Here is a 72,089-nt window from a genome sequence, read left to right on the forward strand (position 1 = left end):
ATGAGAAATATGCGAAAGTGAGAGCCTGATGAGGGCAAATCCTAGACCTATCCCAGACCTAACTTGCGTTATCCTCTAAAATATTGATCGAAACCAGGTTTAATTGACTGTTTCAGCGTGGTACCACATTACTACGTGATACAATCCAGAAACAGCCCAGGATCTGTTCAACATGTATGAGAAATATGCGAAAGAAAGAGCCTGATGAGAGCAAATCCCAGACCTAACCTACACCTAACATGAATTATTCTCTAAAATATTGATCGAAACCAGGTTTAATTGACTGTTTCAGTGTGGTCCCACATTACTACGTGATCCAAACCAGAAAAAACCCAGGATCCGTTCAACAAGTATGTGAAGAATGCTAAAGTATGAGTCTGATGAGTGAAAATCCCAGGCCTAACCTAGCCAAACATGCGTTATCCGCTAAAATATTGATCGAAACCTGGCTTAATCGACTGTTTCAGTGTGGTACCACATTAATATGTGATCCAAACCAGAAAATAACCCAGGATCTGTTCAAGGAGTATGTGAAGTGTGCGAAAGTATGAGTCTGATGAGGTCAAATCCCAGACCTATCCCAGACCTAACTTGCGTTATCCTCTAAAATTTTGATCGAAACCAGGTTTAATCGACTGTTTCAGTGTGGTACCACATTACTACGTGATCCAAACCAGAAAAAACCCAGGATCCGTTCAACAAGTATGTGAAGAATGCGAAAGTATGAGTCTGATGACTGAAAGTCCCAGACCTAACCTAGACCTAACATGCGTTATCCTCTAAAATATTGATCCAACCCAGGTTTAATGGACTGTTTCAGTGTGGCACCACACTACTACGTGTTCCAAACCAGAAGAAACCCAGGATCTGTTCAACAAGTATGTGAAAAACGCGAAAGTATGAGCCTGATGAGGGCAAATCCCAGACATATCCCAGACCTAACTTGCGTTGTCCTCTAAGATATTGATGGAAACCAGATTTAATTGACTGTTTCAGTGTTGTACTTCATTACTACGTGATGCAATCCAGAAAAAGCCCAGGATCTAGCCATCAAGTATGAGAAATATGCGAAAGAATGAGCCTGATGAGAGCAAATCCCAGACCTAACCTAGACCTAACATGAATTATTCTCTAAAATATTGATCGAAACCAGGTTTAATTGACTGTTTCAGTGTGGTCCCACATTACTACGTGATCCAAACCAGAAAATAACACAGGATCTGTTCAAGGAGTATGTGAAGTGTGCGAAAGTATGAGCCTGATGAGGTCAAATCCCAGACCTATGCCAGACCTAACTTGCGTTATCCTCCAAAATATTGATCGAAACCAGGTTTAAACGACTGTTTCAGTGTGGTACCACATTACTACGTGACCCAAACCAGAAAAAACCCACGATCTGTTCAACATATATGTGAAAGACGCGAAAGTATGAGCCTGATGAGGGCAAATCCCAGACCTATCCCAGACCAGACTTGCGTTATCCTCTAAAATATTGATCGAAACCAGGTTTAATTGACCGTTTCAGTGTGGTACCTCATTACTACGTGATCCAAACCAGAAAAAACCCAGGATCCGTTCAACAAGTATGTGAAGAATGCGAAAGTATGAGTATGATCAGTGAAAATCTCAGGCCTTACCTAGACCTAACTCGCGGTGTCCTCTAAAATAGTGATGGAAACCAGGTTTCATTGACTGTTTCAGTGTGGTACTACATTACTACGTGATGCAATCCAGAAAAAGCCCAGGATCTAGCCATCAAGTATGAGAAATATGCGAAAGTATGAGCCTGATGAGTGAAAATCCCCGGCCAAACCTAGACCTAACATGCGTTGTCCTCTAAAATATTGATGGAAACCAGGTTTAATTGACTGTTTCAGTGTTGTACTTCATTACTACGTGATGCAATCCAGAGAAAGCCCAGGATCTATCCATCAAGTATGAGAAATATGCGAATGAATGAGCCTGATGAGAGCAAATCCCAGACCTAACCTAGACCTAACATGAATTATTCTCTAAAATAATGATCGAAACCAGGTATAATTGACTGTTTCAGTGTTGTACTTCATTGCTACGTGATGCAATCCAGAAAAAGCCCAGGATCTAGCCGACAAGTATGAGAAATATGCGAAAGAATGAGCCTGATGTGAGCAAATCCCAGACCTAACCTAGACTTAACATGAATTATTCTCTAAAATATTGATCAAAACCAGGTTTAATCGACTGTTTCAGTGTGGTACCACATTACTACGTGACCCAATCCAGAAATAGCCCAGGATCCGTTCAACAAGTATGTGAAGAATGCGAAAGTATGAGTCTGATGAGTGAAAATCCCAGACCTAACCTAGACCTAACATGCGTTATCCTCTAAAATATTGATCCAAACCAGGTTTAATGGACTGTTTCAGTGTGGTACCACACTACTCCGTGATCCAAACCAGAAAAAACCCAGGATCTGTTCAACAAGTATGTGAAAAACGCGAAAGTATTAGCCTGATGAGGGCAAATCCCAGACATATCCCAGACCTAACTTGAGTTGTCCTCTAAGATATTGATGGAAACCAGGTTTAATTGACTGTTTCAGTGCTGTACTTCATTACTACGTGATGTAATCCAGAAAAAGCCCAGGATCTGTTCAACAAGTATGTGGAGAATGCGAAAGTATGAGTCTGATGAGTGAAAATCCCTGGGCTAACCTAGACCTAACATGCGTTATCCTCAAAAATATTGATCGAAACCTGGTTTAATCGACTGTTTCACTGTGGTACCACATTACTATGTGATCCAAACCAGAAAATAACCCAGGATCTGTTCAAGGAGTATGTGAAGTGTGCGAAAGTATTAGTCTGATGAGGTCAAATCCCAGACCAATCCCAGACCTAACTTGCGTTATCCTCTAAAATATTGATCGAAACTAGGTTTAATCGACTGTTTCAGTGTGGTACCACATTACTACGTGATCCAAACCAGAAAAAACCCAGGATCAGTTCAACAAGTATGAGAAGAATGCGAAAGTATGAGTCTGATGAGTGAAAATCCCAGGGCTAACCTAGACCTAACATGCGTTATCCACTAAAATATTGATCGAAACCAGGTTTAATCGACTGTTTCAGTGTGGTATCACATTACTACGTGATCCAAACCAGACAAAACCCAGGATCTGTTCAACAAGAATGTGAAAAACGCGAAACTGTGAGCCTGATGAGGGCAAATCTTAGACCTAACCCAGACCTAAGATGCGTTATCCTCTAAACTATTTATCCAGACCAGGTTTCATTGAATGTTTCAGTGTGGTACCACATTACTACGTGATCCAATCCAGAAATAGCCCAGGATCTAGCCATGAAGTATGAGAAATATGCGAAAGTATGAGCCTGATGAGGGCAAATCCCAGACATATCCCAGACCTAACTTGCGTTGTCCTCTAAGATATTGATGGAAACCAGGTTTAATTGACTGTTTCAGTGTTGTACTTCATTACTACGTGATGCAATCCAGAAAAAGCCCAGGATCTAGCCATCAAGTATGAGAAATATGCGAAAGAATGAGCCTGATGAGAGCAAATCCCAGACCTAACCTAGGCCTAACATGAATTATTCTCTAAAATATTGATCGAAACCAGGTTTAATTGACTGTTTCAGCGTGGTACCACACTACTTTGTGATCCAAACCAGTCAAAACCCAGGATCTGTTCAACAAGAATGTGAAAAACGCGAAACTGTGAGCCTGATGAGGGCAAATCTTAGACCTAACACAGACCTAAGATGCGTTATCCTCTAAAATATTTATCCAGACCAGGTTTCATTGAATGTTTCAGTGTGGTACCACTTTACAACGTGATCCAATCCAGAAATAGCCCAGGATCTAGCCATGAAGTATGAGAAATATGCGAAAGTGAGAGCCTGATGAGGGCAAATCCTAGACCTATCCCAGACCTAACTACCGTTGTCCTCTAAAACATTGATCGAAACCAGGTTTAATTGACTGTTTCAGCGTGGTACCATATTTCTACGTGATACAATCCAGAAGCAGCCCAGGATCTGTTCAACATGTATGAGAAATATGCGAAAGAAAGAGCCTGATGAGAGCAAATCCCAGACCTAACCTAGACCTAACATGAATTATTCTCTTAGATATTGATCGAAACCAGGTTTAATGGACTGTTTCAGTGTGGTACCACATTACTGCGTGATCCAAACCAGAGAAAACCCAGGATCCGTTCAACAAGTATGTGAAGAATGCGAAAGTATGAGTCTGATCAGTGAAAATCCCAGGCCTAACCTAGACCTAACATGAATTATTCTCTAAAATATTGATCGAAACCAGGTTTAATTGAGTGTTTCAGTGTTGTACTTCATTACTACGTGATGCAATCCAGAAAAAGCCCAGGATCTAGCCGTCAAGTATGAGAAATATGCGAAAGAATGAGCCTGATGAGAGCAAATCCCAGACCTAATCTAGACCTAACATGAATTATTCTCTAAAATATTGATCAAAACCAGGTTTAATTGACTGTTTCAGTGTGGTACCACATTACTACCTGATCCAATCCAGAAATAGCCCAGGATCCGTTCAACAAGTATGTGAGGAATGCGAAAGTATGAGTCTGATGAGTGAAAATCCCAGACCTAACCTAGACCTAACATGCGTTATCCTCTAAAATATTGATCCAAACCAGGTTTAATGGACTGTTTCAGTGTTGTACTCCATTACTACGTGATGCAATTCAGAAAAAGCCCAGGATCTGTTCAACAAGTATGTGAAAAACGCGAAAGTATGAGCCTGATGAGGGCAAATCCTAGACCTAACCCAGACCTAACATGAATTATTCTCTAAAATATTGATCGAAACCAGGTTTAATTGACTGTTTCAGTGTGGTCCCACATTACTTCGTAATCCAAACCAGAAAAAACCCAGGATCCGTTCAACAAGTATGTGAAGAATGCGAAAGTATGAGCCTGATGAGTGAAAATCCCAGGCCTAACCTAGACCTAACATGCGTTATTCTCTAAAATATTGATCGAAACCTGGTTTGATCGACTGTTTCAGTGTGGTACCACATTACTATGTGATCCAAACCAGGAAATAACCCAGGATCTGTTCAAGGAGTATGTGAAGTGCGCGAAAGTATGAATCTGATGAGGTCAAATCCCAGACCTATCGCAGACCTAACTTGCGTTATCCTCTAAAATATTCATCGAAACCAGGTTTAATCGACTGTTTCAGTGTGGTACCACATTACTACGTGATCCAAACCAGAAAAAACCCAGGATCCGTTCAACAAGTATGTGGAGAATGCGAAAGTATGAGTCTGATGAGTGAAAATCCCAGACCTAACCTAGACCTAACATGCGTTATCCTCTAAAATATTGATCCAAACCAGGTTTAATGGACTGTTTCAGTGTGGTACCACACTACTACGTGATCCCAACCAGAAAAAACCCAGGATCTGTTCAACAAGTATGTGGAGAATGCGAAAGTATGAGTCTGATGAGTGAAAATCCCTGGGCTAACCTAGACCTAACATGCGTTATCCTCTAAAATATTAATCGAAACCAGGTTTAATCGACTGTTTCAGTGTGGTACCACATTACTACGTGATCCAAACCAGAAAAAACCCAGGATCAGTTCAACAAGTATGTGAAGAATGCGAAAGTATGAGTCTGATGTGTGAAAATCCCAGGGCTAACCTAGACCTAACATGCGTTATCCACTAAAATATTGATCGAAACCAGGTTTAATCGACAGTTTCAGTGTGGTATCACACTACTACGTGATCCAAACCAGACAAAACCCAGGATCTGTTCAACAAGAATGTGAAAAACGCGATACTGTGAGCCTGATGAGGGCAAATCTTAGACCTAACCCAGACCTAAGATGCGTTATCCTCTAAAATATTTATCCAGACCAGGTTTCATTGAATGTTTCAGTGTGGTACCACTTTACTACGTGATCCAATCCAGAAATAGCCCAGGATCTAGCCATGAAGTATGAGAAATATGCGAAAGTATGAGCCTGATGAGGGCAAATCCCAGACATATCCCAGACCTAACTTGCGTTGTCCTCTAAGATATTGATGGAAACCAGGTTTAATTGACTGTTTCAGTGTTGTACTTCATTACTACGTGATGCAATCCAGAAAAAGCCCAGGATCTAGCCATCAAGTATGAGAAATATGCGAAAGAATGAGCCTGATGAGAGCAAATCCCAGACCTAACCTAGACCTAACATGAATTATTCTCTAAAATATTTATCAAAACCAGGTTTAATTGACTGTTTCAGTGTGGTACCACATTACTACGTGATCCAATCCAGAAAAAGCCCAGGATCTAGCCATCAAGTATGAGAAATATGCGAAAGAATGAGCCTGATGAGAGCAAATCCCAGACCGAACCTAGACCTAACTTGCGTTGTCCTCTAAAATAGTGACGGAAACCGGGTTTCATTGACTGTTTCAGTGTGGTACTACATTACTACGTGATGCAATCCAGAAAAAGCCCAGGATCTAGCCATGAAGTATGAGAAATATGCGAAAGTAAGAGCCTGATGTGGGCAAATCCTAGACCTATCCCAGACCTTACTTGCGTTATCCTCTAAAATATTGATCGAAACCAGGTTTAATTGACTGTTTCAACGTGGTACCACACTACTTCGTGATCCAAACCAGTCAAAACCCAGGATCTGTTCAACAAGAATGTGAAAAACGCGAAACTGTGAGCCTGATGAGGGCAAATCTTAGACCTAACCCAGACCTAAGATGCGTTATCCTCTAAAATATTTATCCAGACCAGGTTTCATTGAATGTTTCAGTGTGGTACCACTTTACTACGTGATCCAATCCAGAAATAGCCCAGGATCTAGCCATGAAGTATGAGAAATATGCGAAAGTGAGAGCCTGATGAGGGCAAATCCTAGACCTATCCCAGACCTAACTTGCGTTATCCTCTAAAATATTGATCGAAACCAGGTTTAATTGACTGTTTCAGCGTGGTACCACATTACTACGTGATACAATCCAGAAACAGCCCAGGATCTGTTCAACATGTATGAGAAATATGCGAAAGAAAGAGCCTGATGAGAGCAAATCCCAGACCTAACCTACACCTAACATGAATTATTCTCTAAAATATTGATCGAAACCAGGTTTAATTGACTGTTTCAGTGTGGTCCCACATTACTACGTGATCCAAACCAGAAAAAACCCAGGATCCGTTCAACAAGTATGTGAAGAATGCTAAAGTATGAGTCTGATGAGTGAAAATCCCAGGCCTAACCTAGCCAAACATGCGTTATCCGCTAAAATATTGATCGAAACCTGGCTTAATCGACTGTTTCAGTGTGGTACCACATTAATATGTGATCCAAACCAGAAAATAACCCAGGATCTGTTCAAGGAGTATGTGAAGTGTGCGAAAGTATGAGTCTGATGAGGTCAAATCCCAGACCTATCCCAGACCTAACTTGCGTTATCCTCTAAAATTTTGATCGAAACCAGGTTTAATCGACTGTTTCAGTGTGGTCCCACATTACTACGTGATCCAAACCAGAAAAAACCCAGGATCCGTTCAACAAGTATGTGAAGAATGCGAAAGTATGAGTCTGATGAGTGAAAGTCCCAGACCTAACCTAGACCTAACATGCGTTATCCTCTAAAATATTGATCCAACCCAGGTTTAATGGACTGTTTCAGTGTGGCACCACACTACTACGTGTTCCAAACCAGAAGAAACCCAGGATCTGTTCAACAAGTATGTGAAAAACGCGAAAGTATGAGCCTGATGAGGGCAAATCCCAGACATATCCCAGACCTAACTTGCGTTGTCCTCTAAGATATTGATGGAAACCAGATTTAATTGACTGTTTCAGTGTTGTACTTCATTACTACGTGATGCAATCCAGAAAAAGCCCAGGATCTAGCCATCAAGTATGAGAAATATGCGAAAGAATGAGCCTGATGAGAGCAAATCCCAGACCTAACCTAGACCTAACATGAATTATTCTCTAAAATATTGATCGAAACCAGGTTTAATTGACTGTTTCAGTGTGGTCCCACATTACTACGTGATCCAAACCAGAAAATAACACAGGATCTGTTCAAGGAGTATGTGAAGTGTGCGAAAGTATGAGCCTGATGAGGTCAAATCCCAGACCTATGCCAGACCTAACTTTTTTTTTTTTTTTTTTTTTTGTCGTGGGGAAAATCTTCGAAAGACTCCCTCCCACCTCCTTGGGGAGAGGTGGGAGGGGTGTGTGGGATTCCCCGCGCCCGTTCAACGACAGGCGCGGGACCTACCCACTAAAAACCCCACGGTGACCCTTCGGCACGCTTTGGGAGGATACCGGGAATCGCTCGAAGCATTCTTCCGGTATCCTCCCCGTGCCCGCGCTTTTGCGCCCATCCCCCGGGGGGACAATCGGTCCCCCCAGTAGACACACTGCCTCATAGCGGCGGGACGGGGCCACTCCATCCCGCCGCTATCCGTCCCGGGGCCGCGTTTAGTGGCGGCTGCGAGCCCCAACTCGCAACCGCCCGCGACCCCGTTTCCACCCCTCGGCGGCCGGGCGTTCATGGCCGCACCAGACCGCCGAGATGCCAGACCTAACTTGCGTTATCCTCTAAAATATTGATCGAAACCAGGTTTAAACGACTGTTTCAGTGTGGTACCACATTACTACGTGACCCAAACCAGAAAAAACCCACGATCTGTTCAACATATATGTGAAAGACGCGAAAGTATGAGCCTGATGAGGGCAAATCCCAGACCTATCCCAGACCAGACTTGCGTTATCCTCTAAAATATTGATCGAAACCAGGTTTAATTGACCGTTTCAGTGTGGTACCACATTACTACGTGATCCAAACCAGAAAATAACCCAGGATGTGTTCAAGGAGTATGTGAAGTGTGCGAAAGTATGAGTATGATCAGTGAAAATCTCAGGCCTTACCTAGACCTAACTTGCGTTGTCCTCTAAAATAGTGATGGAAACCAGGTTTCATTGACTGTTTCAGTGTGGTACCACATTACTACGTGATCCAAACCAGAAAATAACCCAGGATGTGTTCAAGGAGTATGTGAAGTGTGCGAAAGTATGAGTCTGATGAGGTCAAATCCCAGACCTATCCCAGACCTAACTTGCGTTATCCTCTAAAATATTGATCGAAACCAGGTTTAAACGACTGTTTCAGTGTGGTACCACATTACTACGTGACACAAACCAGAAAAAACCCACGATCTGTTCAACAAGTATGTGAAAAACGCGAAAGTATGAGCCTGATGAGGGCAAATCCTAGACCTAACCCAGACCTAACATGCGTTATCCTCTAAAATATTGATCGCAACCAGGTTTAATGGACTGTTTCAGTGTGGTACCACACTACTACGTGATGTAAACCAGAAAAAACCGAGGATCTGTTCAACAAGTATGTGAAAAACGCGAAAGTATGAGTCTGATGAGGTGAAATCCCAGACCTATCCCAGACGTAACTTGCGTTATCCTCTAAAATATTGATCGAAACCAGGTTTAATCGACTGTTTCAGCGTGGTACCACATTACTATGTGATACAATCCAGAAACTGCCCAGGATCTAGCCATGAAGTATGAGAAATATGCGAAAGTATGAGCCTGATGAGTGAAAATCCCCGGCCAAACCTAGACCTAACATGCGTTGTCCTCTAAAATATTGATGGAAACCAGGTTTAATTGACTGTTTCAGTGTTGTACTTCATTACTACGTGATGCAATCCAGAGAAAGCCCAGGATCTATCCATCAAGTATGAGAAATATGCGAAAGAATGAGCCTGATGAGAGCAAATCCCAGACCTAACCTAGACCTAACATGAATTATTCTCTAAAATATTGATCGAAACCAGGTATAATTGACTGTTTCAGTGTTGTACTTCATTACTACGTGATGCAATCGAGAAAAAGCCCAGGATCTAGCCGACAAGTAGGAGAAATATGCGAAAGAATGAGCCTGATGTGAGCAAATCCCAGACCTAACCTAGACTTAACATGAATTATTCTCTAAAATATTGATCAAAACCAGGTTTAATCGACTGTTTCAGTGTGGTACCACATTACTACGTGACCCAATCCAGAAATAGCCCAGGATCCGTTCAACAAGTATGTGAAGAATGCGAAAGTATGAGTCTGATGAGTGAAAATCCCAGACCTAACCTAGACCTAACATGCGTTATCCTCTAAAATATTGATCCAAACCAGGTTTAATGGACTGTTTCAGTGTGGTACCACACTACTCCGTGATCCAAACCAGAAAAAACCCAGGATCTGTTCAACAAGTATGTGAAAAACGCGAAAGTATTAGCCTGATGAGGGCAAATCCCAGACATATCCCAGACCTAACTTGAGTTGTCCTCTAAGATATTGATGGAAACCAGGTTTAATTGACTGTTTCAGTGCTGTACTTCATTACTACGTGATGTAATCCAGAAAAAGCCCAGGATCTGTTCAACAAGTATGTGGAGAATGCGAAAGTATGAGTCTGATGAGTGAAAATCCCTGGGCTAACCTAGACCTAACATGCGTTATCCTCAAAAATATTGATCGAAACCTGGTTTAATCGACTGTTTCACTGTGGTACCACATTACTATGTGATCCAAACCAGAAAATAACCCAGGATCTGTTCAAGGAGTATGTGAAGTGTGCGAAAGTATTAGTCTGATGAGGTCAAATCCCAGACCAATCCCAGACCTAACTTGCGTTATCCTCTAAAATATTGATCGAAACTAGGTTTAATCGACTGTTTCAGTGTGGTACCACATTACTACGTGATCCAAACCAGAAAAAACCCAGGATCAGTTCAACAAGTATGAGAAGAATGCGAAAGTATGAGTCTGATGAGTGAAAATCCCAGGGCTAACCTAGACCTAACATGCGTTATCCACTAAAATATTGATCGAAACCAGGTTTAATCGACTGTTTCAGTGTGGTATCACATTACTACGTGATCCAAACCAGACAAAACCCAGGATCTGTTCAACAAGAATGTGAAAAACGCGAAACTGTGAGCCTGATGAGGGCAAATCTTAGACCTAACCCAGACCTAAGATGCGTTATCCTCTAAACTATTTATCCAGACCAGGTTTCATTGAATGTTTCAGTGTGGTACCACATTACTACGTGATCCAATCCAGAAATAGCCCAGGATCTAGCCATGAAGTATGAGAAATATGCGAAAGTATGAGCCTGATGAGGGCAAATCCCAGACATATCCCAGACCTAACTTGCGTTGTCCTCTAAGATATTGATGGAAACCAGGTTTAATTGACTGTTTCAGTGTTGTACTTCATTACTACGTGATGCAATCCAGAAAAAGGCCAGGGTCTAGCCATCAAGTATGAGAAATATGCGAAAGAATGAGCCTGATGAGAGCAAATCCCAGACCTAACCTAGGCCTAACATGAATTATTCTCTAAAATATTGATCGAAACCAGGTTTAATTGACTGTTTCAGCGTGGTACCACACTACTTTGTGATCCAAACCAGTCAAAACCCAGGATCTGTTCAACAAGAATGTGAAAAACGCGAAACTGTGAGCCTGATGAGGGCAAATCTTAGACCTAACCCAGACCTAAGATGCGTTATCCTCTAAACTATTTATCCAGACCAGGTTTCATTGAATGTTTCGGTGTGGTACCACTTTACAACGTGATCCAATCCAGAAATAGCCCAGGATCTAGCCATGAAGTATGAGAAATATGCGAAAGTGAGAGCCTGATGAGGGCAAATCCTAGACCTATCCCAGACCTAACTACCGTTGTCCTCTAAAACATTGATCGAAACCAGGTTTAATTGACTGTTTCAGCGTGGTACCATATTTCTACGTGATACAATCCAGAAGCAGCCCAGGATCTGTTCAACATGTATGAGAAATATGCGAAAGAAAGAGCCTGATGAGAGCAAATCCCAGACCTAACCTAGTCCTAACATGAATTATTCTCTAAAATATTGATCGAAACCAGGTTTAATGGACTGTTTCAGTGTGGTACCACATTACTGCGTGATCCAAACCAGAAAAAACCCAGGATCCGTTCAACAAGTATGTGAAGAATGCGAAAGTATGAGTCTGATCAGTGAAAATCCCAGGCCTAACCTAGACCTAACATGAGTTATACTCTAAAATATTGATCGAAACCTGGTTTAATCGACTGTTTCAGTGTGGTACCACATTACTATGTGATCCAAACCAGAAAATAACCCAGGATCTGTTCAACGAGTAAGTGAAGTGTGCGAAAGTATGAGTCTGATGAGGTCAAATCCCAGACCTATCCCAGACATAACTTGCGTTATCCTCTAAAATATTGATCGAAACCAGGTTTAATCGACTGTTTCAGTGTGGTACCACATTACTACGTGACCCAAACCAGAAAAAACCCATGATCTGTTCAACAAGTATGTGAAAAACGCGAAAGTATGAGCCTGATTCCCTCAGGGGCTGCCAGCCTTTCAGCTGCAGTACGGGCTTAACGAACCCGGGGTACCCGAGTCATACACACACCGTAAGCCTCCTGTTGGTCGTCACAACGACCCATTCACAATTCCCTATTGGTTTTGTGAATGGTACGTGACGGCAGGAGGAACGGGGTTCTTGGCTTAACCGCCTGGGCCACGAGTATGGCGACTCTATAAAATCGCCCTCCAATCCTAAGCTATGGTGCGCGGCGATGGGATGCATGGTTGGGGGAGAAGGCCCAATCCCAAGCGACCACCTCCGGGGAACCTGCCGAACCCCCGGAGTATTAGGCATACCCGGGTAAGGCGGCTCTGCCCGGGTGGACCTTTATTTCCGACCATCTCGTGGGATTTTTATGGACACAGAAAATAAAATGGGGATGGGGCGGGTTTTGTCGGTTGGGGAGGACGGAGACGGGCTTGGGGTTAGGGTGGCGGCGCTCGCGCCCCACTCAGCGCCAGGTCCGGCTTCGTGGAGGGTGGAGGAGGACGACGAGACGGCGTCGGTCTCGTCCTTCTCCTCCAGCACGAGCCACATAGGCTCTAAGAGGAAGAGGACGGGGCAGGCCGTCGTCGAGGTGGGCGGGGCGATGAGCCCGTCGGTGAGGCTGAGTTGCCTCAGGGACGAGGTGACCGAGGAGATATCGGAGAGGATCTCCTCGTCCCTGAGGCGGGTGGAGAAAGTCGCCGCTGCCTGCGCCTTTAAGGGGCAGAAAAGCGGTGGCGCGGAGGCCCTGAAGGCCGCGGCGGAGGAAATGAGGGAGGCGGCGCGGGAGCTCAGAGGGCGGAACGCCCGTCTGCAGCTCCTGTTGGAGGAGGAGCGACAGGGAAGGAGGAGGGCAGAGGCGCTGTGGAACAGCGCGGCCTTCCCTCCCATCCTCCCTCCTCCTCCACCGCCGCGTCCCTCGGCGGAGGTAAATAAGCGGAGTGCGGCGGCAGTGGTGCGGGGCACCGCGGGCCCCTCCACCCGCACTCCGCCCGTAAAGAAGTCCCCGTCCTCCTCAGAAGACGATCTTCTGAGGAGGATTGGGGACATGATTGATGGCAAGCTGGCCGCCTTCCGGGAGGAGCTCCTCGCCGGAAGAGCGGTCAGCAGGAAGGCGGTGCCTCCCCGACCTGTTCCGGTACAGTCGGGGAAGGCAAAGAAGGGCGGAGTGAAGGCTCCGCCCAGCGTTGCGGCACCAGGGCCACGGGTCGCGACCCCCAAGGGGGGTGGTGTACCCGTGGTCGCGGTGGTCGCGTCCTCCACAGCACCCTCTCAAGGGGGGGTGGCGTGGAGTGAGGTGGTGGGGCGGAAAGCGTAGCGGGCGGCGAGGAAGGCCTCGCAACCGCAGCCTCCGCCTCCGCCGCCGGCGGCCAAGGTAAAGGCCGCGAAGGTCGGGAAGGCACGACCAGGTCGTCCCCCTAAAACGGCAGCGGTGACGCTGACCGTTGCGCAGGGGGGCGACCTGACCCTCGCGGAGGCGATGCGGCTCGCCAGGGAGAATATCTCCCTGGAAGAGCTGGGCATCGCCTCCGTGAGGGCGAAGAGGGCCGTGACCGGGGGTCTCTTGCTGGAGATCCCCGGTGCAGAAGGCGGCGCGAAGGCGGATCGTCTCGCCCAGAGGCTCCGGGAGCAGCTGGGCGAGCGAGGTGTTCGGGTCGTCCGGCCCACGAAGCGCACGGAGATGCGCGTTTGTGGGCTGGACGACTCGGTCAGCGCACAGGATGTGTCCCGTGCCCTTGCGAGGGCGGGGGACTGTCCTGTGGAGGACCTGCGGATCGGAGAGATCCGCAGGTCGCCCTCCGGCCTCGGGTCGGTGTGGGCCCGGTGCCCCCTCTCCGCCGCCCGTAAGGTGGCGGAATCCGGGAGGGTGTTGGTGAGGTGGGTTTCGGCGCGAGTGGAAATCCTCGCGCCGCGCCCGCTCCAGTGTCACCGCTGCCTCGAATTGGGGCACGTGAGGCAGTGGTGCACCTCGCCGGTGGACCGCAGCGGTCAGTGTTACCGCTGCGGTGCCAAAGAGCACCGTGCGAGCCAGTGCTCGGCGGCCCCCCACTGCCCGCTGTGTGCGGACATGGGGAGGCCAGCCGATCACAGGGTGGGGAGCAAGAAGTGCTCCTCCCCCTCCCGGAAGGAGAGGAAGAGGCGGGCTGCACCGGCTCCGGTGCCGAGGGCGGTGGCATCGTCCTCCATGGAGGTGGACGGTGCTACGGGGACGGACGGCCGGGAGGAGGCTGGCGCGGCCATTAATTAATGCCGCCCCGCCTCCTCCTCCAGGCCAACCTCAACCACTGCCGCGCGGCACAGGACTTGATGTCCCAAGTCCTCGCGGAGTGGGGGGTTGGCCTGGCGGTCGCCGCCGAGCCGTACCGCGTCCCTGATCACCCTCATTGGGTGGGCGACGCGGACGGCTTGGTGGCGACGGTATGGGGAGGAGGCGACGGGTCCCCACCGTTCTCCTTGTTGCAGCGCGGTCGGGGATTCGTCGCCGTGGACTGGGGGGGGAGTCGCTGTGGTGGGGTGCTACATTTCGCCCCGTAGCGGTCACGCTGCGTTCGAGCTGTACCTGGCCGAGGTCGCGGCATGCGTGCAGCGCTACGTGGCCCGGCCGGTGCTGGTCCTGGGGGATTTTAATGCCAAGTCGGTGGCTTGGGGATCCCCCAGGACCTCCGTTCGCGGCGGGATCCTGGGCGATTGGGCGGCGGGGCTCGACCTCCGGGTATTGAACCGGGGGTCGGAGCACACATGCGTGCGGCGATATGGGGTGTCCATCGTGGATGTTGGATTCGCGACCCCCAACGCCGTGCGCATGGTGTCGGGTTGGCACGTGGTCGCGGGGGCAGAGACACTCTCCGATCACCGGTACATCCGGATGGAGGTCTCTGCCGCCGCGAGTGCATCCCGACACGGCCGCCTGCGTGGCACCCCACCACGCCGCTGGGCGCTTCGGCGCCTGGACAAGGACGCCCTGATGGCAGCTGCCCTCGCTGCAACTTGGCCGCAGGGAGCGGCCGAGTTGCCGAGCATAGAGGAGGAGGTCGCCCGGCTCGGAGCATTGGTTGCGGGTATTTGCGACGCGGCGATGCCTCGGGTCGGGCGGGCTTCTCCTCGCCGGGCGGTGTACTGGTGGTCGGACGCGATCGCGGAGTTGCGAGTCGCGACTGTCCGCGCCCGACGCCAGTACACCCGCGCGCGCCGTCGTCAACGTACAGGCGACGGCGTGGCGCGAGCGAGGGCAGCTGATGACCTGTATGGAGCATAGCGCGTGGCGCGGGTTGCTCTGCAGGTCGCCATCAAGCGGGCCAAGACCCAGGCATGGAAGGAGCTCCTCCAGACCCTTGATGACGATCCATGGGGGCGCCCATATAAGGTGGTGCTGAATAAGCTCCGCCCGTGGGCGCCACCCGTCACCGAGGGTCTTGACCCCCGGCTGCTGGAGGACGTGGTCAATGCACTCTTCCCAATTGGGGAGAGGGGACCGCGTCCTCCGGCGGCGGCGGCTGTCCCAGTGGAGTGGACGGCCGAGCTGGGGGTCACGCAGGAGGAGCTGGCAGCGGCCATCAGACGGCTCGGGGTTCGTAACACGGCCCCGGGTCCGGATGGTGTGCCCGGCCGGGTTTGGGTCTTGACCCAGGGCGTCCTTGGGGCCGACCTCAGGCGGTTGTTCGACCGCTGCCTGAGGGACGGGCGATTCCCCCCCAGTTGGAAGGTGGCGAGGATGGTCCTCCTCCGGAAGGAGGGTCGGCCCGCGGAGTCTCCCTCCGCATACCGGCCCATTTGTCTCCTCGACGAGGTGGGCAAGCTCTTCGAGCGTGTGATTGCTGCCCGCCTCGTCGAGCACCTGTCGCGGGGTGATCCCGGTCTGGCCGACTGCCAGTTCGGTTTCCGGGGGGGCCGATCGACTATCGACGCGATAGGTCGTGTGAGGGCCCTCTCGGAGGCGGCCGTCTCCCGGGGAGGGGTGGCATTGGCAATATCCTTGGATATTGCCAATGCCCTTAACACCCTCCCCTGGGAAGAGATAAGGAGGGGACTCGAATATCATCGTGTCCCCCCTTGTCTCAGGGCGGTCGTCGGGGATTATCTCCACGGCAGGTGGATCGAGTATCCGGGCCGGGATGGTGATATGCGGAGGGAGGTGTACTGCGGTGTTCCGCAGGGATCGGTCCTTGGGCCACTCCTGTGGAGCTCGCGTACGACTCGGTGTTGCGGGCCGGCCTCCCCGATGGCGTCAGCACGGTGTGTTATGCGGATGACACACTGGTGCTGGCCGTCGGGGCGCACTGGGGGAGGGCCATGCGTCGCGCGGAGGAGGGGTCGCAACGCGTCGTCGACCGGATCAGGGGGATGGGGATGACGTTGGCGGTCCATAAGACCGAGGTGAATGCGTTTCATTCACCTCGGCAGGATCCGCCACCCCCTCTGATTCGGGTGGGTGGGGCTGACATCGAGGTGAAGCCCCAGATCAGGTATCTGGGGCTGATCCTCGATAGCCACTGGCGTTTCGAGAAGCATTTCCGCTGCCTGGTCCCCCGGTTGGAAAGGATGGTTGCGGCTCTGGGCCGGATCCTGCCCAACCTGGGGGGCCCGGCGGGCCGAGTTCGTCGCCTCTATGTGGCAATGGTCCAGTCGGTGGCCCTATACGGGGCCCCCGTCTGGGCGGACGACCTGGCTGCCTCCCGGCGCAGCATGACTATGCTGCGTCGGGTGCAGAGGCGCATGGCGCTCAGGGTCGTCCGCGGGTATCGGACCATGTCACATGAGGCGGCGACGGTTCTAGCGGGGATGCCGCCCATGGACCTGCTCGCGCGGTCGCACGCGGCGATGTACCGGCACCGCGTCGACCGTCGCGCGGGGGTGGGGGCGGTCCCGGGCGGGCAGGAACCTGCTTGGGGCGATTTGAATCGCCAGGCCCGGCAGTCCGTGTTGCTCGCGTGGCAGGAGCGGCTGGCTCTGCCAACCGCGGGGCACCGGACTGTCGGGGCTGTTCGGCCACTCCTGAAGGAGTGGCTGGACAGAGGCCATGGCAGCCTCACCTACCGGCTGGCACAGGTATTTTCCGGGCATGGCAGCTTCGGAAGATACCTGTGCCGGATAGGGAAGGAGCCGACGGCGCGTTGCTGCCACTGCGACGCTGAGCAGGACACGGCGGATCATACCCTGGAGGTATGCCCCGCGTGGGAGGGGGAGCGCCGTGTCCTGGTCGGCGTCGTCGGGCGGGATGTCTCGCTGCCGGGCGTGGTGCGCGCCATGCTCGGCAGCGAGGAGAAGTGGAGGGCCGTGGCCTCCTTCTGCGAGAACGTAATGTTGCAGAAGGAGGCCGCGGGGAGGGGGCGCGCTGAAGCTCGCGCTCGTGCTGTGGCCCGAGGTCGTCGCCCGGTCGCGAGGCGTCGCGGGCGGCCGCCTCGGCGTGGCGGATGACCTAGGCTGGGAGGGGGGTCCTGAGGGGACCCTCCTCCCGCCAGGCGGCGCCGGGTCGGACCGGTTGGCAGTAGGAGTGCCTCCCCCTACCGGTCCGACGCAAGGGGAGGCACCCTCGGCGGTCTGGTGCGGCCATGAACGCCCGGCCGCCGAGGGGTGGAAACGGGGTCGCGAGCGGTTGCGAGTTGGGGCTCGCAGCCGCCACTAAACGCGGCCCCGGGACGGATAGCGGCGGGATGGAGTGGCCCCGTCCCGCCGCTATGAGGCAGTGTGTCTACTGGGGGGACCGATTGTCCCCCCGGGGGATGGGCGCGAAAGCGCGGGCACGGGGAGGATACCGGAAGAATGCTTCGAGCGATTCCCGGTATCCTCCCAAAGCGTGCCGAAGGGTCACCGTGGGGTTTTTAGTGGGTAGGTCCCGCGCCTGTCGTTGCACGGGCGCGGGGAATCCCACACACCCCTCCAACCTCTCCCCAAGGAGGTGGGAGGGAGTCTTTCGAAGATTTTCCCCACGACAAAAAAAAAAAAAAAAAAAAAGTATGAGCCTGATGAGGGCAAATCCCAGACCTCTCCCAGACCTAACTTGCGTTATCCTCTAAAATATTGATCGAAACCAGGTTTAATCGACTGTTTCAGTGTGGTACCACATTACTACGTGATCCAAACCAGAAAAAACCCAGGATCAGTTCAACAAGTATGTGAAGAATGCGAAAGTATGAGTCTGATGTGTGAAAATCCCAGGGCTAACCTAGACCTAACATGCGTTATCCACTAAAATATTGATCGAAACCAGGTTTAATCGACTGTTTCAGTGTGGTATCACACTACTACGTGATCCAAACCAGACAAAACCCAGGATCTGTTCAACAAGAATGTGAAAAACGCGAAACTGTGAGCCTGATGACGGCAAATCTTAGACCTAACCCAGACCTAAGATGCGTTATCCTCTAAACTATTTATCCAGACCAGGTTTCATTGAATGTTTCAGAGTGGTACCACTTTACTACGTGATCCAATCCAGAAATAGCCCAGGATCTAGCCATGAAGTATGAGAAATATGCGAAAGTATGAGCCTGATGAGGGCAAATCCCAGACATATCCCAGACCTAACTTGCGTTGTCCTCTAAGATATTGATGGAAACCAGGTTTAATTGACTGTTTCAGTGTTGTACTTCATTACTACGTGATGCAATCCAGAAAAAGCCCAGGATCTAGCCATCAAGTATGAGAAATATGCGAAAGAATGAGCCTGATGAGAGCAAATCCCAGACCTAACCTAGGCCTAACATGAATTATTCTCTAAAATATTGATCGAAACCAGGTTTAATTGACTGTTTCAGCGTGGTACCACACTACTTCGTGATCCAAACCAGTCAAAACCCAGGATCTGTTCAACAAGAATGTGAAAAACGCGAAACTGTGAGCCTGATGAGGGCAAATCTTAGACCTAACCCAGACCTAAGATGCGTTATCCTCTAAAATATTTATCCAGACCAGGTTTCATTGAATGTTTCAGTGTGGTACCACTCTACAACGTGATCCAATCCAGAAATAGCCCAGGATCTAGCCATGAAGTATGAGAAATATGCGAAAGTGAGAGCCTGATGAGGGCAAATCCTAGACCTATCCCAGACCTAACTACCGTTATCCTCTAAAATATTGATCGAAACCAGGTTTAATTGACTGTATCAGCGTGGTACCATATTACTACGTGATACAATCCAGAAGCAGCCCAGGATCTGTTCAACATGTATGAGAAATATGCGATAGAAAGAGCCTGATGAGAGCAAATCCCAGACCTAACCTAGACCTAACATGAATTATTCTCTAAAATATTGATCGAAACCAGGTTTAATGGACTGTTTCAGTGTGGTACCACATTACTACGTGATCCAAACCAGAAAAAACCCAGGATCCGTTCAACAAGTATGTGAAGAATGCGAAAGTATGAGTCTGATCAGTGAAAATCCCAGACCTAACGTAGACCTAACATGAGTTATACTCTAAAATATTGATCGAAACCTGGTTTAATCGACTGTTTCAGTGTGGTACCACATTACTATGTGATCCAAACCAGAAAATAACCCAGGATCTGTTCAACGAGTAAGTGAAGTGTGCGAAAGTATGAGTCTGATAAGGTCAAATCCCAGACCTATCCCAGACATAACTTGCGTTATCCTCTAAAATATTGATCCAAACCAGGTTTAATGGACTGTTTCAGTGTGGTACCACACTACTACGTGATACAAACCAGAAAAAACCCAGGATCTGTTCAACAAGTATGTGAAAAACGCGAAAGTATGAGCCTGATGAGGGCAAATCCCAGACCTATCCCAGACCTAACATGCGTTATCCTCAAAAATATTGATCGAAACCTGGTTTAATCGACTGTTTCAGTGTGGTACCACATTACTATGTGATCCAAACCAGAAAATAACCCAGGATCTGTTCAACAAGTATGTGAGGTGTGCGAATGTATGAGTCTGATGAGGTCAAATCCCAGACCAATCCCAGACTTAACTTGCGTTATCCTCTAAAATATTGATCGAAACCAGGTTTAATCGACCGTTTCAGTGTGGTACCACATTACTACGTGATCCAAACCAGAAAATACCCAGGATCTGTTCAACAAGTATGTGAAGAATGCGAAAGTATGAGTCTGATGAGTGAAAATCCCAGGGCTAACCTAGACCTAACATGCGTTATCCTCTAAAATATTGATCGAAACCAGGTTTAATCGACTGTTTCAGTGTGGTACCACATTACTACGTGATCCAAACCAGAAAAAACCCGGGATCAGTTCAACAAGTATGTGAAGAATGCGAAAGTATGAGTCTGATCAGTGAAAATCCCAGGCCTAACCTAGACCCAGCTTGCGTTATCCTCTAAAATATTGATCGAAACCAGGTTTAATCGACTGTTTCAGTGTGGTACCACATTACTACGTGACCCAAACCAGAAAAAACCCATTATCTGTTCAACAAGTATGTGAAAAACGCGAAAGTATGAGCCTGATGAGGGCAAATCCCAGACCTCTCCCAGACCTAACTTGCGTTATCCTCTAAAATATTGATCGAAACCAGGTTTAATTGACCGTTTCAGTGTGGTACCTCATTACTACGTGATCCAAACCAGAAAAAACCCAGGATCAGTTCAACAAGTATGTGAAGAATGCGAAAGTATGAGTCTGATGAGTGAAAATCCCAGGCCTAACCTAGACCTAACATGCGTTATCCTCTAAAATATTGATCGAAACGAGGTTTAATTGTCTGTTTCAGCGTGGTACCACATTACTACGTGATACAATCCAGAAACAGCCCGGGATCTAGCCATGAAGTATGAGAAAAAATGCGAAAGTATGAGCCTGATGAGGGCAAATCCTAGACCTAACCCAAACCAAACATGCGTTATCCTCTAAAATAATGATCGAAACCAGGTTTAATTAATTGTTTTAGTTGTGGCACCACATTACTACGTGATCCAAAGCAGAAAAAACCCTCGGTCAGGTCAAAATGCATGTTAAATTTGCGAAAGTATGACCCTGATGAGGGCAAATCCCAGAGCTATCCCAGACCTATCTTGCGTTGTCCTCTAAAATAATGATCGAAACCAGGTTTAATTGATTGTTTTAGTTGTGGCACCACTTTACTACGTGATCCAAAGCAGAAAAAACCCTCGATCAGGTCAACATGCATGTTAAAACTGCGAAAGTATGACCCTGATGCGTGAAAATCCCAGGCCTAACCTAGACCTAACATGCGTTATCCTCAAAAATATTGATCGAAACCTGGTTTAATTGACTGTTTTAGTTGTGGTACCACTTTACTACGTGATCCAAAGCAGAAAAAACCCTCGATCAGGTCAAAATGCATGTTAAAACTGCGAAAGTATGACCCTGATGAGGTCAAATCCCAGACCTTTCCCAGACCTGACATGCGTTATTCTCTAAAATATTTATCAAGACCAGGTTTAATTGATTGTTTCGGTGTGGTCCCACATTACTACGTGATCCAAACCAGAAAAAACCCAGGATCCGTTCAACAAGTATGTGAAGAATGCGAAAGTATGAGTCTGATGAGTGAAAATCCCAGACCTAACCTAGACCTAACATGCGTTATCCTCAAAAATATTGATCGAAACCTGGTTTAATTGACTGTTTTAGTTGTGGTACCACTTTACTACGTGATCCAAAGCAGAAAAAACCCTCGATCAGGTCAAAATGCATGTTAAAACTGCGAAAGTATGACCCTGATGAGGTCAAATCCCAGACCTATCCCAGACCTGACATGCGTTATTCTCTAAAATATTTATCAAGACCAGGTTTACTTGATTGTTTCGGTGTGGTCACACATTACTACGTGATCCAAACCAGAAAAAACCCAGGATCCGTTCAACAAGTATGTGAAGAATGCGAAAGTATGAGTCTGATGAGGGCAAATCCCAGACCTATCCCAGACCTAGCATGTGTTATCCTCTAAAAGATTTATCAAGACCAGGTTTAATTGACTGTTTCAGTGTGGTACCACATTGCTACGTGATCCAAACCAGAAAAAGCCCAGGATCTGTTCAACAAGTATGTGAAAAACACGAAAGTATGAGCCTGGTGAGTGAAAATCCCAGACCTAACCTAGACCTAACATGCGTTATCCTCTAAAATATTGATCCAAACCAGGTTTAATGGACTGTTTCAGTGTGGTACCACTTTACTACGTGATCCAAAGCAGAAAATACCCTCGATCAGGTCAACATGCATGTTAGAACTGCGAAAGTATGGCCCTGATGAGGTCAAATCCCAGACCTGTCCCAGACCTGACATGCGTTATCCTCTAAAATATTGATCCAAACCAGGTTTAATTGACTGTTTCAGTGTGGTCCCACATTACTACGTGATACAATCCAGAAACAGCCCAGGATCCAGTCATGAAGTATGAGAAATATGCGAATGTATGAGCCTGATGATGACAAATTCTAGACCTAACCCAAACCTAACATGCGTTATCCTCCAAAATATTTATCAAGACCAGGTTTAATTGAATGTTTCAGTGTGGTACCACATTACTACGTGAACCAAACCAGAAAAAACCCACGATCCGTTCAACAAGTATGTGAAGAATGCGAAAGTATGAGTCTGATGAGTGAAAATCCCAGGGCTAACCTAGACCTAACATGTGTTATCCTCTAAAATATTGATCCAAACCAGGTTTAATTGACTGTTTCAGTGCGGTACCACATTGCTACGTGATCCAAACCAGAAAAAACCCAGGATCAGTTCAACAAGTATGTGAAAAACGCGAAAGTATGAGCCTGATGAGGGCAAATCCGAGACCTATCCCAGACCTAACATGCGTTATCCTCTAAAATATTTATCAAGACCAGTTTTAATTGACTGTTTCAGCGTGGTACCACGTTACTACGTGATACAATCCAGAAATAGCACAGGATCTAGCCATCAAGTATGAGAAATATGCGAAAGAATGAGCCTGATGAGAGCAAATCCCAGACCTAACCTAGACATAACATGAATTATTCTCTAAAATATTGATCGAAACCAGGTTTAATTGACTGTTTCAGTGTGGTACCACATTACTACGTGATCCAATCCAGAAATAGCCCAGGATCTAGCAATGAAGTATGTGAAGAATGCGAAAGTATGAGTCTGATGAGGGCAAATCCTAGACCTATCCCAGACCTACCATGCGTTATCCTCTAAAATATTGATCCAAACCAGGTTTAGTGGACTGTTTCAGTGTGGTACCACATTACTACGTGATCCAAACCAGAAAATAACCCAGGATCTGTTCAACGAGTATGTGAAGTGTGCGAAAGTATGAGTCTGATGAGGGCAAATCCCAGACCTATCCCAGACCTAACATGCGTTATCCTCTAAAATATTTATCATGACCAGGTTTAATTGATTGTTTCAGTGTGGTCCCACATTACTACGTGATCCAAACCAGAAAAAACCCAGGATCCGTTCAACAAGTATGTGAAGAATGCGAAAGTATGAGTCTGATGAGGGCAAATCCTAGACCTGTCCCAGACCTACCATGCGTTATCCTCTAAAATATTGATCCAAACCAGGTATAGTGGACTGTTTCAGTGTGGTACCACATTACTACGTGATCCAAACCAGAAAATAACCCAGGATCTGTTCAACGAGTATGTGAAGAATGCGAAAGTATGAGTCTGATGAGGGCAAATCCTAGACCTATCCCAGACCTACCATGCGTTATCCTCTAAAATATTGATCCAAACCAGGTTTAGTGGACTGTTTCAGTGTGGTACCACTTTACAACGTGATCCAAAGCAGAAAAAACCCTCGATCACGTCAACATGTATGACAAAACTGCGAAAGTATGACCCTGATGAGGGCAAATCCCAGACCTATCCCAGACCTAACTTGCGTTATCCTCTAAAATATTGATTGAATCCAGGTTTAATTGACTGTGTCAGTGTGGTACCACATTACTACGTGATCCAATCCAGAAATAGCCCAGGATCTAGCAATGAAGTATGAGAAATATGCTTAAGTATGAGCCTGACGAGGGCAAATCCTAGACCTAACCCAGACCTAACATGCGTTATCCTCTAAAATATTTATCATGACCAGGTTTAATTGATTGTTTCAGTGTGGTCCCACATTACTACGTGATCCAAACCAGAAAAAACCCCGGATCCGTTCAACAAGTATGTGAAGAATGCGAAAGTATGATTCTGATGAGGGCAAATCCTAGACCTATCCCAGACCTAACATGCGTTATCCTCTAAAATATTAATCCAAACCAGGTTTAATGGACTGTTTCAGTGTGGTACCACACTACTACGTGATCCAAACCAGAAAAAACCCAGGATCTGTTCAACAAGTATGTGAAAACTGCGAAAGTATGACCCTAATGAGGGCAAATCCCAGGCCTAACCTTGACCTAACATGCGTTATCTTCTAAAATATTGAGCGAAACCAGGTTTAATTGACTGTTTCAGTGTCGTACCACATTACTACGTGATCCAATCCAGAAATAGCCCAGGATCTAGCCATGAAGTATGAGAAATATGCGAAAGTATGAGCCTGATGAGGGCAAATCCCAGACCTAACCCAGACCTAACATGCGTTGTCCTCTAAAATATTTATCAAGACCAGGTTTAATCGACTGTTTCAGTGTGGTCTCACATTACTACGTGATCCAAACCAGAAAAAACCCAGGATTCGTTCAACAAGTATGTGAAGAATGCGAAAGAATGAGTCAGATGCGTGAAAATCCCAGGCCTAAGCTAGACCTAAAATGCGTTATCCTAAAAAATATTCATCGAAACCTGGTTTAATCGACTGCTTCAGTGTGGTACCACATTACTACGTGACCCAAACCAGAAAAAACCCAGGATCTCATCAACAAGTATGTGAAAAACGCAAAAGTATGAGCCTGATGAGGGCAAATTCCAGACCTATCCCAGACCAAACTTGCGTTATCCTCTAAAATATTGATCGAAACCTGGTTTAATCGACTGTTTCAGTGTGGTACCACATTACTATGTGATCCAAACCAGAAAATAACCCAGGATCTGTTCAACGAGTATGTGAAGTGTGCGAAAGTATGAGTCTGATGAGGGCAAATCCTAAACCTATCCCAGACCTAACATGCGTTATCCTCTAAAATATTTATCAAGACCACGTTTAATTGACTGTTTCAGTGTGGTACCACTTTACAACGTGATCCAAAGCAGAAAAAACCCTCGATCACGTCAACATGTATGATAAAACTGCGAAAGTATGACCCTGATGAGGGCAAATCCCAGACCTATCCCAGACCTAACTTGCGTTATCCTCTAAAATATTGATTGAATCCAGGTTAATTGACTGTGTCAGTGTGGTACCACATTACTACGTGATCCAATCCAGAAATAGCCCAGGATCTAGCAATGAAGTATGAGAAATATGCTTAAGTATGAGCCTGACGAGGGCAAATCCTAGACCTAACCCAGACCTAACATGCGTTATCCTCTAAAATATTTATCATGACCAGGTTTAATTGATTGTTTCAGTGTGGTCCCACATTACTACGTGATCCAAACCAGAAAAAACCCCGGATCCGTTCAACAAGTATGTGAAGAATGCGAAAGTATGATTCTGATGAGGGCAAATCCTAGACCTATCCCAGACCTAACATGCGTTATCCTCTAAAATATTAATCCAAACCAGGTTTAATGGACTGTTTCAGTATGGTACCACACTACTACGTGATCCAAACCAGAAAATACCCAGGATCTGTTCAACAAGTATGTGAAGAATGCGAAAGTATGAGTCTGATGAGTGAAAATCCCAGGGCTAACCTAGACCTAACATGCGTTATCCTCTAAGATATTGATCGAAACCAGGTTTAATCGACTGTTTCAGTGTGGTACCACATTACTACGTGATCCAAACCAGAAAAAACCCGGGATCAGTTCAACAAGTATGTGAAGAATGCGAAAGTATGAGTCTGATCAGTGAAAATCCCAGGCCTAACCTAGACCTAAAATGCGTTATCCTAAAAAATATTCATCGAAACCTGGTTTAATCGACTGCTTCAGTGTGGTACCACATTACTACGTGATACAAACCAGAAAAAACCCAGGATCTGTTCAACAAGTATGTGAAAAACGCGAAAGTATGAGCCTGATGAGGGCAAATCCCAGACCTATCCCAGACCTAACATGCGTTATCCTCAAAAATATTGATCGAAACCTGGTTTAATCGACTGTTTCAGTGTGGTACCACATTACTATGTGATCCAAACCAGAAAATAACCCAGGATCTGTTCAACAAGTATGTGAGGTGTGCGAATGTATGAGTCTGATGAGGTCAAATCCCAGACCAATCCCAGACTTAACTTGCGTTATCCTCTAAAATATTGATCGAAACCAGGTTTAATCGACCGTTTCAGTGTGGTACCACATTACTACGTGATCCAAACCAGAAAATACCCAGGATCTGTTCAACAAGTATGTGAAGAATGCGAAAGTATGAGTCTGATGAGTGAAAATCCCAGGGCTAACCTAGACCTAACATGCGTTATCCTCTAAAATATTGATCGAAACCAGGTTTAATCGACTGTTTCAGTGTGGTACCACATTACTACGTGATCCAAACCAGAAAAAACCCGGGATCAGTTCAACAAGTATGTGAAGAATGCGAAAGTATGAGTCTGATCAGTGAAAATCCCAGGCCTAACCTAGACCCAGCTTGCGTTATCCTCTAAAATATTGATCGAAACCAGGTTTAATCGACTGTTTCAGTGTGGTACCACATTACTACGTGACCCAAACCAGAAAAAACCCATTATCTGTTCAACAAGTATGTGAAAAACGCGAAAGTATGAGCCTGATGAGGGCAAATCCCAGACCTCTCCCAGACCTAACTTGCGTTATCCTCTAAAATATTGATCGAAACCAGGTTTAATTGACCGTTTCAGTGTGGTACCTCATTACTACGTGATCCAAACCAGAAAAAACCCAGGATCAGTTCAACAAGTATGTGAAGAATGCGAAAGTATGAGTCTGATGAGTGAAAATCCCAGGCCTAACCTAGACCTAACATGCGTTATCCTCTAAAATATTGATCGAATCGAGGTTTAATTGTCTGTTTCAGCGTGGTACCACATTACTACGTGATACAATCCAGAAACAGCCCGGGATCTAGCCATGAAGTATGAGAAAAAATGCGAAAGTATGAGCCTGATGAGGGCAAATCCTAGACCTAACCCAAACCAAACATGCGTTATCCTCTAAAATAATGATCGAAACCAGGTTTAATTAATTGTTTTAGTTGTGGCACCACATTACTACGTGATCCAAAGCAGAAAAAACCCTCGGTCAGGTCAAAATGCATGTTAAATTTGCGAAAGTATGACCCTGATGAGGGCAAATCCCAGAGCTATCCCAGACCTATCTTGCGTTGTCCTCTAAAATAATGATCGAAACCAGGTTTAATTGATTGTTTTAGTTGTGGCACCACTTTACTACGTGATCCAAAGCAGAAAAAACCCTCGATCAGGTCAACATGCATGTTAAAACTGCGAAAGTATGACCCTGATGCGTGAAAATCCCAGGCCTAACCTAGACCTAACATGCGTTATCCTCAAAAATATTGATCGAAACCTGGTTTAATTGACTGTTTTAGTTGTGGTACCACTTTACTACGTGATCCAAAGCAGAAAAAACCCTCGATCAGGTCAAAATGCATGTTAAAACTGCGAAAGTATGACCCTGATGAGGTCAAATCCCAGACCTTTCCCAGACCTGACATGCGTTATTCTCTAAAATATTTATCAAGACCAGGTTTAATTGATTGTTTCGGTGTGGTCCCACATTACTACGTGATCCAAACCAGAAAAAACCCAGGATCCGTTCAACAAGTATGTGAAGAATGCGAAAGTATGAGTCTGATGAGTGAAAATCCCAGACCTAACCTAGTCCTAACATGCGTTATCCTCAAAAATATTGATCGAAACCTGGTTTAATTGACTGTTTTAGTTGTGGTACCACTTTACTACGTGATCCAAAGCAGAAAAAACCCTCGATCAGGTCAAAATGCATGTTAAAACTGCGAAAGTATGACCCTGATGAGGTCAAATCCCAGACCTATCCCAGACCTGACATGCGTTATTCTCTAAAATATTTATCAAGACCAGGTTTACTTGATTGTTTCGGTGTGGTCACACATTACTACGTGATCCAAACCAGAAAAAACCCAGGATCCGTTCAACAAGTATGTGAAGAATGCGAAAGTATGAGTCTGATGAGGGCAAATCCCAGACCTATCCCAGACCTAGCATGCGTTATCCTCTAAAAGATTTATCAAGACCAGGTTTAATTGACTGTTTCAGTGTGGTACCACATTGCTACGTGATCCAAACCAGAAAAAGCCCAGGATCTGTTCAACAAGTATGTGAAAAACACGAAAGTATGAGCCTGGTGAGTGAAAATCCCAGACCTAACCTAGACCTAACATGCGTTATCCTCTAAAATATTGATCCAAACCAGGTTTAATGGACTGTTTCAGTGTGGTACCACTTTACTACGTGATCCAAAGCAGAAAATACCCTCGATCAGGTCAACATGCATGTTAGAACTGCGAAAGTATGGCCCTGATGAGGTCAAATCCCAGACCTGTCCCAGACCTGACATGCGTTATCCTCTAAAATATTGATCCAAACCAGGTTTAATTGACTGTTTCAGTGTGGTCCCACATTACTACGTGATACAATCCAGAAACAGCCCAGGATCCAGTCATGAAGTATGAGAAATATGCGAATGTATGAGCCTGATGATGACAAATTCTAGACCTAACCCAAACCTAACATGCGTTATCCTCCAAAATATTTATCAAGACCAGGTTTAATTGAATGTTTCAGTGTGGTACCACATTACTACGTGAACCAAACCAGAAAAAACCCACGATCCGTTCAACAAGTATGTGAAGAATGCGAAAGTATGAGTCTGATGAGTGAAAATCCCAGGGCTAACCTAGACCTAACATGTGTTATCCTCTAAAATATTGATCCAAATCAGGTTTAATTGACTGTTTCAGTGCGGTACCACATTGCTACGTGATCCAAACCAGAAAAAACCCAGGATCAGTTCAACAAGTATGTGAAAAACGCGAAAGTATGAGCCTGATGAGGGCAAATCCGAGACCTATCCCAGACCTAACATGCGTTATCCTCTAAAATATTTATCAAGACCAGTTTTAATTGACTGTTTCAGCGTGGTACCACGTTACTACGTGATACAATCCAGAAATAGCACAGGATCTAGCCATCAAGTATGAGAAATATGCGAAAGAATGAGCCTGATGAGAGCAAATCCCAGACCTAACCTAGACATAACATGAATTATTCTCTAAAATATTGATCGAAACCAGGTTTAATTGACTGTTTCAGTGTGGTACCACATTACTACGTGATCCAATCCAGAAATAGCCCAGGATCTAGCAATGAAGTATGTGAAGAATGCGAAAGTATGAGTCTGATGAGGGCAAATCCTAGACCTATCCCAGACCTACCATGCGTTATCCTCTAAAATATTGATCCAAACCAGGTTTAGTGGACTGTTTCAGTGTGGTACCACATTACTACGTGATCCAAACCAGAAAATAACCCAGGATCTGTTCAACGAGTATGTGAAGTGTGCGAAAGTATGAGTCTGATGAGGGCAAATCCCAGACCTATCCCAGACCTAACATGCGTTATCCTCTAAAATATTTATCATGACCAGGTTTAATTGATTGTTTCAGTGTGGTCCCACATTACTACGTGATCCAAACCAGAAAAAACCCAGGATCCGTTCAACAAGTATGTGAAGAATGCGAAAGTATGAGTCTGATGAGGGCAAATCCTAGACCTGTCCCAGACCTACCATGCGTTATCCTCTAAAATATTGATCCAAACCAGGTATAGTGGACTGTTTCAGTGTGGTACCACATTACTACGTGATCCAAACCAGAAAATAACCCAGGATCTGTTCAACGAGTATGTGAAGAATGCGAAAGTATGAGTCTGATGAGGGCAAATCCTAGACCTATCCCAGACCTACCATGCGTTATCCTCTAAAATATTGATCCAAACCAGGTTTAGTGGACTGTTTCAGTGTGGTACCACTTTACAACGTGATCCAAAGCAGAAAAAACCCTCGATCACGTCAACATGTATGACAAAACTGCGAAAGTATGACCCTGATGAGGGCAAATCCCAGACCTATCCCAGACCTAACTTGCGTTATCCTCTAAAATATTGATTGAATCCAGGTTTAATTGACTGTGTCAGTGTGGTACCACATTACTACGTGATCCAATCCAGAAATAGCCCAGGATCTAGCAATGAAGTATGAGAAATATGCTTAAGTATGAGCCTGACGAGGGCAAATCCTAGACCTAACCCAGACCTAACATGCGTTATCCTCTAAAATATTTATCATGACTAGGTTTAATTGATTGTTTCAGTGTGGTCCCACATTACTACGTGATCCAAACCAGAAAAAACCCCGGATCCGTTCAACAAGTATGTGAAGAATGCGAAAGTATGATTCTGATGAGGGCAAATCCTAGACCTATCCCAGACCTAACATGCGTTATCCTCTAAAATATTAATCCAAACCAGGTTTAATGGACTGTTTCAGTGTGGTACCACACTACTACGTGATCCAAACCAGAAAAAACCCAGGATCTGTTCAACAAGTATGTGAAAACTGCGAAAGTATGACCCTAATGAGGGCAAATCCCAGGCCTAACCTTGACCTAACATGCGTTATCTTCTAAAATATTGAGCGAAACCAGGTTTAATTGACTGTTTCAGTGTCGTACCACATTACTACGTGATCCAATCCAGAAATAGCCCAGGATCTAGCCATGAAGTATGAGAAATATGCGAAAGTATGAGCCTGATGAGGGCAAATCCCAGACCTAACCCAGACCTAACATGCGTTGTCCTCTAAAATATTTATCAAGACCAGGTTTAATCGACTGTTTCAGTGTGGTCTCACATTACTACGTGATCCAAACCAGAAAAAACCCAGGATTCGTTCAACAAGTATGTGAAGAATGCGAAAGAATGAGTCAGATGCGTGAAAATCCCAGGCCTAACCTAGACCTAAAATGCGTTATCCTAAAAAATATTCATCGAAACCTGGTTTAATCGACTGCTTCAGTGTGGTACCACATTACTACGTGACCCAAACCAGAAAAAACCCAGGATCTCATCAACAAGTATGTGAAAAACGCAAAAGTATGAGCCTGATGAGGGCAAATTCCAGACCTATCCCAGACCAAACTTGCGTTATCCTCTAAAATATTGATCGAAACCTGGTTTAATCGACTGTTTCAGTGTGGTACCACATTACTATGTGATCCAAACCAGAAAATAACCCAGGATCTGTTCAACGAGTATGTGAAGTGTGCGAAAGTATGAGTCTGATGAGGGCAAATCCTAAACCTATCCCAGACCTAACATGCGTTATCCTCTAAAATATTTATCAAGACCACGTTTAATTGACTGTTTCAGTGTGGTACCACTTTACAACGTGATCCAAAGCAGAAAAAACCCTCGATCACGTCAACATGTATGATAAAACTGCGAAAGTATGACCCTGATGAGGGCAAATCCCAGACCTATCCCAGACCTAACTTGCGTTATCCTCTAAAATATTGATTGAATCCAGGTTAATTGACTGTGTCAGTGTGGTACCACATTACTACGTGATCCAATCCAGAAATAGCCCAGGATCTAGCAATGAAGTATGAGAAATATGCTTAAGTATGAGCCTGACGAGGGCAAATCCTAGACCTAACCCAGACCTAACATGCGTTATCCTCTAAAATATTTATCATGACCAGGTTTAATTGATTGTTTCAGTGTGGTCCCACATTACTACGTGATCCAAACCAGAAAAAACCCCGGATCCGTTCAACAAGTATGTGAAGAATGCGAAAGTATGATTCTGATGAGGGCAAATCCTAGACCTATCCCAGACCTAACATGCGTTATCCTCTAAAATATTAATCCAAACCAGGTTTAATGGACTGTTTCAGTGTGGTACCACACTACTACGTGATCCAAACCAGAAAATACCCAGGATCTGTTCAACAAGTATGTGAAGAATGCGAAAGTATGAGTCTGATGAGTGAAAATCCCAGGGCTAACCTAGACCTAACATGCGTTATCCTCTAAAATATTGATCGAAACCAGGTTTAATCGACTGTTTCAGTGTGGTACCACATTACTACGTGATCCAAACCAGAAAAAACCCGGGATCAGTTCAACAAGTATGTGAAGAATGCGAAAGTATGAGTCTGATCAGTGAAAATCCCAGGCCTAACCTAGACCTAAAATGCGTTATCCTAAAAAATATTCATCGAAACCTGGTTTAATCGACTGCTTCAGTGTGGTACCACATTACTACGTGATACAAACCAGAAAAAACCCAGGATCTGTTCAACAAGTATGTGAAAAACGCGAAAGTATGAGCCTGATGAGGGCAAATCCTAGACCTAACCCAAACCAAACATGCGTTATCCTCTAAAATAATGATCGAAACCAGGTTTAATTAATTGTTTTAGTTGTGGCACCACATTACTACGTGATCCAAAGCAGAAAAAACCCTCGGTCAGGTCAAAATGCATGTTAAATTTGCGAAAGTATGACCCTGATGAGGGCAAATCCCAGAGCTATCCCAGACCTATCTTGCGTTGTCCTCTAAAATAATGATCGAAACCAGGTTTAATTGATTGTTTTAGTTGTGGCACCACTTTACTACGTGATCCAAAGCAGAAAAAACCCTCGATCAGGTCAACATGCATGTTAAAACTGCGAAAGTATGACCCTGATGCGTGAAAATCCCAGGCCTAACCTAGACCTAACATGCGTTATCCTCAAAAATATTGATCGAAACCTGGTTTAATTGACTGTTTTAGTTGTGGTACCACTTTACTACGTGATCCAAAGCAGAAAAAACCCTCGATCAGGTCAAAATGCATGTTAAAACTGCGAAAGTATGACCCTGATGAGGTCAAATCCCAGACCTTTCCCAGACCTGACATGCGTTATTCTCTAAAATATTTATCAAGACCAGGTTTAATTGATTGTTTCGGTGTGGTCCCACATTACTACGTGATCCAAACCAGAAAAAACCCAGGATCCGTTCAACAAGTATGTGAAGAATGCGAAAGTATGAGTCTGATGAGTGAAAATCCCAGACCTAACCTAGACCTAACATGCGTTATCCTCAAAAATATTGATCGAAACCTGGTTTAATTGACTGTTTTAGTTGTGGTACCACTTTACTACGTGATCCAAAGCAGAAAAAACCCTCGATCAGGTCAAAATGCATGTTAAAACTGCGAAAGTATGACCCTGATGAGGTCAAATCCCAGACCTATCCCAGACCTGACATGCGTTATTCTCTAAAATATTTATCAAGACCAGGTTTACTTGATTGTTTCGGTGTGGTCACACATTACTACGTGATCCAAACCAGAAAAAACCCAGGATCCGTTCAACAAGTATGTGAAGAATGCGAAAGTATGAGTCTGATGAGGGCAAATCCCAGACCTATCCCAGACCTAGCATGCGTTATCCTCTAAAAGATTTATCAAGACCAGGTTTAATTGACTGTTTCAGTGTGGTACCACATTGCTACGTGATCCAAACCAGAAAAAGCCCAGGATCTGTTCAACAAGTATGTGAAAAACACGAAAGTATGAGCCTGGTGAGTGAAAATCCCAGACCTAACCTAGACCTAACATGCGTTATCCTCTAAAATATTGATCCAAACCAGGTTTAATGGACTGTTTCAGTGTGGTACCACTTTACTACGTGATACAATCCAGAAACAGCCCGGGATCTAGCCATGAAGTATGAGAAAAAATGCGAAAGTATGAGCCTGATGAGGGCAAATCCTAGACCTAACCCAAACCAAACATGCGTTATCCTCTAAAATAATGATCGAAACCAGGTTTAATTAATTGTTTTAGTTGTGGCACCACATTACTACGTGATCCAAAGCAGAAAAAACCCTCGGTCAGGTCAAAATGCATGTTAAATTTGCGAAAGTATGACCCTGATGAGGGCAAATCCCAGAGCTATCCCAGACCTATCTTGCGTTGTCCTCTAAAATAATGATCGAAACCAGGTTTAATTGATTGTTTTAGTTGTGGCACCACTTTACTACGTGATCCAAAGCAGAAAAAACCCTCGATCAGGTCAACATGCATGTTAAAACTGCGAAAGTATGACCCTGATGCGTGAAAATCCCAGGCCTAACCTAGACCTAACATGCGTTATCCTCAAAAATATTGATCGAAACCTGGTTTAATTGACTGTTTTAGTTGTGGTACCACTTTACTACGTGATCCAAAGCAGAAAAAACCCTCGATCAGGTCAAAATGCATGTTAAAACTGCGAAAGTATGACCCTGATGAGGTCAAATCCCAGACCTTTCCCAGACCTGACATGCGTTATTCTCTAAAATATTTATCAAGACCAGGTTTAATTGATTGTTTCGGTGTGGTCCCACATTACTACGTGATCCAAACCAGAAAAAACCCAGGATCCGTTCAACAAGTATGTGAAGAATGCGAAAGTATGAGTCTGATGAGTGAAAATCCCAGACCTAACCTAGACCTAACATGCGTTATCCTCAAAAATATTGATCGAAACCTGGTTTAATTGACTGTTTTAGTTGTGGTACCACTTTACTACGTGATCCAAAGCAGAAAAAACCCTCGATCAGGTCAAAATGCATGTTAAAACTGCGAAAGTATGACCCTGATGAGGTCAAATCCCAGACCTATCCCAGACCTGACATGCGTTATTCTCTAAAATATTTATCAAGACCAGGTTTACTTGATTGTTTCGGTGTGGTCACACATTACTACGTGATCCAAACCAGAAAAAACCCAGGATCCGTTCAACAAGTATGTGAAGAATGCGAAAGTATGAGTCTGATGAGGGCAAATCCCAGACCTATCCCAGACCTAGCATGCGTTATCCTCTAAAAGATTTATCAAGACCAGGTTTAATTGACTGTTTCAGTGTGGTACCACATTGCTACGTGATCCAAACCAGAAAAAGCCCAGGATCTGTTCAACAAGTATGTGAAAAACACGAAAGTATGAGCCTGGTGAGTGAAAATCCCAGACCTAACCTAGACCTAACATGCGTTATCCTCTAAAATATTGATCCAAACCAGGTTTAATGGACTGTTTCAGTGTGGTACCACTTTACTACGTGATCCAAAGCAGAAAATACCCTCGATCAGGTCAACATGCATGTTAGAACTGCGAAAGTATGGCCCTGATGAGGTCAAATCCCAGACCTGTCCCAGACCTGACATGCGTTATCCTCTAAAATATTGATCCAAACCAGGTTTAATTGACTGTTTCAGTGTGGTCCCACATTACTACGTGATACAATCCAGAAACAGCCCAGGATCCAGTCATGAAGTATGAGAAATATGCGAATGTATGAGCCTGATGATGACAAATTCTAGACCTAACCCAAACCTAACATGCGTTATCCTCCAAAATATTTATCAAGACCAGGTTTAATTGAATGTTTCAGTGTGGTACCTCATTACTACGTGAACCAAACCAGAAAAAACCCACGATCCGTTCAACAAGTATGTGAAGAATGCGAAAGTATGAGTCTGATGAGTGAAAATCCCAGGGCTAACCTAGACCTAACATGTGTTATCCTCTAAAATATTGATCCAAACCAGGTTTAATTGACTGTTTCAGTGTGGTACCACATTGCTACGTGATCCAAACCAGAAAAAACCCAGGATCAGTTCAACAAGTATGTGAAAAACGCGAAAGTATGAGCCTGATGAGGGCAAATCCGAGACCTATCCCAGACCTAACATGCGTTATCCTCTAAAATATTTATCAAGACCAGTTTTAATTGACTGTTTCAGCGTGGTACCACGTTACTACGTGATACAATCCAGAAATAGCACAGGATCTAGCCATCAAGTATGAGAAATATGCGAAAGAATGAGCCTGATGAGAGCAAATCCCAGACCTAACCTAGACATAACATGAATTATTCTCTAAAATATTGATCGAAACCAGGTTTAATTGACTGTTTCAGTGTGGTACCACATTACTACGTGATCCAATCCAGAAATAGCCCAGGATCTAGCAATGAAGTATGTGAAGAATGCGAAAGTATGAGTCTGATGAGGGCAAATCCTAGACCTATCCCAGACCTACCATGCGTTATCCTCTAAAATATTGATCCAAACCAGGTTTAGTGGACTGTTTCAGTGTGGTACCACATTACTACGTGATCCAAACCAGAAAATAACCCAGGATCTGTTCAACGAGTATGTGAAGTGTGCGAAAGTATGAGTCTGATGAGGGCAAATCCCAGACCTATCCCAGACCTAACATGCGTTATCCTCTAAAATATTTATCATGACCAGGTTTAATTGATTGTTTCAGTGTGGTCCCACATTACTACGTGATCCAAACCAGAAAAAACCCAGGATCCGTTCAACAAGTACGTGAAGAATGCGAAAGTATGAGTCTGATGAGGGCAAATCCTAGACCTGTCCCAGACCTACCATGCGTTATCCTCTAAAATATTGATCCAAACCAGGTATAGTGGACTGTTTCAGTGTGGTACCACATTACTACGTGATCCAAACCAGAAAATAACCCAGGATCTGTTCAACGAGTATGTGAAGAATGCGAAAGTATGAGTCTGATGAGGGCAAATCCTAGACCTATCCCAGACCTACCATGCGTTATCCTCTAAAATATTGATCCAAACCAGGTTTAGTGGACTGTTTCAGTGTGGTACCACTTTACAACGTGATCCAAAGCAGAAAAAACCCTCGATCACGTCAACATGTATGATAAAACTGCGAAAGTATGACCCTGATGAGGGCAAATCCCAGACCTATCCCAGACCTAGCTTGCGTTATCCTCTAAAATATTGATTGAATCCAGGTTTAATTGACTGTGTCAGTGTGGTACCACATTACTACGTGATCCAATCCAGAAATAGCCCAGGATCTAGCAATGAAGTATGAGAAATATGCTTAAGTATGAGCCTGACGAGGGCAAATCCTAGACCTAACCCAGACCTAACATGCGTTATCCTCTAAAATATTTATCATGACCAGGTTTAATTGATTGTTTCAGTGTGGTCCCACATTACTACGTGATCCAAACCAGAAAAAACCCCGGATCCGTTCAACAAGTATGTGAAGAATGCGAAAGTATGATTCTGATGAGGGCAAATCCTAGACCTATCCCAGACCTAACATGCGTTATCCTCTAAAATATTAATCCAAACCAGGTTTAATGGACTGTTTCAGTGTGGTACCACACTACTACGTGATCCAAACCAGAAAAAACCCAGGATCTGTTCAACAAGTATGTGGAAACTGCGAAAGTATGACCCTAATGAGGGCAAATCCCAGGCCTAACCTTGACCTAACATGCGTTATCTTCTAAAATATTGAGCGAAACCAGGTTTAATTGACTGTTTCAGTGTCGTACCACATTACTACGTGATCCAATCCAGAAATAGCCCAGGATCTAGCCATGAAGTATGAGAAATATGCGAAAGTATGAGCCTGATGAGGGCAAATCCCAGACCTAACCCAGACCTAACATGCGTTGTCCTCTAAAATATTTATCAAGACCAGGTTTAATCGACTGTTTCAGTGTGGTCTCACATTACTACGTGATCCAAACCAGAAAAAACCCAGGATTCGTTCAACAAGTATGTGAAGAATGCGAAAGAATGAGTCAGATGCGTGAAAATCCCAGGCCTAACCTAGACCTAAAATGCGTTATCCTAAAAAATATTCATCGAAACCTGGTTTAATCGACTGCTTCAGTGTGGTACCACATTACTACGTGACCCAAACCAGAAAAAACCCAGGATCTCATCAACAAGTATGTGAAAAACGCAAAAGTATGAGCCTGATGAGGGCAAATTCCAGACCTATCCCAGACCAAACTTGCGTTATCCTCTAAAATATTGATCGAAACCTGGATTAATCGACTGTCTCAGTGTGGTACCACATTACTATGTGATCCAAACCAGAAAATAACCCAGGATCTGTTCAACGAGTATGTGAAGTGTGCGAAAGTATGAGTCTGATGAGGGCAAATCCTAAACCTATCCCAGACCTAACATGCGTTATCCTCTAAAATATTTATCAAGACCACGTTTAATTGACTGTTTCAGTGTGGTACCACTTTACAACGTGATCCAAAGCAGAAAAAACCCTCGATCACGTCAACATGTATGATAAAACTGCGAAAGTATGACCCTGATGAGGGCAAATCCCAGACCTATCCCAGACCTAACTTGCGTTATCCTCTAAAATATTGATTGAATCCAGGTTAATTGACTGTGTCAGTGTGGTACCACATTACTACGTGATCCAATCCAGAAATAGCCCAGGATCTAGCAATGAAGTATGAGAAATATGCTTAAGTATGAGCCTGACGAGGGCAAATCCTAGACCTAACCCAGACCTAACATGCGTTATCCTCTAAAATATTTATCATGACCAGGTTTAATTGATTGTTTCAGTGTGGTCCCACATTACTACGTGATCCAAACCAGAAAAAACCCCGGATCCGTTCAACAAGTATGTGAAGAATGCGAAAGTATGATTCTGATGAGGGCAAATCCTAGACCTATCCCAGACCTAACATGCGTTATCCTCTAAAATATTAATCCAAACCAGGTTTAATGGACTGTTTCAGTGTGGTACCACACTACTACGTGATCCAAACCAGAAAAAACCCAGGATCTGTTCAACAAGTATGTGAAAACTGCGAAAGTATGACCCTAATGAGGGCAAATCCCAGGCCTAACCTTGACCTAACATGCGTTATCTTCTAAAATATTGAGCGAAACCAGGTTTAATTGACTGTTTCAGTGTCGTACCACATTACTACGTGATCCAATCCAGAAATAGCCCAGGATCTAGCCATGAAGTATGAGAAATATGCGAAAGTATGAGCCTGATGAGGGCAAATCCCAGACCTAACCCAGACCTAACATGCGTTGTCCTCTAAAATATTTATCAAGACCAGGTTTAATCGACTGTTTCAGTGTGGTCTCACATTACTACGTGATCCAAACCAGAAAAAACCCAGGATTCGTTCAACAAGTATGTGAAGAATGCGAAAGAATGAGTCAGATGCGTGAAAATCCCAGGCCTAACCTAGACCTAAAATGCGTTATCCTAAAAAATATTCATCGAAACCTGGTTTAATCGACTGCTTCAGTGTGGTACCACATTACTACGTGACCCAAACCAGAAAAAACGCAGGATCTCATCAACAAGTATGTGAAAAACGCAAAAGTATGAGCCTGATGAGGGCAAATCCCAGACCTATCCCAGACCAAACTTGCGTTATCCTCTAAAATATTGATCGAAACCTGGTTTAATCGACTGTTTCAGTGTGGTACCACATTACTATGTGATCCAAACCAGAAAATAGCCCAGGATCTGTTCAACGAGTATGTGAAGTGTGCGAAAGTATGAGTCTGATGAGGGCAAATCCTAAACCTATCCCAGACCTAACATGCGTTATCCTCTAAAATATTTATCAAGACCACGTTTAATTGACTGTTTCAGTGTGGTACCACATTACTATGTGATCCAAACCAGAAAAAGCCCAGGATCTGTTCAACAAGTATGTGAAAAACACGAAAGTATGAGCCTAATGAGGGCAAATCCTAGACCTATCCCAGACCTAACATGCGTTATCCTCTAAAATATTTATCAAGACAAGGTTTAATTGACTGTTTCAGCGTGGTACCACGTTACTACGTGATACAGTCCAGAAATAGCCCAGGATCTAGTCATGAAGTATGAGAAATATGCGAAAGTATGAGTCTGATGAGGGCAAATCCCAGACCTATCCCAGACCTAACATGCGTTATCCTCTAAAATATTTATCAAGACCGGGTTTAATTGACTGTTTCAGTGTGGTACCACATTGCTACGTGATCCAAACCAGAAAAAGCCCAGGATCTGTTCAACTAGTATGTGAAAAACACGAAAGTATGAGCCTGGTGAGGGCAAATCCTAGACCTATCCTAGACCTAACATGCGTTATCCTCTAAAATATTTATCAAGACAAGGTTTAATTGACTGTTTCAGTGTGGTACCACATTGCTACGTGATCCAATCCAGAAATACCCCAGGATCTAGCCATGAAGTATGAGAAATATGCGAAAGTATGAGCCTGACGAGGGCAAATCCTACACCTAACGCAGACCTAACATGCGTTATCCTCTAAAATATTTATCAAGACCAGGTTCATTTGATTGTTTCAGTGTGGTCCCACATTACTACGTAATCCAAACCAGAAAAAACACAGGATCCGTTCAACAAGTATGTGAAAAACGCGAAAGTATGAGCCTGATGGGGGCAAATCCCAGACCTATCCCAGACCTAACTTGCGTTATCCTCTAAAATATTGATCGAAACCTGGTTTAATCGACTGTTTCAGTGTGGTACTACATTACTATGTGATCCAAACCAGAAAATAACCCAGGATCTGTCCAACGAGTATGTGAAGTGTGCGAAAGTATGAGTCTGATGAGGGCAAATCCTAGACCTAACCCAAACCTAACATGCGTTATCCTGTAAAATATTTATCAAGACCAGGTTTAATTGAATGCTCCAGTGTGGTACCACATTACTACGTGAACCAAACCAGAAAAAACCCAGGATCCGTTCAACAAGTATGTGAAGAATGCGAAAGTATGAGTCTGATGAGTGAAAATCCCAGGCCTAACCTAGACCTAACATGCGTTATCCTCAAAAATATTGATCGAAACCTGGTTTAATCGACTGTTTCAGTGTGGTACCACATTACTATGTGATCCAAACCAGAAAATAACCCAGGATCTGTTCAACGAGTATGTGAAGTGTGCGAAAGTATGAGCCTGACGAGGGCAAATCCTAGACCTAACCCAGACCTAACATGCGTTATCCTCTAAAATATTTATCATGAGCAGGTTTAATTGATTGCTTCAGTGTGGTCCCACATTACTACGTGATCCAAACCAGAAAATAACCCAGGATCTGTTCAACGAGTATGTGAAGTGTGCGAAAGTATGAGTCTGATGGGGGCAAATCCTAGACCTATCCCATACCTAACATGCGTTATCCTCTAAAGTATTTATCAAGACCAGGTTTAATTGTCTGTTTCAGTGTGGTACCACATTGCTACGTGATCCAAACCAGCAAAAACCCAGGATCCGTTCAACAAGTATGTGAAGAATGCGAAAGTATGAGTCTGATGAGGGCAAATCCTAGACCTATCCCAGACCTACCATGCGTTATCCTCTAAAATATTGATCCAAACCAGGTTTAGTGGACTGTTTCAGTGTGGTACCACATTACTACGTGATCCAAACCAGAAAATAACCCAGGATCTGTTCAACCAGTATGTGAAGTGTGCGAAAGTATGAGTCTGATGAGGGCAAATCCCAGACCTATCCCAGACCTAACATGCGTTATCCTCTAAAATATTTATCATGACCAGGTTTAATTGATTGTTTCAGTGTCGTCCCACATTACTACGTGATCCAAACCAGAAAAAACCCAGGATCCGTTCAACAAGTATGTGAAGAATGCGAAAGTATGTGTCTGATGAGTGAAAATCCCAGGGCTAACCTAGACCTAACATGTGTTATCCTCTAAAATATTGATCCAAACCAGGTTTAATTGACTGTTTCAGCGTGGTACCACGTTACTACGTGATACAATCCAGAAATAGCACAGGATCTAGCCATCAAGTATGAGAAATATGCGAAAGAATGAGCCTGATGAGAGCAAATCCCAGACCTAACCTAGACATAACATGAATTATTCTCTAAAATATTTATCAAGACCAGGTTTAATTGACTGTTTCAGTGTGGTACCACATTGCTACGTGATCCAAACCAGAAAAAGCCCAGGATCTGTTCAACAAGTATGTGAAAAACACGAAAGTATGAGCCTGGTGAGGGCAAATCCTAGACCTATCCCAGACCTAACATGCGTTATCCTCTAAAATATTTATCAAGACAAGGTTTACTTGACTGTTTCAGTGTGGTACCACATTGCTACGTGATCCAATACAGAAATACCCCAGGATCTAGCCATGAAGTATGAGAAATATGCGAAAGTATGAGCCTGACGAGGGCAAATCCTACACCTAACGCAGACCTAACATGCGTTATCCTCTAAAATATTTTTCAAGACCAGGTTCATTTGATTGTTTCAGTGTGGTCCCACATTACTACGTAATCCAAACCAGAAAAAACACAGGATCCGTTCAACAAGTATGTGAAAAACGCGAAAGTATGAGCCTGATGAGGGCAAATCCCAGACCTATCCCAGACCTAACTTGCGTTATCCTCTAAAATATTGATCGAAACCTGGTTTAATCGACTGTTTCAGTGTGGTACCACATTACTATGTGATCCAAACCAGAAAATAACCCAGGATCTGTCCAACGAGTATGTGAAGTGTGCGAAAGTATGAGTCTGATGAGGGCAAATCCTAGACCTAACCCAAACCTAACATGCGTTATCCTGTAAAATATTTATCAAGACCAGGTTTAATTGAATGCTCCAGTGTGGTACCACATTACTACGTGAACCAAACCAGAAAAAACCCAGGATCCGTTCAACAAGTATGTGAAGAATGCGAAAGTATGAGTCTGATGAGTGAAAATCCCAGGCCTAACCTAGACCTAACATGCGTTATCCTCAAAAATATTGATCGAAACCTGGTTTAATCGACTGTTTCAGTGTGGTACCACATTACTATGTGATCCAAACCAGAAAATAACCCAGGATCTGTTCAACGAGTATGTGAAGTGTGCGAAGGTATGAGTCTGATGAGGGCAAATCCTAGACCTATCCCAGACCTAACATGCGTTATCCTCTAAAATATTTATCAAGACCAGGTTTAATTGACTGTTTCAGCGTGGTACCACGTTACTACGTGATACAATCCAGAAATAGCGCAGGATCTAGCCATCAAGTATGAGAAATATGCGAAAGAATGAGCCTGATGAGAGCAAATCCCAGACCTAACCTAGACATAACATGAATTATTCTCTAAAATATTGATCCAAACCAGGTTTAATGGACTGTTTCAGTGTGGTACCACTTTACTACGTGATCCAAAGCAGAAAATACCCTCGATCAGGTCAACATGCATGTTAAAACTGCGAAAGTATGACCCTGATGAGGTCAAATCCCAGACCTATCCCAGACCTGACATGCGTTATCCTCTAAAATATTGATCCAAACCAGGGTTAATTGACTGTTTCAGTGTGGTCCCACATTACTACGTGATACAATCCAGAAACAGCCCAGGATCTAGCCATGAAGTATGAGAAATATGCGAATGTATGAGCCTGATGATGACAAATTCTAGACCTAACCCAAACCTAACATGCGTTATCCTCCAAAATATTTATCAAGACCAGGTTTAATTAAATGTTTCAGTGTGGTGCCACATTACTACGTGAACCAAACCAGAAAAAACCCACGATCCGTTCAACAAGTATGTGAAGAATGCGAAAGTATGAGTCTGATGAGTGAAAATCCCAGGGCTAACCTAGACCTAACATGTGTTATCCTCTAAAATATTGATCCAAACCAGGTTTAATTGACTGTTTCAGCGTGGTACCACGTTACTACGTGATACAATCCAGAAATAGCACAGGATCTAGCCATCAAGTATAAGAAATATGCGAAAGAATGAGCCTGATGAGAGCAAATCCCAGACCTAACCTAGACATAACATGAATTATTCTCTAAAATATTGATCGAAACCAGGTTTTATTGACTGTTTCAGTGTGGTGCCACATTACTACGTGATCCAATCCAGAAATAGCCCAGGATCTAGCCATGAAGTATGAGAAATATGCGAAAGTATGAGCCTGACGAGGGCAAATCCTAGACCTAACCCAGACCTAACATGCGTTATCCTCTAAAATATTTATCACGAGCAGGTTTAATTGATTGCTTCAGTGTGGTCCCACATTACTACGTGATCCAAACCAGAAAATAACCCAGGATCTGTTCAACGAGTATGTGAAGTGTGCAAAAGTATGAGTCTGATGGGGGCAAATCCTAGACCTATCCCATGCCTAACATGCGTTATCCTCTAAAATATTTATCAAGACCAGGTTTAATTGTCTGTTTCAGTGTGGTACCACATTGCTACGTGATCCAAACCAGAAAAAACCCAGGATCCGTTCAACAAGTATGTGCAGAATGCGAAAGTATGAGTCTGATGGGGGCAAATCCTAGACCTATCCCATACCTAACATGCGTTATCCTCTAAAATATTTATCAAGACCAGGTTTAATTGTCTGTTTCAGTGTGGTACCACATTGCTACGTGATCCAAACCAGAAAAAACCCAGGATCCGTTCAACAAGTATGTGAAGAATGCGAAAGTATGAGTCTGATGAGGGCAAATCCTAGACCTATCCCAGACCTACCATGCGTTATCCTCTAAAATATTGATCCAAACCAGGTTTAGTGGACTGTTTCAGTGTGGTACCACATTACTACGTGATCCAAACCAGAAAATAACCCAGGATCTGTTCAACGAGTATGTGAAGTGTGCGAAAGTATGAGTCTGATGAGGGCAAATCCCAGACCTATCCCAGACCTAACATGCGTTATCCTCTAAAATATTTATCATGACCAGGTTTAATTGATTGTTTCAGTGTGGTCCCACATTACTACGTGATCCAAACCAGAAAAAACCCAGGATCCGTTCAACAAGTATGTGAAGAATGCGAAAGTATGATTCTGATGAGGGCAAATCCTAGACCTATCCCAGACCTAACATGCGTTATCCTCTAAAATATTGATCCAAACCAGGTTTAATGGACTGTTTCAGTGTGGTACCACACTACTACGTGATCCAAACCAGAAAAAACCCAGGATCTGTTCAACAAGTATGTGAAAACTGCGAAAGTATGACCCTAATGAGGGCAAATCCCAGGCCTAACCTTGACCTAACATGCGTTATCTTCTAAAATATTGATGGAAACCAGGTTTAATTGTCTGTTTCAATGTTGTTCTCCATTACTACGTGATACAATCCAGAAAAAGCCCAGGATCTAGCCATCAAGTATGAGAAATATGCGAAAGAATGAGCCTGATGAGAGCATATCCAAGACCTAACATAGACCTAACATGAATTATTCTCTAAAATATTGATCAAAACCAGGTTTAATTGACTGTTTCAGTGTGGTACTACATTACTACGTGATCCAAACCAGTAAAAACCCAGGATCTGTTCAACAAGTATGTGAAGAATGCGAAAGTATGTGTCTGATGAGGGCTAATCCCAGACCTATCCCAGACCTAACTTGCGTTATCCTCTAAAATAATGATCGAAACCAGGTTTAATTGACTGTTTTAGTAGTGGCACCACTTTACTACGTGATCCAAAGCAGAAAAAACCCTCGATCAGGTCAACATGCATGTTAAAACTGCGAAAGTATGACCCTAATGAGGGCAAATCCCAGGCCTAACCCAGACCTAACATGCGTTATCTTCTAAAATATTGAGCGAAACCAGGTTTAATTGACTGTTTCAGTGTCGTACCACACTACTACGTGATCCAATCCAGAAATAGCCCAGGATCTAGCCATGAAGTATGAGAAATATGCGAAAGTATGAGCCTGATGAGGGCAAATCCCAGACCTAACCCAGACCTAACATGCGTTGTCCTCTAAAATATTTATCAAGACCAGGTTTAATCGACTGTTTCAGTGTGGTCCCACATTACTACGTGATCCAAACCAGAAAAAACCCAGGATCCGTTCAACAAGTATGTGAAGAATGCGAAAGAATGAGTCAGATGCGTGAAAATCCCAGGCCCTAACCTAGACCTAAAATGCGTTATCCTAAAAAATATTGATCGAAACCTGGTTTAATCGACTGCTTCAGTGTGGTACCACATTACTACGTGACCCAAACCAGAAAAAACCCAGGATCTCTTCAACAAGTATGTGAAAAACGCAAAAGTATGAGCCTGATGAGGGCAAATCCCAGACCTATCCCAGACCTAACTTGCGTTATCCTCTAAAATATTGATCGAAACTTGGTTTAATCGACTGTTTCAGTGTGGTACCACATTACTATGTGATCCAAACCAGAAAATAACCCAGGATCTGTTCAACGAGTATGTGAAGTGTGCGAAAGTATGAGTCTGATGAGGGCAAATCCTAGACCTATCCCAGATCTAACATGCGTTATCCTCCAAAATATTTATCAAGGCCAGGTTTAATTAAATGTTTCAGTGTGGTACCACATTACTACGTGAACCAAACCAGAAAAAACCCACGATCCGTTCAACAAGTATGTGAAGAATGCTAAAGTATGAGTCTGATGAGTGAAAATCCCAGGGCTAACCTAGACCTAACATGTGTTATCCTCTAAAATATTGATCCAAACCAGGTTTAATTGACTGTTTCAGTGTGGTACCACATTGCTACGTGATCCAAACCAGAAAAAACCCAGGATCAGTTCAACAAGTATGTGAAAAACGCGAAAGTATGAGCCTGATGAGGGCAAATCCGAGACCTAGCCCAGACCTAACATGCGTTATCCTCTAAAATATTTATCAAGACCAGGTTTAATTGACTGTTTCAGCGTGGTACCACGTTACTACGTGATACAATCCAGAAATAGCACAGGATCTAGCCATCAAGTATGAGAAATATGCGAAAGAATGAGCCTGATGAGAGCAAATCCCAGACCTAACCTAGACATAACATGAATTATTCTCTAAAATATTGATCGAAACCAGGTTTAATTGCCTGTTTCAGTGTGGTACCACATTACTACGTGATCCAATCCAGAAATAGCCCAGGATCTAGCCATGAAGTATGAGAAATTTGCGAAAGTATGAGCCTGACGAGGGCAAATCCTAGACCTAACCCAGACCTAACATGCGTTATCCTCTAAAATATTTATCATGAGCAGGTTTAATTGATTGCTTCTGTGTGGTCCCACATTACTACGTGATCCAAACCAGAAAATAACCCAGGATCTGTTCAGCGAGTATGTGAAGTGTGCGAAAGTATGAGTCTGATGGGGGCAAATCCTAGACCTATCCCATACCTAACATGCGTTATCCTCTAAAATATTTATCAAGACCAGGTTTAATTGTCTGTTTCAGTGTGGTACCACATTGCTACGTGATCCAAACCAGAAAAAACCCAGGATCCGTTCAACAAGTATGTGAAGAATGCGAAAGTATGAGTCTGGTGGGGGCAAATCCTAGACCTATCCCATACCTAACATGCGTTATCCTCTAAAATATTGATCCAAACCAGGTTTAGTGGACTGTTTCAGTGTGGTACCACTTTACAACGTGATCCAAAGCAGAAAAAACCCTCGATCACGTCAACATGTATGATAAAACTGCGAAAGTATGACCCTGATGAGGGCAAATCCCAGACCTATCCCAGACCTAACTTGCGTTATCCTCTAAAATATTGATTGAATCCAGGTTTAATTGACTGTTTCAGTGTGGTACCACATTACTACGTGATCCAATCCTGAAATAGCCCAGGATCTAGCAATGAAGTATGAGAAATATGCGAAAGTATGAGCCTGACGAGGGCAAATCCTAGACCTAACCCAGACCTGACATGCGTTATCCTCTAAAATATTTATCATGACCAGGTTTAATTGATTGTTTCAGTGTGGTCCCACATTACTACGTGATCCAAACCAGAAAAAAACCCAGGATCCGTTCAACAAGTATGTGAAGAATGCGAAAGTATGAGTCTGATGAGGGCAAATCCTAGACCTATCCCAGACCTAACATGCGTTATCCTCTAAAATATTGATCCAAACCAGGTTTAATGGACTATTTCAGTGTGGTACCACACTACTACGTGATCCAAACCAGAAAAAACCCAGGATCTGTTCAACAAGTATGTGAAAACTGCGAAAGTATGACCCTAATGAGGGCAAATCCCAGGCCTAACCTTGACCTAACATGCGTTACCTTCTAAAATATTGATGGAAACCAGGTTTAATGGTCTGTTTCAATGTTGTTCTTCATTACTACGTGATACAATCCAGAAAAAGCCCAGGATCTAGCCATCAAGTATGAGAAATATGCGAAAGAATGAGCCTGATGAGAGCAAATCCAAGACCTAACATAGACCTAACATGAATTATTCTCTAAAATATTGATCAAAACCAGGTTTAATTGACTGTTTCAGTGTGGTACCACATTCCTACGTGATCCAATCCAGAAATAGCCCAGGATCTAGCCATGAAGTACGAGAAATATGCGAAAGTATGAGCCTGATGAGGGCAAATCCCAGGCCTAACCTAGACCTAAAATGCGTTATCCTAAAAAATATTGATCGAAACCTGGTTTAATCGACTGCTTCAGTGTGGTACCACATTACTACGTGACCCAAACCAGAAAAACCCCAGGATCTCTTCAACAAGTATGTGAAAAACGCAAAAGTATGAGCCTGATGAGGGCAAATCCCAGACCTATCCCAGACCAAACTTGCGTTATCCTCTAAAATATTGATCGAAACCAGGTTTAATCGACTGTTTCTGTGTGGTCCCACATTACTACGTGATCCAAACCAGAAAAAACCCAGGATCCGTTCAACAAGTATGTGAAGAATGCGAAAGTATGAGTCTGATGAGGGCTAATCCCAGACCTATCCCAGACCTAACTTGCGTTATCCTCTAAAATAATGATCGAAACCAGGTTTAATTGACTGTTTTAGTTGTGCTACCACTTTACTACGTGATCCAAAGCAGAAAAAACCCTCGATCAGGTCAACATGCATGTTAAAACTGCGAAAGTATGACCCTGATGGGGGCAAATCCTAGACCTATCCCATACCTAACATGCGTTATCCTCTAAAATATTTATCAAGACCAGGTTTAATTGTCTGTTTCAGTGTGGTACCACATTGCTACGTGATCCAAACCAGAAAAAACCCAGGATCCGTTCAAGAAGTATGAGAAGAATGCGAAAGTATGAGTCTGATGAGGGCAAATCCCAGACCTATCCCAGACCTAACATGCGTTATCCTCTAAAATATTTATCATGACCAGGTTTAATTGATTGTTTCAGTGTGGTCCCACATTACTACGTGATCCAAACCAGAAAAAACCCAGGATCCGTTCAACAAGTATGTGAAGAATGCGAAAGTATGAGTCTGATGAGGGCAAATCCTAGACCTATCCCAGACCTAACATGCGTTATCCTCTAAAATATTGATCCAAACCAGGTTTAATGGACTGTTTCAGTGTGGTACCACACTACCACGTGATCCAAACCAGAAAAAACCCAGGATCTGTTCAACAAGTATGTGAAAACTGCGAAAGTATGACCCTAATGAGGGCAAATCCCAGGCCTAACCTTGACCTAACATGCGTTATCTTCTAAAATATTGAGCGAAACCACGTTTAATTGACTGTTTCAGTGTGGTACCACATTACTACGTGATCCAATCCAGAAATAGCCCAGGATCTAGCCATGAAGTATGAGAAATATGCGAAAGTATGACCCTGATGAGGGCAAATCCCAGACCTAACCCAGACCTAACATGCGTTGTCCTCTAAAATATTTATCAAGACCAGGTTTAATCGACTGTTTCAGTGTGGTCCCACACTACTACGTGATCCAAACCAGAAAAAACCCAGGATCCGTTCAACAAGTATGTGAAGAATGCGAAAGAATGAGTCAGATGCGTGAAAATCCCAGGCCTAACCTAGACCTAAAATGCGTTATCCTCTAAAATATTGATCGAAACCAGGTTTAATCGACTGTTTCAGTGTGGTCCCACATTACTACGTGATCCAAACCAGAAAAAACCCAGGATCCGTTCAACAAGTATGTGAAGAATGCGAAAGTATGAGTCTGATGAGGGCTAATCCCAGACCTATCCCAGACCTAACTTGCGTTATCCTCTAAAATAATGATCGAAACCAGGTTTAATTGACTGTTTTAGTTGTGCTACCACTTTACTACGTGATCCAAAGCAGAAAAAACCGTCGATCAGGTCAACATGCATGTTAAAACTGCGAAAGTATGACCCTGATGAGGTCAAATCCCAGACCTATCCCAGACCTGACATGCGTTATCGTCTAAAATATTGTTCCAAACCAGGTTTAATGGATTGTTTCAGTGTGGTACCACCTTACTACGTGAACCAAACCAGAAAAAACCCAGGATCCGTTCAACAATTATGTGAAGAATGCGAAAGTATGAGTCTGATGAGTGAAAATCCCAGGGCTAACCTAGACCTAACATGCGTTATCCTCTAAAATATTGATCCAAACCAGGTTTAATTGACTGTTTTAGTTGTGGTACCACTTTACTACGTGATCCAAAGCAGAAAAAACCGTCGATCAGGTCAACATGCATGTTAAAACTGCGAAAGTATGACCCTGATGAGGTCAAATCCCAGACCTATGCCAGACCTGACATGCGTTATCCTCTAAGATATTGATCCAAACCAGGTTTAATGGACTGTATCAGTGTGGTACCACTTTACTACGTGATCCAAAGCAGAAAAAACCCTCGATCAGGTCAACATGCATGTTAAAACTGCGAAAGTATGACCCTGATGAGGTCAAATCCCAGACCTATCCCAGACCTGACATGCGTTATCCTCTAAAATATTGATCCAAACCAGGTTTAATTGACTGTTTCAGTGTGGTCCCACATTACTACGTGATCCAAACCAGAAAAAACCCAGGATCCGTTCAACAAGTATGTGAAGAATGCGAAAGAGTGAGTCTGATGCGTGAAAATCCCAGGCCTAACCTAGACCTAACATGAATTATTCTCTAAAATATTGATCGAAACCTGGTTTAATCTATTGTTTCAGTGTGGTACCACATTACTATTAGATCCAAACCAGAAAATAACCCAGGATCTGTTCAACGAGTATGTGAAGTGTGCGAAAGTATGAGTCTGATGAGGTCAAATCCCAGACCTATCCAAGACTTAACATGCGTTATCCTCTAAAATATTGATGGAAACCGGGTTTAGTCGACTGATTCAGTGTGGTACCACATTACTACGTGATCCAAACCAGAAAAAACCCAGGATCCGTTCAACAAGTATGTGAAGAATGCGAAAGTATGAGTCTGATGAGTGAAAATCCCAGACCTAACCTAGACCTAACATGAATTATTCTCTAAAATATTGATCGAAACCCGGTTTAATCTATTGTTTCAGTGTGGTACCACATTACTATTAGATCCAAACCAGAAAATAACCCAGGATCTGTTCAACGAGTATGTGAAGTGTGCGAAAGTATGAGTCTGATGAGGTCAAATCCCAGACCTATCACAGACATAACTTGCGTTATCCTCAAAAATATTGATCGAAACCTGGTTTAATTGAATGTTTCAGTGTGGTACCACATTACTACGTGAATCAAACCAGAAAAAACCCAGGATCCGTTCAACAAGTATGTGAAGAATGCGAAAGTATGAGTCTGATGAGTGAAAATCCCAGGTCAAACCCAGACCTAACATGCGTTATCCTCCAAAATATTGATCCAAACCAGGTTTAATGGACTGTTTCAGTGTGGTACCACTTTACTACGTGATCCAAAGCATTTAGAATCCTCGATCAGGTCACCATGCATGTTAAAACTGCGAAAGTATGACCCTGATGAGGGCAAATCCCAGGCCTTACCTAGACCTAACATGCGTTGTCCTCTAAAATATTGATGGAAACCAGGTTTAATTGACTGTTTCAGTGTGGTACCACCTTACTACGTGAACCAAACCAGAAAAAACCCAGGATCCGTTCAACAAGTATGTGAGGAATGCGAAAGTATGAGTCTGATGAGTGAAAATCCCAGGGCTAACCTAGACCTAACATTCGTTATCCTCTAAAATATTGATCCAAACCAGGTTTAATTGACTGTTTTAGTTGTGGTACCACTTTACTACGTGATCCAAAGCAGAAAAAACCCTCGATCAGGTCAACATGCATGTTAAAACTGCGAAAGTATGACCCTGATGAGGTCAAACCCCAGACCTATCCCAGACCTGACATGCGTTATCCTCTAAAATATTGATCCAAACCAGGTTTAATGGACTGTTTCAGTGTGGTACCACTTTACTACGTGATCCCAAGCAGAAAAAACCCTCGATCAGGTCAACATGCATGTTAAAACTGCGAAAGTATGACCCTGATAAGGTCAAATCCCAGACCTATCCCAGACCTGACATGCGTTATCCTCTAAAATATTGATCCAAACCAGGTTTAATTGACTGTTTCAGTGTGGTCCCACATTATTACGTGATACAATCCAGAAACAGCCCAGGATCTAGCCATGCGGTATGAGAAATATGCGAATGTATGAGCCTGATGAGGACAAATCCTAGACCTAACCCAAACCTAACATGCGTTATCCTCCAAAATATTTATCAAGACCAGGTTTAATTGAATGTTTCAGTGTGGTACCACATTACTACGTGAACCAAACCAGAAAAAACCCAGGATCCGTTCAACAAGTATGTGAAGAATGCGAAAGTATGAGTCTGATGAGTGAAAATCCCAGACATAACTTAGACCTAACAAGCGTTATCCTCTAAAATATTGATCCAAACCAGGTTTAATGGACTGTTTCAGTGGGGTACCCTTTACTACGTGATCCAAAGCAGAAAAAACACTCGATCAGATCAACATGTATGTTAAAACTGCGAAAGTATGACCCTGATGACGGCAAATCCCAGACCAATCCGAGACCTAACTTGCGTTGTCCTCTAAGATATTGATCCAAACCAGGTTTAATTGACCGTTACAGTGTGGTCCCACATTATTACGTGATCCAAACCAGAAAAAACCCAGGATCTAGCCATCAAGTATGGGAAACATTGCGAAAGAATGAGCCTGATGATAGCAAATCCCAGACCTAACCTAGACCTAACATGAATTATTCTCTAAAATATTGATCGAAACCAGGTTTAATTGACTGTTTCAGTGTGGTCCCACATTACTACGTGATCCAAACCAGAAAAAACCCAGGATCCATTCAACAAGTATGTGAAGTGTGCGAAAGTATGAGTCTGATGAGGTCAAATCCCAGACCTATCCCAGACCTAACTTGCGTTATCCTCAAAAATATTGATCGAAACCAGGTTAAATTGACTGTTTCAGCGTGGTACCACATTACTACGTGATACAATCCATAAACAGCCAAGGATCTAGCCATGAAGTATGAGAAATATGCGAATGTATGAGCCTGATGAGGATAAATCCAAGACCTAACCCAAACCTAACATGCGTTATCCTCTAAAATATTTATCAAGACCAGGTGTAATTGAATGTTTCAGTGTGGTACCACATTACTACGTGAATCAAACCAGAAAAAACCCAGGATCCATTCAACAAGTATGTGAAGAATGCGAAAGTATGAGTCTGATGAGTGAAAATTTCAGGTCTAACCCAGACCTAACATGCGTTATCCTCCAAAATATTGATCCAAACCAGGTTTAATGGACTGTTTCAGTGTGGTACCACTTTACTACGTGATCCAAAGCATTAAGAATCCTCGATCAGGTCAACATGCATGTTAAAACTGCGAAAGTATGACCCTGATGAGGGCTAATCCCAGGCCTTACCTAGACCTAACATGCGTTGTCCTCTAAAATATTGATGGAAACCAGGTTTAATTGACTGTTTCAGTGTGGTACCACCTTTCTACGTGAACCAAACCAGAAAAAACCCAGGATCCGTTCAACAAGTATGTGAGGAATGCGAAAGTATGAGTCTGATGAGTGAAAATCCCAGGGCTAACCTAGACCTAACATGCGTTATCCTCTAAAATATTGATCCAAACCAGGTTTAATTGACTGTTTTAGTTGTGGTACCACTTTACTACGTGATCCAAAGCAGAAAAAACCCAGGATCCGTTCAACAAGTATGTGAAGAATGCGAAAGTATGAGTCTGATGAGGGCTAATCCCAGACCTATCCCAGACCTAACTTGCGTTATCCTCTAAAATAGTTATCAAGACCAGGTTTAATTGATTGTTTCGGTGTGGTCCCACATTACTACGTGATCCAAACCAGAAAAAACCCAGGATCCGTTCAACAAGTATGTGAAGAATGCGAAAGTATGAGTCTGATGAGTGAAAATCCCAGACATAACTTAGACCTAACAAGCGTTATCCTCTAAAATATTGATCCAAACCAGGTTTAATGGACTGTTTCAGTGGGGTACCCTTTACTACGTGATCCAAAGCAGAAAAAACACTCGATCAGATCAACATGTATGTTAAAACTGCGAAAGTATGACCCTGATGACGGCAAATCCCAGACCAATCCGAGACCTAACTTGCGTTGTCCTCTAAGATATTGATCCAAACCAGGTTTAATTGACCGTTACAGTGTGGTCCCACATTATTACGTGATCCAAACCAGAAAAAACCCAGGATCTAGCCATCAAGTATGGGAAACATTGCGAAAGAATGAGCCTGATGATAGCAAATCCCAGACCTAACCTAGACCTAACATGAATTATTCTCTAAAATATTGATCGAAACCAGGTTTAATTGACTGTTTCAGTGTGGTCCCACATTACTACGTGATCCAAACCAGAAAAAACCCAGGATCCATTCAACAAGTATGTGAAGTGTGCGAAAGTATGAGTCTGATGAGGTCAAATCCCAGACCTATCCCAGACCTAACTTGCGTTATCCTCAAAAATATTGATCGAAACCAGGTTAAATTGACTGTTTCAGCGTGGTACCACATTACTACGTGATACAATCCATAAACAGCCAAGGATCTAGCCATGAAGTATGAGAAATATGCGAATGTATGAGCCTGATGAGGATAAATCCTAGACCTAACCCAAACCTAACATGCGTTATCCTCTAAAATATTTATCAAGACCAGGTGTAATTGAATGTTTCAGTGTGGTACCACATTACTACGTGAATCAAACCAGAAAAAACCCAGGATCCATTCAACAAGTATGTGAAGAATGCGAAAGTATGAGTCTGATGAGTGAAAATTTCAGGTCTAACCCAGACCTAACATGCGTTATCCTCTAAAATATTGATCCAAACCAGGTTTAATGGACTGTTTCAGTGTGGTACCACTTTACTACGTGATCCAAAGTATTAAGAACCCTCGATCAGGTCAACATGTATGTTAAAACTGCGAAAGTATGACCCTGATGAGGGCAAATCCCAGGCCTCACCTAGACCTAACATGCGTTGTCCTCTAAAATATTGATGGAAACCAGGTTTAATTGACTGTTTCAGTGTTGTACTTCATTACCACGTGATGCGATCCAGAAAAAGCCCAGGATCTAGCCATCAAGTATGAGAAATATGCGAAAGAATGAGCCTGATGAGAGCAAATCCCAGACCTAACCTAGACATAACATGAATTATTCTCTAAAATATTGATCAAAACCAGGTTTAATTGACTGTTTCAGTGTGGTACCACATTACTACGTGATCCAATCCAGAAATAGCCCAGGATCTAGCCATGAAGTATGAGAAATATGCGAAAGTATGAGCCTGACGAGGGCAAATCCTAGACCTTACCCAGACCTAACATGCGTTATCCTCTAAAATATTTATCATAACCAGGTTTAATTGATTGTTTCGGTGTGGTCCCACATTACTACGTGATCCAAACCAGAAAAAACCCAGGATCCGTTCAACAAGTATGTGAAGAATGCGAAAGTATGAGTCTGATGAGTGAAAATCCCAGACATAACTTAGACCTAACATGCGTTATCCTCTAAAATATTGATCCAAACCAGGTTTAATGGAATGTTTCAGTGGGGTACCACTTTACTACGTGATCCAAAGCAGAAAAAAGACTCGATCAGGTCAACATGTATGTTAAAACTGCGAAAGTATGACCCTGATGAGGGCAAATCCCAGACCAATCCGAGACCTAACTTGCGTTGTCCTCTAAGATATTGATCCAAACCAGGTTTAATTGACCGTTTCAGTGTGATCCCACATTACTACGTGATCCAAACCAGAAAAAACCCAGGATCTAGCCATCAAGTATGAGAAACATTGCGAAAGAATGAGCCTGATGATAGCAAATCCCAGACCTAACCTAGACCTAACATGAATTATTCTCTAAAATATTGATCGAAACCAGGTTTAATTGACTGTTTCAGTGTGGTCCCACATTACTACGTGATCCAAACCAGAAAAAACCCAGGATCCATTCAACAAGTATGTGAAGAATGCGAAAGTATGAGTCTGATGAGTGAAAATCCCAGGCCTAACCTAGACCTAACATGAATTATTCTCTAAAATATTGATCGAAACCTGGTTTAATTGACTGTTTCAGTGTTGCACTTCATTACTACGTGATCCAAACCAGTAAAAACCCAGGATCCGTTCAACAAGTATGTGCAGAATGCGAAAGTATGAGTGTGATGTGTGAAAAACCTCGGCCTAACCTAGACCTAACATGCGTTATCCTCAAATATATTGATCGAAACCTGGTTTAATCGTCTGTTTCAGTGTGGTACCACATTACTATGTGATCCAAACCAGAAAATAACCCAGGATCTGTTCAACGAGTATGTGAAGTGTGCGAAAGTACGAGTCCGATGAGGGCAAATCCCAGACCTATCCGAGACCTAACATGCATTATCCTCTAAAATATTTATCAAGACCAGGTTTAATTGATTGTTTCAGTGTGGTCCCACATTACTACATCATACAATCCAGAAACAGCCCAGGATCTAGCCATGAAGTATGAGAAATATGCGAAAGTATGAGCCTGATGAGGGCAAATCCTAGATCTAACCCAAACCTTACATGCGCTATCCTCTAAAATATTTATCAAGACCAGGTTTAATTGAATGTTTCAGTGTGGTACCACATTACTACGTGATCCAAACCAGTAAAAACCCAGGATCCGTTCAACAAGTATGTGGAGAATGCGAAAGTATGAGTTTGATGAGTGAAAATCCTCGGCCTAACCTAGACCTAACATGCGTTATCCTCAAAAATATTGATCGAAACCAGGTTTAATCGACTGTTTCAGTGTGGTACCACATTACTACGTGATCCAAACCAGTAAAAACCCAGGATCCGTTCAACAAGTATGTGGAGAATGCGAAAGTATGAGTCTGATGAGTGAAAATCCTCGGCCTAACCTAGACCTAACATGCGTTGTCCTCTAAAACATTGATGGAAACCAGATTTAATTGACTGTTTCAGTGTTGCACTTCATTGCTACGTGATCCAAACCAGTAAAAACCCAGGATCCGTTCAACAAGTATGTGAAGAATGCGAAACTATGAGTGTGTTGAGTGAAAAACCCCGGCCTAACCTAGACCTAACATGCGTTATCCTCAAAAATATTGATCGAAACCTGGTTTAATCGTCTGTTTCAGTGTGGTACCACATTACTATGTGATCCAAACCAGAAAAAACCCTGTATCTGTTCAACAAGTATGTGAAGAATGCGAAAGTATGAGTCTGATGAGTGAAAATCCCAGGGCTAACCTAGACCTAACAAGCGTTATCCTCTAAAATATTTATCAAGACCAGGTTTAATTGACTGTTTCAGCGTGGTACCACATTACTACGTGACACAATCCAGAAACAGCCCAGGATCTAGCCATGAAGTATGAGAAATATGCGAAAGCATGATCCTGATGAGGGCAAATCCTAGACCTAACCCAAACCTAATATGCGTTATCCTCTAAAATATTTATCAAGGTCAGGTTTAATTGAATGTTTCAGTGTGGTACCACATTACTACGTGATCCAAACCAGTAAAAACCCAGGATCCGTTCAACAAGTATGTGGAGAATGCGAAAGTATGAGTCTGATGAGTGTAAATCCTCGGCCTAACCTATACCTAACATGCGTTATCCTCAAAAATATTGACCGAAACCAGGTTTAATCGACTGTTTCAGTGTGGTACCACATTACTACTCGATCCAAACCAGAAAAAAACCCAGGACCTGTTCAACAAGTATTTGAAGTATGCGAAAGAATGAGTCTGATGAGGGCAAATCCCAGGCCTAAACTAGACCTAACATGCGTTATCCTCAAAAATATTGATCAAAACCTAGTTTAATCGACTGTTTCAGTGTGGTACCACATTACTATGTGATCCAAACCAGAAAATAACCCAGGATCTGTTCAACGAGTATGTGAAGTGTGCGAAAGAATGAGCATGATGAGGGCAAATCCCAGACCTATCCCAGACCTAACATGCGTTATCCTCTAAAATATTTATCAAGACCAGGATTAATTGATTGTTTCAGTGTGGTCCCACATTACTACGTGATCCAAACCAGAAAAAACCCAGGATCCGTTCAACAAGTATGTGAAGAATGCGAAAGTATGAGTCTGATGAGTGAAAGTCCCAGGCCTAACCTAGACCTAACATGCGTTATCCTCAAAAATATTGATCGAAACCTGGTTTAATCGACTGTTTCAGTGTGGTACCACATTACTACGTGATCCAAACCAGTAAAAACCCAGGATCCGTTCAACAAGTATGTGAAGAATGCGAAAGTATGAGTCTGATGAGTGAAAGTCCCAGGCCTAACCTAGACCTAACATGCGTTATCCTCAAAAATATTGATCGAAACCTGGTTTAATCGACTGTTTCAGTGTGGTACCACATTACTACGTGATCCAAACCAGTAAAAACCCAGGATCCGTTCAACAAGTATGTGGAGAATGCGAAAGTATGAGTTTGATGAGTGAAAATCCTCGGCCTAACCTAGACCTAACATGCGTTATCCTCAAAAACATTGATCGAAACCAGGTTTAATCGACTGTTTCAGTGTGGTACCACATTACTACGTGATCCAAACCAGTAAAAACCCAGGATCCGTTCAACAAGTATGTGGAGAATGCGAAAGTATGAGTCTGATGAGTGAAAATCCTCGGCCTAACCTAGACCTAACATGCGTTGTCCTCTAAAATATTGATGGAAACCAGGTTTAATTGACTGTTTCAGTGTTGCACTTCACTAGTACGTGATCCAAACCAGTAAAAACCCAGGATCCGTTCAACAAGTATGTGAAGAATGCGAAACTATGAGTGTGATGAGTGAAAAACCCCGGCCTAACCTAGACCTAACATGCGTTATCCTCAAAAATATTGATCGAAACCTGGTTTAATCGTCTGTTTCAGTGTGGTACCACATTACTATGTGATCCAAACCAGAAGAAACCCTGTATCTGTTCAACAAGTATGTGAAGAATGCGAAAGTATGAGTCTGATGAGTGAAAATCCCAGGGCTAAACTAGACCTAACAAGCGTTATCCTCTAAAATATTTATCAAGACCAGGTTTAATTGACTGTTTCAGCGTGGTACCACATTACTACGTGACACAATCCAGAAACAGCCCAGGATCTAGCCATGAAGTATGAGAAATATGCGAAAGTATGAGCCTGATGAGGGCAAATCCTAGACCTAACCCAAACCTAACATGCGTTATCCTCTAAAATATTTATCAAGGTCAGGTTTAATTGAATGTTTCAGTGTGGTACCACATTACTACGTGATCCAAACCAGTAAAAACCCAGGATCCGTTCAACAAGTATGTGGAGAATGCGAAAGTATGAGTCTGATGAGTGAAAATCATCGGCCTAACCTATACCTAACATGCGTTATCCTCAAAAATATTGACCGAAACCAGGTTTAATCGACTGTTTCAGTGTGGTACCACATTACTACGTGATCCAAACCTGAAAAAAACCCAGGATCAGTTCAACGAGTATGTCAAAAACGCGAAAGTATGAGCCTGATGAGGGCGAATCCCAGACCTATCCCAGACCTAACTTGCGTTATCCTCTAAAATATTGATCGAAACCAGGTTTAATGGACTGTTTCAGTGTGGTCCCACATTACTACGTGATCCAAACCAGAAAAAACCCAGGATCCGTTCAACAAGTATGTGAAGAATACGAAAGTATGTGTCTGATGAGTGAAAATCCCAGGCCTAACCTAGACCTAACATGCGTTATCCTCATAAATATTGATCGAAACCTGGTTTAATCGACTGTTTCAGTGTGGCACCACATTACTACGTGATCCAAACCAGTAAAAACCCAGGATCCGTTCAACAAGTACGTGAAGAATGCGAAAGTATGAGTGTGATGAGTGAAAATCCCAGGGCTAACCTAGACCTAACAAGCGTTACCCTCTAAAATATTTATCAAGACCAGGTTTAATTGACTGTTTCAGTGTGGTCCCACATTACTACGTGATGCAATCCAGAAAAAGCCCAGGATCTAGCCATCAAGTATGAGAAATATGCGAAAGAATGAGCCTGATGAGAGCAAATCCCAGACCTAACCTAGACCTAACATGAATTATTCTCTAAAATATTGATCGATACCAGGTTTAATCGACTGTTTCAGTGTGGTACCACTTTACTACGTGATCCAAACCAGTAAAAATCCAGGATCCGTTCAACAAGTATGTGGAGAATGCGAAAGTATGAGTCTGATGAGTGAAAATCCTCGGCCTAACCTAGACCTAACATGCGTTGTCCTCTAAAATATTGATGGAAGCAGGTTTAATTGACTGTTTCAGTGTGGTCCCACATTACTACGTGATCCAAACCAGTAAAAACCCAGGATCCGTTCAACAAGTACGTGAAGAATGCGAAAGTATGAGTGTGATGAGCGAAAATCCCAGGGCTAACCTAGACCTAACAAGCGTTACCCTCTAAAATATTTATCAAGACCAGGTTTAATTGACTGTTTCAGCGTGGTACCACATTACTACGTGACACAACCCAGAAACAGCCCAGGATCTAGCCATGAAGTATGAGAAATATGCGAAAGTATGAGCCTGATGAGGGTAAATCCTAGACCTAACCCAAACCTAACATGCGTTATCCTCTAAAATATTTATCAAGACCAGGCTTAATTGAATGTTTCAGTGTGGTACCACATTACTACGTGATACAATCCAGAAACAGCCCAGGATCCGTTCAAGAAGTATGTGAAGAATACGAAAGTATGTGTCTGATGAGTGAAAATCCCAGGACTAACCTAGACCTAACATGCGTTATCCTCATAAATATTGATGGAAACCAGATTTAATTGACTGTTGCAGTGTTGTACTTCATTACTACGTGATGCAATCCAGGAAAAGCCCAGGATCTAGCCATCAAGTATGAGAAATATGCGAAAGAATGAGCCTGATGAGAGCAAATCCCAGACCTAACCTAGACCTAACATGAATTATTCTCTTAAATATTGATCGAAACCTGGTTTAATCGACTGTTTCAGTGTGGTACCACATTACTACCGGACCCAAACCAGAAAAAACCCAGGATCTGTTCAACAAGTATGTGAAGAATGCGAAAGTATGAGTCTGATGGGGGCGAATCCCAGACCTATCCCAGACCTAACTTGCGTTATCCTCTAAAATATTGATCGAAACGAGGTTTAATGGACTGTTTCAGTGTGGCACCACATTACTACGTGATCCAAACCAGAAAAAACCCAGGATCAGTTCAACAAGTATGTGAAAAACGCGAAAGTATGAGCCTGATGGGGGCGAATCCCAGACCTATCCCAGACCTAACTTGCGTTATCCTCTAAAATATTGATCGAAACGAGGTTTAATGGACTGTTTCAGTGTGGCACCACATTACTACGTGATCCAAACCAGAAAAAACCCAGGATCAGTTCAACAAGTATGTGAAGAATGCGATAGTATGAGTCTGATGAGTGAAAATCCCAGGGCTAACCTAGACCTAACATGCGTTATCCTCTAAAATATTGATCGAAACCAGGTTTAATCGACTGCTTCAGTGTGGTATCACACTACTACGTGACCCAAAACAGAAAAAACCCATGATCTGTTCAACAAGTATGTGAAAAACGCGAAAGTATGAGCCTGATGAGGGCAAGTCCTAGACCTAACCCAGACCTAACATGCGTTATCCTCTAAAATATTTACCAAGACCAGGTTTAATTTATTGTTTCAGTGTGGTCCCACATTACTACGTGATCCAAACCAGAAAAAACCCAGGATCCGTTCAACAAGTATGTGAAGAATACGAAAGTATGTGTCTGATGAGTGAAAATCCCAGGCCTAACCTAGACCTAACATGCGTTATCCTCATAAATATTGATCGAAACCTGGTTTAATCGACTGTTTCAGTGTGGCACCACATTACTACGTGATCCAAACCAGTAAAAACCCAGGATCCGTTCAACAAGTACGTGAAGAATGCGAAAGTATGAGTGTGATGAGTGAAAATCCCAGGGCTAACCTAGACCTAACAAGCGTTACCCTCTAAAATATTTATCAAGACCAGGTTTAATTGACTGTTTCAGTGTGGACCCACATTACTACGTGATGCAATCCAGAAAAAGCCCAGGATCTAGCCATCAAGTATGGGAAATATGCGAAAGAATGAGCCTGATGAGAGCAAATCCCAGACCTAACCTAGACCTAACATGAATTATTCTCTAAAATATTGATCGATACCAGGTTTAATCGACTGTTTCATTGTGGTACCACATTACTACGTGATCCAAACCAGTAAAAACCCAGGATCCGTTCAACAAGTATGTGGAGAATGCGAAAGTATGTGTCTGATGAGTGAAAATCCTCGGCCTAACCTAGACCTAACATGCGTTGTCCTCTAAAATATTGATGGAGGCAGGTTTAATTGACTGTTTCAGTGTTGCACTTCATTACTACCTGATCCAAACCAGTAAAAACCCAGGATCAGTTCAACAAGTATGTGAAGAATGCGATAGTATGAGTCTGATGAGTGAAAATCCCAGGGCTATCCTAGACCTAACATGCGTTATCCTCTAAAATATTGATCGAAACCAGGTTTAATCGACTGCTTCAGTGTGGTATCACACTACTACGTGACCCAAAACAGAAAAAACCCATGATCTGTTCAACAAGTATGTGAAAAACGCGAAAGTATGAGCCTGATGAGGGCAAGTCCTAGACCTAACCCAGACCTAACATGCGTTATCCTCTAAAATATTTACCAAGACCAGGTTTAATTTATTGTTTCAGTGAGGTCCCACATTACTACGTGATCCAAACCAGAAAAAACCCAGGATCCGTTCAACAAGTATGTGAAGAATGCGAATGTATGAGCCTGATGAGTGAAAATCCCAGGCCTACCCTAGACCAAACTTGCGTTGTCCTCTAAAATATTGATCGAAACCAGGTTTAATTGACTGTTTCAGCGTGGTACCACATTACAACGTGACACAACCCAGAAACAGCCCAGGATCTAGCAATCAAGTATGAGAAATATGCGAAAGAATGGGCCAGATGAGAGCAAATCCTAGGACTAACCTAGACCTAACATGCGTTATCCTCATAAATATTGATGGAAACCAGTTTTAATTGACTGTTGCAGTGTCGTACTTCATTACTACGTGATGCAATCCAGGAAAAGCCCAGGATCTAGCCATCAAGTATGAGAAATATGCGAAAGAATGGGCCAGATGAGAGCAAATCCCAGACCTAACCTAGACCTAACGTGAATTATTCTCTTAAATATTGATCGAAACCTGGTTTAATCGACTGTTTCAGTGTGGCACCACATTACTACGTGATCCAAACCAGAAATAACCCAGGATCCGTTCAACAAGTATGTGAAGAATGCGAAAGTATGAGTCTGATGAGTGAAAATCCCAGGCCTAACATAGACCTAACATGCGTTATCTTCTAAAATATTGATCCAAACCAGGTTTAATGGACTGTTTCCGCGTGGTACCACAATACTACGTGATCCAAACCAGAAAAAACCCAGGATCTGTTCAACAAGTATGTGTAAAACGCGAAAGTATGAGCCTGATGAGGGAAAATCCCGGACATATCCCAGACCTAACTTGCGTTGTCCTCTAAGATATTGATCGAAACCAGGTTTAATCGACTGTTTTAGTCTGGCACCACACTACTACGTGATCCAATCCAGAAATAACCCAGGGTCCGTTCAACAAGTATGTGAAGATTGCGAAAGTATGAGTCTGATGAGTGAAAATCCCAGACCTAACCTAGACCTAACATGCGTTATCCTCTAAAATATTGATCCAAACCAGGTATAATGGACTGTTTCAGTGTGGTACCACAATACTACGTGATCCAAACCAGAAAAAACCAAGGATCTGTTCAACAAGTTTCTGAAAAACGCGACAGTATGAGCCTGATGAGGGCAAATCCAAGACCTATCCCAGACCTAACTTGCGTTGTCCTCTAAGATATTGATGGAAACCAGGTTTAATTGAATGTTTCAGTGTGGTACCACATTACTACGTGATGCAATCTAGAAAAAGCCCAGGATCTAGCCATCAAGTTTGAGAAATATGCGAAAGAATGAGCCTGATGAGGGCAAATCCTAGGCCTAACCCAGACCTAACTTGCGTTATCCTCTAAAATATTGATCGAAACCAGGTTTAATTGACTGTTTCAGTGTGGTACCACATTACTACGTGATCCAATCCAGAAATAGCCCAGGATCTAGCCATGAAGTATGAGAAATATGCGAAAGAATGAGCCTGATGAGAGCAAATCCCAGACCTAACCTAGACCTAACATGCGTTATCCTCTAAAATATTGAGCGAAACCAGGTTTAATGGACTGTTTCAGTGTGGTACCACACTACTTCGTGATCCAAACCAGAAAAAACCCAGGATCTGTTCATCAAGTATGTGAAAAACGCTAAACTGTGTGCCTGATGAGGGCAAATCTTAGACCTAACCCAGACCTAAGATGCGTTAAACTCTAAAATATTTATCCAGACCAGGTTTAATTGAATGTTTCAGTGTGGTACCACGTTACTACGTGATCCAAACTAGAAAAAACCCAGGATCCGTTCAACAAGTATGTGAAGAATGCGATAGTATGAGTCTGATGAGTGAAAATCCCAGGCCTAACCTAGACCTAACATGCGTTATCCTCTAAAATATTGATCGAAACCTGGTTTAATCGACTGTTTCAGTGTGGTACCACATTACTACGTGATCCAAACCAGAAAAAACCCAGGATCCGTTCAACAAGTATGTGAAGAATGCGAAGGTATGAGTCTGATGAGGTCAAATCCCAGACCATTCCCAGACTTAACTTGCGTTATCCTCTAAAATATTGATCGAAACCAGGTTTAACCGACTGTTTCAGTGTGGTACCACATTACTACGTGATCCAAACCAGAAAAAACCCAGGACCTAGCCATCAAGTATGAGAAATATGCGAAAGAATGAGCCTGATGGGAGCAAATCCCAGACCTAACCTAGACCTTACATGAATTATTCTCTAAAATATTGATCGGAACCAGGTTTAATCGACTGTTTCAATGTGGTACCACATTACTATGTGATCCATTCCAGAAAATAACCCAGGATCTGTTCAACGAGTATGTGAAGTGTGCGAAAGTATGAGTCTGATGAGGTCAAATCCCAGACCATTCCCAGACTTAACTTGCGTTATCCTCCAAAATATTGATCCTTACCAGGTTTAATCGACTGTTTCAGTGTGGTACCACATTACTACGTGATCCAAACCAGGAAAAACCCAGGATCTAGCCATCAAGTATGAGAAATATGCGAAAGAATGAGCCTGATGAGAGCAAATCCCAGACCCAACCAAGACCTTACATGCGTTATCCTCTAAAATATTGAGCGAAACCAGGTTTAATGGACTGTTTCAGTGTGGTACCACACTACTTCGTGATCCAAACCAGAAAAAACCCAGGATCTGTTCAACAAGTATGTGAAAAACGCTAAACTGTGAGCCTGATGAGGGCAAATCTTAGACCTAACCCAGACCTAAGATGCGTTATCCTATAAAATATTTATCCAGACCAGGTTTCATTGAATGTTTCAGAGTGGTACCACTTTACTACGTGATCCAATCCAGATATAGCCCAGGATCTAGCCATGAAGTATGAGAAATATGCGAAAGTAAGAGCCTGATGAGGGCAAATCCTAGACCTAACCCGGACCTAACATGCATCATCCTCTAAAATATTTATCAAGACCAGGTTTAATTGATTGTTTCAGTGTGGTCCCACATTACTACGTGATCCAAACCAGAAATAACCCAGGATCCGTTCAACAAGTAAGTGAAGAATGCGAAGGTATGAGTCTGATGAGTGAAAATCCCAGGCCTAACCTAGACCTAACATGCGTTATCCTCTAAAATATTGAGCGAAACCAGGTTTAATGGACTGTTTCAGCGTGGTACCACACTACTACGTGATCCAATCCAGAAAAAACCCAGGATCTGTTCAACAAGTATGTGAAAAACCCGAAAGTATGAGCCTGATGAGGGCAAATCTTAGACCTAACCCAGACCTAAGATGCGTTATCCTATAAAATATTTATCCAGACCAGGTTTCATTGAATGTTTCAGAGTGGTACCACTTTACTACGTGATCCAATCCAGATATAGCCCAGGATCTAGCCATGAAGTATGAGAAATATGCGAAAGTAAGAGCCTGATGAGGGCAAATCCTAGACCTAACCCGGACCTAACATGCGTTATCCTCTAAAATATTTATCAAGACCAGGTTTAATCGACTGTTTCAGTGTGGTACCACATTACTACGTGATCCAAACTAGAAAAAACCCAGGATCCGTTCAACAAGTATGTGAGGAATGCGAAAGTATGAGTCTGATCAGTGAAAATCTCAGGCCTTACCTAGACCTAACTTGCGTTGTCCTCTAAAATATTGATGGAAACCAGGTTTCATTGGCTGTTTCAGTGTGGTACTACATTACTATGTGATCCAAACCAGAAAATAACCCAGGATCTGTTCAAGGAGTATGTGAAGTGTGCGAAAGTACGAGTCTCATGAGGTCAAATCCCAGACTTATCCCAGACCTAACTTTTTTTTTTTTTTTTTTTTTTTTTTTTTTTTTTTTTTTTTTTTTTTTTTTGTCGTGGGGAAAATCTTCGAAAGACTCCCTCCCACCTCCTTGGGGAGAGGTGGGAGGGGTGTGTGGGATTCCCCGCGCCCGTTCAACGACAGGCGCGGGACCTACCCACTAAAAACCCCACGGTGACCCTTCGGCACGCTTTGGGAGGATACCGGGAATCGCCCGAAGCATTCTTCCGGTATCCTCCCCGTGCCCGCGCTTTCGCGCCCATCCCCCGGGGGGACAATCGGTCCCCCCAGTAGACACACTGCCTCATAGCGGCGGGACGGGGCCGCGTTTAGTGGCGGCTGCGAGCCCCAACTCGCAACCGCCCGCGACCCCGTTTCCACCCCTCGGCGGCCGGGCGTTCATGGCCGCACCAGACCGCCGAGGGTGCCTCCCCTTGCGTCGGACCGGTAGGGGGAGGCACTCCTACCCCCGTAACCGGTCCGACCCGGCGCCGCCTGGCGGGAGGAGGGTCCCCTCAGGACCCCCCTCCCAGCCTAGGTCATCCGCCACGCCGAGGCGGCCGCCCGCGACGCCTCGCGACCGGGCGACGACCTCGGGCCACCGCACGAGCGCGAGCTTCAGCGCGCCCCCTCCCCGCGGCCTCCTTCTGCAACATTACGTTCTCGCAGAAGGAGGCCACGGCCCTCCACTTCTCCTCGCTGCCGAGCATGGCGCGCACCACGCCCGGCAGCGAGACATCCCGCCCGACGACGCCGACCAGGACACGGCGCTCCCCCTCCCACGCGGGGCATACCTCCAGGGTATGATCCGCCGTGTCCTGCTCAGCGTCGCAGTGGCAGCAACGCGCCGTCGGCTCCTTCCCTATCCGGCACAGGTATCTTCCGAAGCTGCCATGCCCGGAAAACACCTGTGCCAGCCGGTAGGTGAGGCTGCCATGGCCTCTGTCCAGCCACTCCTTCAGGAGTGGCCGAACAGCCCCGACAGTCCGGTGCCCCGCGGTTGGCAGAGCCAGCCGCTCCTGCCACGCGAGCAACACGGATTGCCGGGCCTGGCGCTTCAAATCGCCCCAAGCAGGTTCCTGCCCGCCCGGGACCGCCCCCACCCCCGCGCGACGGTCGACGCGGTGCCGGTACATCACCGCGTGCGACCGCGCGAGCAGGTCCATGGGCGGCATCCCCGCTAGAACCGTCGCCGCCTCATGTGACATGGTCCGATACCCGCGGACGACCCTGAGCGCCATGCGCCTCTGCACCCGACGCAGCATAGTCATGCTGCGGCGGGAGGCAGCCAGGTCGTCCGCCCAGACGGGGGCCCCGTATAGGGCCACCGACTGGACCATTGCCACATAGAGGCGACGAACTCGGCCCGCCGGGCCCCCCAGGTTGGGCAGGATCCGGCCCAGAGCCGCAACCATCCTTTCCAACCGGGGGACCAGGCAGCGGAAATGCTTCTCGAAACGCCAGTGGCTATCGAGGATCAGCCCCAGATACCTGATCTGGGGCTTCACCTCGATGTCAGCCCCACCCACCCGAATCAGAGGGGGTGGCGGATCCTGCCGAGGTGAATGAAACGCAATCACCTCGGTCTTATGGACCGCCACCGTCATCCCCATCCCCCTGATCCGGTCGACGACGCGTTGCGACCCCTCCTCCGCGCGACGCATGGCCCTCCCCCAGTGCGCCCCGACGGCCAGCACCAGTGTGTCATCCGCATAACACACCGTGCTGACGCCGTCGGGGAGGCCGGCCCGCAACACCGAGTCGTACGCGATGTTCCACAGGAGTGGCCCGAGGACCGACCCCTGCGGAACACCGCAGTACACCTCCCTCCGCATATCACCATCCCGGCCCGGATACTCGATCCACCTGCCGCGGAGATAATCCCCGACGACCGCCCTGAGACAAGGGGGGACTCGATGATATTCGAGCCCTCTCCTTATCTCTTCCCAGGGGAGGGTGTTAAAGGCATTGGCAATATCCAAGGATATTGCCAATGCCACCCCTCCCCGGGAGACGGCCGCCTCCGAGAGGGCCCTCACACGACCTATCGCGTCGATAGTCGATCGGCCCCCCCGGAAACCGAACTGGCAGTCGGCCAGACCGGGATCACCCCGCGACAGGTGCCCGACGAGGCGGGCAGCAATCACACGCTCGAAGAGCTTGCCCACCTCGTCGAGGAGACAAATGGGCCGGTATGCGGAGGGAGACTCCGCGGGCCGACCCTCCTTCCGGAGGAGGACCATCCTCGCCACCTTCCAACTGGGGGGGAATCGCCCGTCCCTCAGGCAGCGGTCGAACAACCGCCTGAGGTCGGCCCCAAGGACGCCCTGGGTCAAGACCCAAACCCGGCCGGGCACACCATCCGGACCCGGGGCCGTGTTACGAACCCCGAGCCGTCTGATGGCCGCTGCCAGCTCCTCCTGCGTGACCCCCAGCTCGGCCGTCCACTCCACTGGGACAGCCGCCGCCGCCGGAGGACGCGGTCCCCTCTCCCCAATTGGGAAGAGTGTATTGACCACGTCCTCCAGCAGCCGGGGGTCAAGACCCTCGGTGACGGGGGGCGCCCACGGGCGGAGCTTATTCAGCACCACCTTATATGGGCGCCCCCATGGATCGTCATCAAGGGTCTGGAGGAGCTCCTTCCATGCCTGGGTCTTGGCCCGTTTGATGGCGACCTGCAGAGCAACCCGCGCCACGCGGTATGCTCCATACAGGTCATCAGCTGCCCTCGCTCGCGCCACGCCGTCGCCTGTACGTTGACGACGGCGCGCGCGGGTGTACTGGCGTCGGGCGCGGACAGTCGCGACTCGCAACTCCGCGATCGCGTCCGACCACCAGTACACCGCCCGGCGAGGAGAAGCCCGCCCGACCCGAGGCATCGCCGCGTCGCAAATACCCGCGACCAATGCTCCGAGCCGGGCGACCTCCTCCTCTATGCTCGGCAACTCGGCCGCTCCCTGCGGCCAAGTTGCAGCGAGGGCAGCTGCCATCAGGGCGTCCTTGTCCAGGCGCCGAAGCGCCCATCCCAGACCTAACTTTTTTTTTTTTTTTTTTTTTTTTTTTTTTTTTTTTTTTTTTGTCGTGGGGAAAATCTTCGAAAGACTCCCTCCCACCTCCTTGGGGAGAGGTGGGAGGGGTGTGTGGGATTCCCCGCGCCCGTACAACGACAGGCGCGGGACCTACCCACTAAAAACCCCACGGTGACCCTTCGGCACGCTTTGGGAGGATACCGGGAATCGCTCGAAGCATTCTTCCGGTATCCTCCCCGTGCCCGCGCTTTCGCGCCCATCCCCTGGGGGGACAATCGGTCCCCCCAGTAGACACACTGCCTCATAGCGGCGGGACGGGGCCAATCCATCCCGCCGCTATCCGTCCCGGGGCCGCGTTTAGTGGCGGCTGCGAGCCCCAACTCGCAACCGCCCGCGACCCCGTTTCCACCCCTCGGCGGCCGGGCGTTCATGGCCGCACCAGACCGCCGAGGGTGCCTCCCCTTGCGTCGGACCGGTAGGGGGAGGCACTCCTACCCCCAACCGGTCCGACCCGGCGCCGCCTGGCGGGAGGAGGGTCCCCTCAGGACCCCCCTCCCAATCCCAGACCTAACTTGCGTTATCCTCTAAAATAGTGATCGAAACCAGGTTTAATCGACTGTTTCAGTGTGGTACCACATTACTACGTGATCCAAACCAGAAAAAACCAAGGATCCGTTCAACAAGTATGTGAAGAATGCGAAAGTATGAGTCTGATGAGTGAGAATCCCAGGGCTAACATAGACCTAACATGCGTTATCCTCTAAAATATTGATCGAAACCAGGTTTAATCGACTGTTTCAGTGTGGTACCACATTACTACGTGATCCAAACCAGAAAAAACCCCGGGATCAGTTCAACAAGTATGTGAAGAATGCGAAAGTATGAGTCCGATGAGTGAGAATCCCAGGGCTAACATAGACCTAACATGCGCTGTACTCTAAAATATTGATGGAAACCAGGTTTCATTGACTGCTTCAGTGTGGTACCACATTACTACGTGATCCAAACCAGAAAAAACCCAGGATCCGTTCAACAAGTATGTGAAGAATGCGAAAGTATGAGTCTGATGAGTGAAAATCCCAGGCCTAACCTAGACCTAACATGCGCTGTACTCTAAAATATTGATGGAAACCAGGTTTCATTGACTGTTTCAGTGTGGTACCACAATACTACGTGATCCAAACCAGAAAAAACCCAGGATCAGTTCAACAAGTATGTGAAGAATGCGAAAGTATGAGTCTGATGAGTGTAATTCCCAGGGCTAACCTAGACCTAACATGCGTTGTCCTCTAAAATATTGATAGAAACCAGGTTTCTTTGACTGTTTCAGTGTGGTACTACATTACTACGTGATGCAATCCAGAAAAAGCCCAGGATCTAGCCATCAAGTATGAGAAATATGCGAAACAATGAGCCTGATGAGAGCAAATCCCTGACCTAACCTAGACCTAACATGCGCTATCCTCTAAAATATTGAGCGAAACCAGGTTTAATTGACTGTTTCAGCGTGGTACCACATTACTACGTGATACAATCCAGAAACAGCCCAGGATCTAGCCATGAAGTATGAGAAATATGCGAAAGAATGAGCCTGATGAGAGCAAATCCCTGACCTAACCTTGACCTAACATGAATTATTCTCTAAAATATTGATCGAAACCAGGTTTAATTGACCGTTTCAGTGTGGTACCACATTACTACGTGATCCAAACCAGAAAAAACCCAGGATCCGTTCAACAAGTATGTGAAAAATGCGAAAGTATGAGTCCGATCAGTGAGAATCTCAGGCCTTACCTAGA

This window comes from Colletes latitarsis, unplaced genomic scaffold (genome assembly GCF_051014445.1).
Source record: "Colletes latitarsis isolate SP2378_abdomen unplaced genomic scaffold, iyColLati1 scaffold0018, whole genome shotgun sequence".
NCBI lineage: Eukaryota > Metazoa > Arthropoda > Insecta > Hymenoptera > Colletidae > Colletes > Colletes latitarsis.